General features: G+C 42.3%; 1 protein-coding gene across 3 annotated transcripts; it reads right to left on the reverse strand.

Moving 5' to 3' along the window:
• Positions 1-11,178: 11,178 nt before the first annotated feature.
• Positions 11,179-37,273, reverse strand: ATP6V1C1 (ATPase H+ transporting V1 subunit C1). 3 transcript variants are annotated; one of them, XM_048507871.1, is made up of 14 exons: positions 37,119-37,267; positions 36,479-36,554; positions 30,166-30,345; positions 26,421-26,488; positions 25,760-25,845; positions 24,868-24,962; positions 20,941-21,032; positions 20,312-20,410; positions 19,310-19,378; positions 18,425-18,517; positions 17,656-17,749; positions 16,252-16,349; positions 14,050-14,176; positions 11,179-12,750 (listed from the first exon to the last, which is right to left on the reverse strand). In XM_048507871.1, the coding sequence occupies exons 3-14, from the start codon at positions 30,295-30,297 to the stop codon at positions 12,655-12,657; spliced, it is 1,149 nt and encodes a 382-aa protein (XP_048363828.1). In that variant the 5' UTR covers positions 30,298-30,345; positions 36,479-36,554; positions 37,119-37,267; the 3' UTR covers positions 11,179-12,654. The 3 variants fall into 3 exon arrangements, with proteins under 3 accessions (XP_048363828.1, XP_048363827.1, XP_048363826.1); XM_048507870.1 differs by lacking the exon at positions 36,479-36,554 and adding an exon at positions 31,020-31,056 and having other exon boundaries at positions 37,119-37,264; XM_048507869.1 differs by lacking the exon at positions 36,479-36,554 and having other exon boundaries at positions 37,119-37,273.
• Between the last annotated feature and the right edge of the window lie 19,945 nt (positions 37,274-57,218).

Here is a 57,218-nt window from a genome sequence, read left to right on the forward strand (position 1 = left end):
GCACTTGATAGCAATAATGACTCTGCACCAAACTGACTGTTAATTAGTGTTACAGTGTGATTGGTTTGCTTGTGCCACCTGACCAGTAGTTTTGTATAACTGCTCTTCAATATTCAAAGAAACATTCTTATTCTCATTACTCTCTCAACTTATCTGAACCTAATTTTTCCCTGCCTGCTATCTTAGGCATTTTGATGCTGTTAGATTCTGCCAGCCAGCGTTTATCAGCAATACTTTTTGTCTTTTACTTTGCTTGCTTTTTGCTTTGAAAGCTACGCTAACTATGTTTTATGTTGTTATTTTAATCTTTAGCTAATTTTCTGATGTTGCTTGCCCTCATGCAACTGACTTTATGTGGGTACAGCAAATGTTATTTTGTTTGTTGAGCATGTGCTGTACTCAATAAAACTTTAAAAATATTTTATTCAATTTTTTGCCTCTGAGTTGTGTGTGTAACCCAAATCCTGACCCACGTTTGAGAAGTGGCTAGTCAGCTCTTTCTCTACAGTATTAGTTCTGCATTAAGGGTGCTGAGGAGGATTTTGAGTACAGTGCAAGCTATTCTTGTTTCTTGTGAATAGCAGTGGGCTAGTACAGGGATGGGGAGATGGCCTTGCCTAATTATACTCTCAGTTGCCGGCAGAGGTAAGAGCTGCAGGTGTGGTAAGAGCTGCATGTGTAGAGAATATCCAGTTGGCCTCTCACTCCTGTTGCTGACTTGACTGCGGTATTAAAATGTAAATCAATTTGTCATTCTGGTGGGAGGGGGAGGGGGCCATTTTGGCCTGAGAAGCATCATGGCCCAGACAGGCTTAGCTGTGCTAGGGGACCCTGAGGACCCCTCAGATAAGGAATTAGACACTGACATCACACCCTTTCCTCAGCCAGCAGCAGAGGCACCAGAGGCCGAGAGACAGTCCATGCAGGACCAGACAACCTCAGCCCGGCCCATTCACAGAAGCCCTTCAGCTCCTCAGCTCCAGACTGGTGTGCCCTCCCCCCACTTCTCCTGAGTTCCGCAAGCAGCGCTAGAGAAAGCTGTGCAGTGAATTGCATGAAAGAAGATGCAGTGGTCGTTTGGCTGCTCAGTATCGGTCAGGTCTCAGCTATGATGGAGAGAGCTTGCAGGAGCCACTCTGATGCATGAGCCAGGTGCACAGCATCTCTGGCTGCCAGAGGCCTGACCGATACTCAGCAGCCAAACGTCCGATGCATCTTAAAAGAGGTCAAGGGAAGAACTGGTGTGGAAGCAAAGTCTGTTCTTCTATGTGTCTGACATTGACATTGCTGTGCTCCGGCTTCTGCCTGCTTGCCTCCCTCGTCCTGACTTCAGCTTGTGCTCTGTCTTCTGTTTGCTGTCTCCTGACCTGACCTTGACTCGTGTGCTTGATAAAAAGACATTTTGAATTCTGCCTAGAAATGATGCAGGAGAGGGACTTTCAAAAACATGTTATTAGCACCTGTACCTAGATTGGGCAGTGACCTGATTGGCTTAGGAGTCTCACTCCACATGGGATTTCTTGATAAAAATAGGGGTTCTGCCTATCCACAGTATGCTCTGTGAGGCCTCACAACAGGATCCAGAGTTACCAAGATTCTCCTGGATTAGAGGATCGGGGCCTTCCAGGCTGGAAGGTGGGGGCTGCGAGCCTTGTGAAGCTGATCAAAGGAGCTCCTGAGTTGCTGGGGGAAACTATTGAGAAAAACCTTGCCTTTGTCATCTCTACTGTGTGTTAGACAAAGTCTCCTGTTGAGACTGGCGGGGTTCTTTGTTTTCTTGCTGTTTATAGTACAATCTATGTAAGATACGTGCACTCCACTCAAATAAATTTATCACCAGTTTTCTTGGGTTCCTTTGTGGGTTCCGTACAAATTCAACCAGCCCTTTAGACCACTCGACCAGAGAACCAACTGAATCAACTTTGGTTGGTGGCTTTGTGTCAAATAAACCTTTAATTAAAATGGTGGCTTTGTATCCAACTTTGGGACAGAATTGGAGTTTTGGCAACCAGGAATTCCTCAGGCTTACAGGAATCACCATGGCAAGTGTGGAGCAGAATTTATTCTATTTGTATTGGAGCAGGCAGCTTCATCTGCTGTGTTTGCAGCGACACAGATCCCTGATAGAATGAAGCAGAAATATTTTTTTTTCAAAAAAGCATATGAATGAGCATCAGTTAATGAGTATTTTCCCCATTACTACGGTAAATGTCATCCTCACATAGCAGACATAGATTATTAAGTAGATTATTATGAACTCTCAGCCTGGAAAATGGTTTCGTTGTTCATTTTATACACTGATAAGCAGAAAGGGAGAACAGAAGTAATCGTTACCTGAACATCTGCTTCTTAGAACCATGATGCATTTCCAGTAACACGTAATAAGCCAAATGAAGCTGAAGGGTTTTTTTTACAAGAAGTTGATAGTATTAGATAGTACGACCAACCTCCTGGCAAGGCCTGGAGATCTCCTGAAATTGCAAATGATCCCCAGATGACAGAGATCAGTTCTGCTATATAAAATGGCTTCTTTGGAGGATGATCTCTCTCATTATACTGCTGAGGTCCCTCCTCTCCTCTCCTCTCCTCTCCTCTCCTTAATCTCTTCCCTATGCGCTAGACTTCATGGGTGCTACCAGGTTGGTTATAAATTATTTTGTTATTGTTCTAGCACTGTGCTAGAAGCTGCCTTCTCAATGGGTCAGTCTGGATGTTCTCAGGAGATCCTGAGTGGTGGTGGCAGATTATCAGGGTACTTTCCAGGACATTTTGCAGCAAGGAAAGGCACCATTTCCCCCTTCCTATTATAATGCTGACATTATCAGCTTCTCAGCGCCTTGCAAGGACTCAACAGATGGTGCAATATTTGGTCAAGCATTTATTTGTGTAAAAAGGATGGGGAAAGAAACTGCTTCTTAGCAACTGTTTTTAATTAACAAAATGTGATAGATTTCCATTGCAAGCCACTTGGAGAGCCAATCTGGTCAAAGCACAGGAAAAGAAATACTTTAAGTAGTAAATAAACATTGAGTCACTCTGCACATAGGAGGTTATACTTTACAAGATATATTTGCATGGTTATTCAGTCAGCATAAATTTTTGACATTAAAACAGGTTTGATCTTCACCTGTCTTCATAGTTCCAGTAAATTCTCAAGTGCATACATTTAACAAGCAATCAACAAATACAGACAAGTAACCTTGACCATCATTTCAAAAGGTGCCCCTGTACCATGTTCCTGAGGTAAATTGGTCATAGAGCACTTGGGAACATTAGGTGTGACATTGGGGAACTATCTGTAAAACGGTTAAGAAGACTTGACTTTTCACAGATATAATGTCTAGTTTGGCTCTTAAAATAGTATAACTCTCCTAGTCGAGAATTTGTCTTCTTCAACACTTGCCACTACATGACAAATCGTTCGAATGGCTGTCATCATTAACCTTTCAAGCCACAGATGTCAAACCAAGTACATCAGAAGACCGGGAAGTTTTGGGGAATCTGGTGCAGAAGACATTTCCTTCTCAAACACATGCACAGAGGTGCCGGTTTAAGTATCTCTCATTTATGAGGCACAGATTACCTCTTGACACATTCCCAGTTTATTTTCAAAAGCTTAAAAGGTTATGATAAAGAATGATTAGGAAAAGCTTTGTAAAGTCAGTGACATAATTTGCTTGGGTAGGGAATATTTTAAAATTGGAACAACTGTAGGCTGGTTCTATCCTGTCTTGGAGGGTACTTGAGGTGGACATTACAGTGTGAGGAATACATTGTAGACAGAAGAGCACAACAAATCTCTGAGAGGCAGCAGAAGGCAGCTGAACAGAGAGCAAGAGATGAGTTCTGTTTTTTGGGGAGGTTAGCTTTAAAACCATATCTTTAACTGTGTGTGTTTTGGGGGGCCTGTGTGTTTGTTTTTTGAGGGTCTGAGAAGGCTTTTGTCTGTGTAAGGTTTTCCTTTGATTTTGGGGTGTGTGCTAGCCTCAGGCTTCTGAGAGTTGAGGCTTCTGGTGAGTCACCAGCTCTAGGTTAACTGCCATCCAGCTCTTTTGAGAAATCTCTGAGAGGCAGCAGCACGCATCTAGTGGCATGCACAGATTTATTACTAAGACCCAATCTTTTGGGAGAGAGTAGAAGGTGAGAGACTTGGCTGGGGGCAGAGGCTTCAGCTACTAGGTTTCAGACTCTGGAGCTCAGTGAACTGGGGTTTGGCTAAAGAGGCAAGACTAGCACTCATTTTTTTGTGGGGGAGTTTAGTAGGGGACTTTTTGAATGGGAGGCCAGATCTATTTCTGTAATATTTAAGACTATTAAATATGGATGGTTGCAGGTGACAGCAACTGCTGTGGTATGTTTGTCTTTTTGCCGGAGGATGTGGGTAGCTATACCTACAGCAAGTGCAAGTTGGCTGCTCTCTTGGAAGAGAAGGTCCAGCAACTGAGGTGCTCATTCTTCTGCCTATTAAGAAGAATGAGGATTTCCTGGACAGAGTGGAGCAGATGGTACTAGGTGGGGAACACACTGGAGATCTCTCCGAGAAGGACACAGTGGTGGGATCCAAAAATTTTAATAACAGGTTCCGATGGTGGTGGGATTCAAACAGTGGCGCCGCCGCACGCACACACCTCCAGTCCCTATTGGGCAGGGAGGTTGCTTTAGTAACCCCTTCTCGGCACTCAGAAAAAATTAGTAGCCACTTCTAGAGAAGTGGAGAGAACTGGTTGGATCCCACCTCTGACAGCAACTCTCAAAAACAGGAAGTAGACAACTGGAGGAATGTGACACATAGTCATAGAGGGACCAGGGAGTATTCTGTGAGTTTGGAGCTGCAGAATATATTTGAAGTTCTCTCCCTTGTCAGTGAGGATAAGGAACAGGCACAGGAGCAACAGAGTCAGCCCTTGGAGAATATGCAAGTGACAAAAGGTTCAGCCCAAGGAATGGCCTCTGCAAAACCTCAGAGAAGACAAGTGATGGTGGTAGGGGAACAGAGTGATTTGTAGGCCTGACAAGATGTCTTGACTTGAGAGATGTGCTGTCTCCCTGGGGCAAAAATCTGTGATGTCACAGAGAGGCTGACAAGACTTGTCAAGTCCACTGACCCTTATCCCTTCCTTTTGATCTATGTGGGAACAAATGACGCTGCAAGATGTAGCTTTCAGGACAAGGGATTTTGAGGCTTTGGGAAGGAAGCTGAAGGATCTGGATGCACAGGTGGTCATTTAATCTATACTCCCGGTTGAAGGACATGGCCCATGGAGGGAAAGAAGAGTAGTGGAGATGAACAACTGGCTCCGCAAGTGGTGCCACCAGGAACATTTTGGCTTCTTGGACCATGGTCTGTGGCTTCATGAAGATGGACTACAGGCAAGGGATGGGTTGCACCTCACAGCTGTAGGTAGTCAACCTTTTTCAAATCACATTGATAGAGCCTAGCTGAATGGGGTAGATTATGATAAGACTATTGAAGAAACAGCATTCAAACATGCAAGCACGAATGCTGTACAATACCAATTATTTGCTATTCTTATATAATCTATGTATGAGTTGTTTATGTAATTACTTCTGGTACTGTATGTATTTTTGTGCTGGTCTATGACTGTGATAAATCATTCATCCATTCACCCTGAAAACTGGTCAAGAAGCTTTTATCATTATTAAATGTTATTTGTCCATGCATGAAAAGTGAAGTGCATTTCTGTTGCAGTATGAGAACCGTTGTACATTTCCAGTGGGAGTAGGGGATGGGGGGATGTAAACAGACAAAAGAATAAATTGCTTTATTACCTGAATAGCATCCAACATGGCAGTAGTTCACAGTGTAAGAACATTATGATAAATTAAATTAAGACAACCCCCCCCCCCTTCTCAATGCTGTCTCTGGCAGCATTGATAAATGCTATATTCATCCACAATTTATGATAGACACCATTAACGATTCACCAAATGCACTCCAGTCTTCTGGGCTCATTTAGCTTTACTGAGATACTTTGAAAAGCAATAGGTAAAGGTAGCATAGCTGAAACAGACACCAACTGTGGAGGGTGAAAGATATGCACTTGGTATTTGAAGTCAGAACAATGTGGCAAGATTAGGCCCCGTAGAGGTGGAAGAGACCTGGTCTTTTAATGAGAGCACTTCTTGTCTGCTATGAGGAATTAGAAACCAGGTTGCACAGAGATAGTTGTTGCCTAGCAACCTGGAAATCATTCTAAGAGCTTGTGCCCCATGTGCATGCGGGGGGCGGGGAGACCAATAGCCAAAGAGGAGGAAAGAAGAGCAAGGAGGTCTGGAATAGCAGAAAAGTAAACCCAAAAGAGGAAACCATTTGAGGATACACCAGAATAGATTTCTTTTGAAAGATAAGGCACCAGAGCCTTTTACTGCCCTGCATTAATCTAATGGGTCTGTTCACTCGCTTACAGATAGCATTCATTTTGCAGGTGCTTAAAAGAAGTGTCTCAAATCAATTTTCCTCTTACAATTTTTACCGTGTCTGTTACCTCCTGAACAGCAGCTCTGCTTTTAACATCTCAAAGCAGTGTTCTTTTCTTTCCCTGGAGCAGGGTGCGACACAGGAATAGATGGTTTTAACTGCAATATTTTAATTCCCTTTTTAGTTTGGGCAAGTATTGTTTATTTTAGAATATCCATTACACAAATAAAATTTAGATGAAAATGGTGTTAAAAGTTATCAGATTTTTCCAATCATTTTGTTGGGTTCTGAAGTAGTAAATTAATTGCTACTTGTCGTTTAGATATAGTAGACTGACAGTCACTCTCTGAACTGACCCCTGAAGTTCAGCCTAGAGCCCCTTGCAGCTTGGTATCCCGGGTGATTACCCAGCTCACCCACCCCTAAGGAGGCTTAATTGCTCTATGGAGTGACCTTTGCCACCTTCAGACTCTGAACTCGTAAGAACTAGTATACCCACATAGCGACAGCTATAAAGGAAATGACAGCCCTCATACTTCGGCTGGTCATACACACATTTTTTGCATCATATTAAAATCAGAGCTGGCCTTAATGGTATTTGAAAACAGTGAGTCATCAAGAAATGTCATTACTATTTTGTGATATTTATGCTGGATGAGGAAAAGGTGATTGTTCAGTTACCTGTCATAGAGAACTGAAGGCATCTCAAATACCTAGGCGGCTCCTGTCTTAACCTATGCTGATCTCTAGATTTTAAATGGAAGCAAAGTGTGGGAACGGATCAGAATGTGTATAAAAATGGTATTTAATCAAGAAACATGAAAGTCATAGAACCAAAGAAGCAAAGAATCAAAATGGGAGCTTCTGTGTAAGTGACCAAAAGCCTGCATGTTTTGCAACAGGTCAAAGGAATGTTACCAGCAGCTTGCTAGTGAAGATGCTGGCAAGCAAGATAACATCTTTGACATCTTGGCACTGAGGGCCTACGTGACAGCAGACAGATGCATTTTATAACTTTGGTTTTTGGGTTAGAAATGAATGTGATTAGTTAAATTACAAAGTGTTTTTCTGTATAGTTAAATGAACACATAAATAAGGAGAAATTCACATGTATTAGTATTTTACTATAATTCTATTGTCTTAGAATCAAAGGCATAATTGTTAGAATCATTGTATAAGTTTTAGAATCATGTTTGTAAAATCTTTTAAAATGTTAGAAACATTTCATGCTGGTAAAGGGAAGTTTTATTATCTAAAAGTATGTAGAGTCAGAACTGCATTGCCTAAGGACATCTCTCTCTGGGAGCCAAACTAGCAAAACGGGTTTTTCTTGAAGACAGCAAGCTAATTTTATTACTGTCCTTTGCATATCGCATTAGAGGGGCATATAAGCTAATAACAGCAAGCAGCGTTTGAATTACAGAAGGAATGTGAATACGTAGAAATATAGGCTGTCTTCATGTGACCAGATCGATCCAATTAGATTCTTAAGGTATATGAATCATAATACGTGGAACAAAAGGGGAGGACTATGTGACGTCTGTACTCTTTGCATCTACAAAAACTAAGGCTCTTCCTCTACTGGGCATGACTCTTTCGAGAGCCACCCAGGAGAGGTCAACCTCCTGTAACGATCTAAATTCTGTGTCTATCACTCGAGGGCACTGGGGCGTGTCTCTTCCTCGGGAGAGTTCACATTCTGTAATCTTATCTACATTCTGCAAAGTAAAAACTGTCTGTTTGTTTCTAATGTCAGATGTCTTTTGCTTTATTTCAAATTTTAAGTTTTTCTTAAAACTAACTCAGCTGTGTAGGACCAGAGAGAGGCCCTGGCCCCACAAAAGGAAGGTTCCTGGCTACCCAAAATTATGTAATTTTGATGACACGAGAATGTCACTGCTAGACAGCCATGGAATTGCTCCTAACCACTCGCAGGGATAACATGTATTGGTTTTTGAAGGGGACGATAGGCAACCAGAAGACAGTCAGCCATTTTGTCTACTCTAGGCTATCCTGCAGGTTGTCAGCTGCATCCTCTGAAACCAGCCCAGATGCCTGCAAGGCTGCTACTGGTGTGTCATTCAAGAGAACCTGTAAAAACTGGTAGGTAAACAAAGGTAATGCGTATACTTTTTTAAAGCAAAGGCTGGCATTTGTTTATTTGCCATGGGCTTAACACATTCAGCTTTGATCTGCTCTTCTAAATATTGTGGCGTGGGGAATACCTTTTAAAGTTATCTGTTCTGGAGGGGAAATTGCATGGGGCATTTTTTCTTATCCTCTTTTTTCCCCTGAGGTATTTTTTTTTCTTTATCAGGGGCCAAAGACTGATCCTCCACACCTTCTGCCAGTTTCTCCTATAGCTCTAAGGCTTGTAGGGTTTTGGATAATAAGTAGGTATAATCTCCTCTGCTTTAAAGAACCTGGTAGGTGGTTCAGGCAGTTCCACATCTGCCTCCTCCTGGTCTGACATGAACTCCCCTTCCTCACTCTTCAAATATGCATCATCAAAGATAAAGGGACGTGTCAGACCTGCATGTGTTGCTGTGGGTTGATTTTTGTGCTGTTAGTCAGCCACTTACTGGTGGAAGCTACCACCAAGTTAGGATCAAAGTCTGAGATTGGTTGCATGGGAAGGGGCGGGGGGGGGGGGCATTTGCAAGGCAATAACACTTGTTGCTCATTAAAAAAAAACTTCATTTCCTCCCTCAAAGATTTCCTCATGAAGGCAATGAGACCCAATGGGATTTTGTATTCAGCAGGGTTTTGTGAAGGCTTAAGAATAATAGCTGTGTCCTTGTGGCTGCAGGCAGAAACATAGGATGCCTGGTTCTCCCCATTTCCTGTTCCCAGCTGACCTATTGTGGAGGCTTCTGCATCAGTGCCAACAAAATGGCTGCCGGAGCTTCCCCAACCGCTATGGCTATTGCTGTGCTCATCTTCTCCATGCCTCTTTTTGGTATGAACAACTGCAACTATTGGAGTCAGCAGCCTGCTCTTTTGCAGCACAGGCTTGCTGCGTGCTGCTTGACTCCTGTGCATCATCTCCTTCTCTCGCCATCTTTTATGCAACTGCACAGAACCACAATAATGAATATAGATAAAGCCTGAAGGAGGATTCACTCTGGCTCATTGTAGTAGGGGCACTTGGAACATGCATAGAACATGCATAGAATTGTGCATGTTCATTCTAGCACACTATGGTAACATCAGCCAATATTTTAAACAGGGTAAAAGTAGAGACCCTAAAATTAGCAAGGGGTGGCCTCCAGTCCAAAGGGGATAACCCTGCTATAGCAGCCCATCACGAGTGGCAATTAAGATTTGTCATGTAGTTTACTTGATTCTGGGTGCCTGTTCCTTTAATGTGATCTGAAGAGTCAATGTGGGATTCTGCTAACTGCTTGTTATCTTGGGTGCTGTGTGGTTTCCGGGCTGTATGGCCGTGTTCTAGCAGCATTCTCTCCTGACGTCTCGCCTGCATCTGTGGCTGGCATCTTCAGAGGTTTGTTATCAGAGGTTTGCTTGTTATCTGTCCATTGCTGAATAAAACTCTGCTTTGGATGAGAGCTAGTTTTAATGAATCTTTGGAAAGCAGAATATTTCTTCTAATAATGCCAATCCTGTTGGAGAGCCTGAGCTACCTTTCCACAACAGGCCACAGCTGTGCAAGCTAATTGTAGACAGAGCATTTGGAGCTCAGCACTACTTAACCTGTGAAACTACCCTTTGAAAGCCAGTTTTCCTGCCTGAACCTTTGGGCTGATCCAGCAGGGCTGGTCTTTTTAACAGAGTAATCCTTGTGCTTACTTATAACCCAATCCTTGCTCCAGCCTTTCCTGTAATACTTGAAACTAGGAGAATATGAAACATCTTCCGTTTTCAGTTTCGGTTCTCAGCACCTGCTGCTGATGGTACATTCTACATAACTTTCAAAACTAATTTCTAGCATTTTAAGTAATAACTGGTTTAAATAGAATTACAGTTTCGTTTGCTGTTTCTTCGTGTGCAACAGACCTATTTGCCCAATCTCACAAGTTAAGCAGGATCAGCAATTGTTTGGGAAACCACCAAGGAAGTCCAGGGTTGCTATGTAGAGGCAGGCAACGGCAAAAAATGTACATCTCTTGCCTTGTAAACCCTACCGGATAGTCATAAATTGGTTGTGTCTTGATGGCACTTTATTCCACCACCAGGTCTATTAACATGGCTCTAGAAACAGTTGATAAGCTTCATAATAAAAAGTCTCTTACAAGAGACTAATCTACAGCATGTTTAGTTCATTCATAGAGCCAAACATAGCTGGAGTTATGCAAGCCATCACTTCCCTTCTCTTTCCACCTCATATGATCAGTCTCCCACCTATTTGTTAAATTGTGGCCTGCAGTTCTCAATTTTAGCCATTGTGGGTAGTGGTTAGAAAGTCACAGCAGGATCTAGGAGGCCTAGTCCCAATTCCCACTCTGCCACAGAAGGTCGCTGGACAGTCTTCAGTCAGTCACAAGTTCTCAGGCTAACCTACCTCACAGGACTGTTGCAAAGATAAAATGGAACAGAGGACGACATAACTGCTTTCGGCCCTCTATGGAAAGAAATGTGGGGTATAAATGAAATAAAATAGATTTTAGTCCCAATTGAAAGCCTGGGCAGGGGTCTCCCAGCACACAAAGGGAGGGACAAGTGTCATTCACATAGCACCAAACCATGGTCTGCATTAATCAAGACTTTGTGTAAATGCGTATCTTTAAAATAACTTTATTTCTTAAAATGTAATCACAATACGAGGTAAGAGCCGCAGCAACAAATCTGACCTTTGAATTATGGAAACTTAAGGATGCGGGTGTAACATTTTACAAGTTTCCAAGTCACCAAGTGCTACATTTTTCTCACATATTACTACTTGCAACTAAGCTACGTGTTAACATCAGCCCTTCGCAATTACCTTTGATTACAGCACAAGGGAGAAAAGATACAGCATGGCAAACTGTAGACACTACTGGACTAATCAGTTGAAATTAGTTTGGTTTTTGGCATTCCTACATTGCTATTGTTATGCTAACACAGTGCTGTTAGTACAGAAACTCCCTTTGAAGTTTATCATAGTTCATCCATAGTGTGTAGCATCACAGGCATCGTTCTTTTAAGAGTGGATCTAGGGTACCCTCTAGTGTCCAGAAACAAAAATTAGTTAGAAAAGTTAAAAATTAAACTACTCATTCGAGCGAACAGCCTTGAGTAACATACTTAATAGTCTATCTCTGATACACTCAACTATAAGAATGAAACAGAATGCTTTAAAAGTGCGTGGTGGAATTAAAAAAACATTCTTAAAGGTCATCATCTGACTAGTCATTTGCTTGGCCAAAGTGAAGGTCATCCCGGTGACTTCTGCAGTTTATGACTTCACTTCTTTTTAGCCACTGATTTTTGAACGGATGGTTGGTTTCTTTATAAAAAAATATATGCCCACCTTTCTCCTGAGCATCTCAAGATCCAAAGCAGATACTTAGATTGTGACTCACACATCACTCTGGCTTCACTAATGACCAACCTGAACCTGATGAACCAGGTACTTGAGACAGGCAATCATTTCACCATTTAAAACAGGCAGTGTAACTTGTCACTTAGGTATATTACAGTGAGACAGGCATGCAGTACAGTTGCACAGGTGCTTTTATTTTCTCCTGTGAGTTGTTCCAGTGCTTAACGTATTGTAAATTTAAACCATCTAGAAACTACAGACTGAACATCAATCTCCACATATATTACATCACAATTCAATAACAATGTTTACAGCTTTATATATCTATGAAACACAGTGAACAAAATGGCATAAGTTCTCCCCTCCCCCCCCCCTGTTTTTATTTGTAAACAAGGTCTTCATAGAGGATGGTCAATGGAATTGATGCAGACCACTGTATGAAAGAGGAATGATCTTTTTTAAACTACTCTTTTTAAATAAATGACTATTTATAAATACACTCTGATTCTCTCAATATACATTTACAGACCTGATCAATTAAAAGCAATACTATATCTCTCTTTTTGAAAAGAAAAATATCAAGAGATGGACCACGATGGAGAGAGTTCTCCTATGCAAGAGGGTGGAAGAAGCAAGCACAGGTTTATGAGAAAGTTAGAAGCACTGCCGTTCTTCAGCCTCATTTCTGCTTGTACACCAACACCACAAAAGGTTTGCCAGGATCAGACACCATTTACTTGAACTCGAGCAAGTTACAGTCTATCTTGTAATACACGTAGGGGTAGTATTCCTGCTGGCTGAGATTCAAGCCTGGAATATCCATAGTTGCCTGCAAAGATAAGAGTTGGGATGAGTGAATCTAAATGTAAACCTTTCTGTCCCAAGAAGAATGATGGCTGATGTATGTGTACTCTGAAAAAGAAAGTACAATACACTGCATCTCAGATTCAAAGAGAAATCTAAATTTCAGCCTTTGGGGAGATCTACAGTTCAGTTTGTATTCAGGCCTCAAAGGCATGAAAAGAGCCTTTGAGAATAGCACCTCTACTCCCCACAGGGCAGACAGCCTAAGCTAACAGCATAGAACGTTCTTTCATCCCCACTGACTTATCAGTTAGGTAGATGTGGAACTGAAGAATTCCCCTCTCCCAGTGGACTATAAAGAGTATTGTCAAAGGCTTTCACGACCGGAATCACTAGGACAGTGGTGGCGAACCTTTGGCACTCCAGATGTTATGGACTACAATTCCCATCAGCCCCTGCCAGCATGGCCAATTGGCAAAGCACGGCCAATTGGCAAAGCACGGCCAATTGCCAAAGGTTCGCCACCACGGCACTAGGATGTCGTAGGTGTTCCAGGCTGTATGGCCGTGTTCCAGTAGATGCCAGCCACAGATGCAGGCAAAACGGTCCATTGGTCACTTACCATGCTCTCCCTGCTGAGGCAGGAAAAATACTGGGGTCTAAGATGGAGGACCAACCCTTCCACAGGAAGTAGAAAATCAAACTTCCTGCCTCCCTGAAGAAGAGTTGGGAAATCACCCATCCAAGATACCTGGAGTCGCCTCCAAAAGAACATCAGGAGAGAATACTACTGGAACACAGCCATACAGCCCGGAAAACCCAAACATCCCACTATAAAGAGGCTGCAGCCAATTGGAGCTCATGGGGTCCAGTAGCTGAGTTCAGCTTTACAGACAGTTGATGGCCCCTCCCTCTCTGCATACACTGAGAACACATGCAGGGCACCATCCAGGATTCCTGTGCGTTCAACCGCTGCACAACTAGAGAAACTATTGGTTCTTTCCATGGGTGAGTTTGCATGTGGCAAATTTCTCCTGCAGAATTTCCGTTACCCAGCCATTAAAAAAAGTCAAGCTTCCTTTCCCCCTACTTCTGGTAGAGCTGCTCCCCAAAGGGACAAAAAAAAATTGCCCATTCTGTTCCCGGTACTATATATGGGGTCATTTCTTGTGACATGATTATGAACTTTGTTCCTGTTTGTTCCTATCCACATATTGGAAGATGGGGCTGGAGACAAAATGCTCATTGATTTCAGTACAATCCAATCCATGTCATCCAAAAACTTGGGTGGCCCCTGAATACCACACAGACACAAGTTACTCACATCAATGATAGCAGCTGCACTGCTGTCAAGGTGCTTGTACAAGTCATACAAAACCTCTCTCAATTTCTTCATCATTTTCTTATTTGGTTGAAGCAGCATTGCCTGGAAGTTGACTGGCAAGCCATACCTAGAAGGTAAAACGTTTTAAACTTTTGTCTTAAAATCTAGTAGCTCTTTTCTCAATGTCAAAATTGATTTGGGGAGAAAAGAAACTGACAAGAGAGGTCATCTTTTACTGCTGTTTTTTATTTTACCAGAAAATAATTTCTTTTATTTTGGATGGGGTTTTTTTATTGCTGCTCTTGAATCTATTTTTTTGCTTTGACAAATAATTGTGACAAAACTGCCACAGTACGTTTTCCTTTGAGGCCCTTTACCATGTTTCGGTACCTCTATCTCTTGGGCCTGTAAAATTATTTCCCATGGGATTTCTTTTTCTCTTATGGTTGTGTTTTTGTGGCTTTGTTTTCAATGGTCCTGCTTTGTTATCTTGGCTGTAAGCCACTTCAAGTAGATTTCTGGAAAGGCAATATACATTTTCTAAACTAACTTCAGTGAACAAACTACTACTAGGCCTTTCAGATCAGCCACTTTTTAATGGAAAAGGTTTTCTAACCTGTATGGCAGTAAAAAGGTAGAGAGAAACCACCATGTAAGATTCACACATCCAGCACTCATCTGTCGAAGTACTGCAACACTACGCTTATAGTTCCACTGCGGAGTGCAAACTTATTGCCACATGGTCAGCTCCTAAGAAGCTGTGGGGTGATTCCCTTCCATTCAGCAGACATTCTTCCACTTGGTAGCCTTTAAATGCTTACATGCTATACATATTATGTTAGAAATCACCTACTAAAGGAAGTGCTGCAAAGGTGAAAAAGTTTAGAGAACTGTGGAACCACTTCAGCATATTGACATTAGAGAAGTGACAGTTTCTTGGAGTCTAGTGTTCAGAGTGTTGGACGAGGGCCTGGAAACATTAACTGGCATCCCTCCTCTCCCATGAAAGCTTGCTGTGTGGTTTTGGGTCACTTCATTATGGAATGTAAGGGCAGATTACATTCCATAGTGAAGTTAGAAGGAGATACATTTGGAGTAACTTCCTAAAAAGATCTCCTCCATCAACAATTTGATTTGGCTGTCTGAGGAAGGGGAGAAGTTCCCCAAAAGCGTGAAATCTAACCGTGAACCATGTTCACGTTTATCCCAATTTGTGCACGTGTGGAATTTCTTCGAATGGTATACTTATTGCCAAGTCTACTTGATGAGCCACCTTTGTTAGAGCAAAGCCAATGGTGAAATGACTCTCTAATTTCATTGTTTGCTCCAACTATTTGCCTACCCACTTGAGAACATTATTGACCAGCGACAATATGTCACTGTTTTGGATCTATAACATAATCAGTCTCTTAGTTGAGGATACTGGGACAATAATTGAAGATTTCTGGCAATTTTGGCAAGATCCCCAGGGGATTCCGGGAGAACTGGACAAAGCATTAACTTGTGTTATGTATATGCTATGTTTATTTAATTGCTGTAAGAGAGGTATCATCTGTATGAGAGCTTGTAGGTATGAGTGTGGTGTGTGAATGAATGATATTTTTATATTTGATGTAATATTTTTCATATTTTTACACTATTAAACGTTAGCACTTTGGTATATTGAGGCTTGCTAAGCAGGGTGCTAGCCCTTTTGTTTATTGGTTTTGGGTTACTCACACATTCTCAGCATAACCTACCTCGTAAGATTGTTCTGAAGATAAAAAGGAGGAGAGGAAAATGGGCCCCCATTGGGGGAAAAGGTGAAGTGAATCATGGTGGAAATCGTGATACTTTCTAAGAACTCACTAGTGATATGTCCTGTGGGCGGGAGGGGGTCCAACAACTGCAACCTTGACCCTTTAATGTAGGCCACTGGTGTCTTTACAGGTATCAACATATGAAGATTTAGTCCACAAATGACAAAGCTGTTCTTTTTAGTGTGCTTGTTTTATGAATTGCGATCTTTCTCTTATTCACATAAACAAGATTTAAGAAGTTCTTTACTAAAATACTCATTTAGTTCACAGAATCCTGGTGTCTGTCCATACACACCTCATCTCAGTTCTTCAAACAGTACAGATGCAAAAGGTTCACTGAACTAAGATTGCAGAACCCTTTCAAGTTGCTGGAGGAAAAGTACAATAATTTGTTTATTCATACCTGAGAACTGATTCAACAAAGACTCTTAGTGCTTTCACATGAATCCACGCAATGAAAGCTTCACTGAAATTCACTTTCAGCCACCGGACAAGAGGACCCTGTATTTGAGTAACAAAAACAAGACATTTTAGGAACTGAAGACTCTGCTGTATTAGAGTGTTTTGCACACAGAAGTACATCTACATCTGCCCTTTGGAGTAGGTCAAATTATGTTACAAGATCTATTACTGAATCTTTTTTTTGCTGTGAAACTAAGCTCTTAAGCATCATGGGATTCTTCAGTTGAAATGCAGATAAAACGTAACAAAATGCATTGTAATGACACAAAGCTTAATTTTGTTAAAGGCAAATTCTCTGCAGACTTGGGGCAGAAGGCAGAAGGCCAACAGCATATTCAGGACCCCGGATATGATAAAATAGAGACTGAAGTCCCTCTGAACGTTCTGTGCAGAAACATTCCAGGCATTTCTACAGCAAGACCCTCCATGAGGCACATCTTGCATGGAGGTAACAGAGATGGCCCAGTGTGCCCCATACTGGCTGTGGAGACACTCCTTCCGCACTCCACTGACCTGTGTTATAAGTATTGCCTTTGTGATGATGTTTCCCTTTGGACTTAGGCTCAGGTATCACACCCCCTTTCCCAGCAGGCAATAGGGAAGGGGAGGGTGCCCGGCATCTGGACATGGCCCACCCACCCTAGTGGAGGGAAAGAGAGGGGGAGGGGCCCCGACATCTGGGCATGGCCCACCCTAGTGAAGGGAGGGGAAGTGGAGGGAGGGGGAGGGGTGGCATGCAAGGGAGGGAGGGGAGTAGCAGTGGCAGTAGGTGATTACCTCATATGTAAAAGGCACCCCAGGGGAGCAAGGGGCAGGGGCACATTGCCATGCAGAGGGACAACCCTGAGATCCCATCAGAGGGGACAGGAAAGGATTTGCAAGCCCATTGCTTCACAGGCTGCCATCTCTACAAAAGTATTCGGGATCTGACATGTTCTAATGTTTAATGTAATGTAAAACTGCATTTTACTAGAAAGTGCAGCCCAAACTCTAGTCCACATAACGGGGACACCTTTCATACTGGGGTGTTGTGTGGTTTCTGGGCTGTATGGCCGTGTTCCAGTAGCATTTTCTCGTGACCACTAGAATGCTACTAGAACACGGCCATACAGCCCGGAAACCATACAACACGCCAGTGATTCCGGCCATGAAAGCCTTCAACAATACATCTGTCATACTGTTAAAATCATCATTATCCTACCTCTTCAGTTAATTCAGTGTTTCTTATATCTAAAGAAATTAAGACATGTCAACAGTCTTTTTACTCATATGCATACAATACATACAAAAAGAGAGACTGATGCGGGGGAAGGACTACCAATAAGAGAGATTTCATTTAACTTACAAACTGTTTTTTCTTGTCAGTAGACAGTCTGTTCATCTCTTCTTTGTCTGCCTTCAGTTCTTCTTCATTGTATTGAAAGTCACGGACCATAAATCTGCATATGAAGAGCAACAGACAATGGGAGATCACTGTAGAACAGGGGTAGGGAACCTGCGGCTCGAGAGCCGCATGCGGCTCTTCTGCCCTTGCACTGCGGCTCCACGAGCCAAGCTGCCAGCTTCATCCTTGCCTGCCCTGCAGGCAGCAGGGCGGGCACACCAACTGCCCGCGGATGGCTGGGCTGTGCCATGGGCTTCCCCTCTCGCCCGCCCCGTTGGAGCGGGGCGGGCACTTTCCCGGTGGCCGGCAAGGCCGAGCCGCCGGCTTCATCCTTGCCCGCCCTGCAGGCAGCAGGGCAGGCGCACCAATTGCCCGTGGCCGGCTGGGCAGTGCCGCAGGCTTCCCCTCTCGCCCACCCCGTTCGAGCGGGGTGGGTGCTTTCCCGGCGGCCGGCAAGGCCAAGCCGCTGGCCCCATCCTTGCCTGCCCTGCAGGCAGCAGGGCGGGCGCATCCATGCGCTTCTCAGAATGAGTGGAGTAAAAGGTAAAAAACCCCAATATATACAGTGTTATCTTTATTTTAAATGTCAAAAATTATTTGCGGCTCCAAGTGTTTTCTTTTCCCATGGAAAATGGGTCCAAATGGCTCTTTGAGTGTTAAAGGTTTCCTACCCCTGCTGTAGAACTACCATTAAATAGAAAAGAAACCCAAACTAGATGAGACCACTTACTTGTATTCCCTGGCTTTTTGTCTGAATTCATCCACTACCTTCCTGAACAAGGTGATGCTACAGAGATAACTATCCTGGTCCTCAGAAAGAACACTAGAAAGAGAAGGGGGGGGGGATACAAGAGATCACATGCCAAAAGCAACAACCCAAATTAAGGTGCTGTGTTTAAAAAAAAAAAGGCAAAACTATAGCCCATAATGTATAACGTACAGATTTGGTTTAATGCAGGGGTGTCCAACTCTGGCGCTTCAGATGTTCATGAACAATTGGTCATACCAGCAGGGACTGATGGGAATTATAGTCCATGAACATCTGAAGCGCTAGAGTTGGACACCTCTGGTTTAGCTATTCACAAGCTGTACCACACTGAATTTCTGTGCTAGGCAGACAATGTGCCCACTGGAGAGTGAGTAACTGAAGCTCACCTTTGCCATCCTTAGCAGAACAATGAGTGAGATCACATTTCACTTGTAAGGGGAGGCCCTTTGAAGCTAAGCTACATTAAAATCTAAATGACTAAATTAAAATGCCCTTTCTAAAAAGGCTCTATAACCAATTCAATTTGCAGAACCATTGGGAGTTTTCAGGAGTTCTGTTGATTTTAGTACTTTGTTAAAAGTGAAAAGGAAAGAAAACATTTCCTAAACAAACAGAAGGATGGAGAGACAGATATTGTAGGAGGAACTGCAGACTGCTGTTCAGAGACAAATCATTTTTAAAAGACAACGAATCCAGCTAGAGGACTGCAGACCCCAGGAGTTTTTGATGCTCTTCAGCAGCTACTGCCACAGGAGGAGGAGATTTAGATTGGAGCTGCAGGGGTTAGCCCTCCTTCCCTGCTATTTCCTGGATTAAAACAAGGGCTAAAAAATTGAAATAACTTACTTGCTGGATCGTGGGACAATCATATCTGTCAAAGTTTCATACTGCTTAACCCAGTCATTATAATTAGACCTAAAATGAGAAGTAAAAGTTACTCGTAACCACACACACATATACATGGACTACCCAACTGTTTTCACCAGCGTCTGCGCTAGTGTCCTCAAGAAAGACGACTTTGGGATCCAAAGAACTCTCCATCTTGTGAATGCCCAGATGCCTTCCACTTATACAAGCAGGAGGCTGGATCCAATTCTTGGTCATTCATATATTAATTTAGTATTTTGTCTTTTGTTGAAAAGTTGCTACTGAGCTCTTAGAGAGGGCAAGATACACCCTGAATTCATTATCTCAAAAATTCTACTGTTTTAAACAAGAATTTATTTCTGCTCCACTATCTTGTAATGCCCTTTAGTTTTATACACATGCATCGCCATCTGAACATTTTGTTCACAACTTTCAAAGAACAATGCAAAGAGAGCTTAGCATCCTACCAGCCATTCACAGGGAACACAGCGCTATTTGTTTTGATTACAAGATTACACAAGAAACCATTTGTAGCTTACAGGCAGTCTCTAAGGTTAGGCAGGGGTACAGAGCAGTGCTTAAGAGAGATAAATGGAGTAATAAGACTTATTTATTTATTTCGATTTGATAAACCGCCCTACCCCCAAAGGGCTCAAATTCATAAGCTAACACCTAAGGAATATATTGGTTTGCTCTAGCATATTTAATGTCAGAGAGGACACACACACACACAGCTTAGAAAAATTTCCCTTCTAGGAAACAGCACTTTTTAAAATGGAAAATATTAAACAACCAGCTCCAAAATATTTTTGTTGAAATTCTGATCCACTGTAGATCAAGCAGTAGCTCACAGTGACTGTAGATTCTCACATTTAACACATCGGTTACAACAACTGAATCATCTGGTGACATCTTTCTATTATGTTAAGGTTGTTTGCATTCAAGGTTCAGTAAAGTTCCTTCTCCAAGAAAATGACTTACTTTGGTACAACCACTAACAATGTAATCAAATATTCAGAATCAAGTACAAAGTCGTCTTTCTTCACAATTTCAGCAAGACTTCTTGTTAGCAAACTTCCCCTATCAAAAAAACAGAACAAGAGGTGAGTAAACAAAATCTTTGAATAGTAACTACCCAAAAGTTTAATTCAAGTTTTCAAACAGGGTCTTACAGTAATCTATGTAGAATAGCATTCATGTGTTTTGGATGGAGTTACACTTCCCTCAAGGTTCAGGTCTGTGGTTTGGGGATGCTCTTGGATCCAACTTTGTTCTGTATGGCCAAGTAGCAGCGGTGACTAGACGTTCCTGATATCTGTTTAGGCTGGTATACCAAATACAACCCTTCCTGGAGAAGTCTAGTATAGCTAAATTGCTCATATCTGATAGCAGACAGACAAAATGATTGGAACATGAAGCTTTTAAGAACTTCAACCAATTCAAAATGCAGCTGCCCAATTACTATTTGGGGCAGACCCTTCCATCATATCACACCAATTCTAATTCAGTGGCACTAGGTTCCAGTCTGCTTCTGGGCCCAATTCAGAGTCGTGGCTTTAACTTAGAGAATCCTAAATTTCTTGAGTCAAGAAGAGAGCAGGACAACTCACGCATTCTTCCGTTCCAAGTTCTGAAGGTTGCCTTTCAAGCTGTTGTATGCTGACGCCCTTGCCTTCAGATCATTGTCAATCTGAGTCACTCCCTTAAGAAAGAATATTCAAAAACAGAAAAACAGCAAATGTTTTCTGTATAGTCACAAGCTAGACATGTATTGCTTTGGGAGAAGTTTCACAGTTAAACATGTACTGCTTTGGCAGAGATTTTTACAATTAGAAGCTACAATGATTTCCTCACAAATCAGTTTAACAACGAAGGCCTGGATGCAAACTCTGCTTGTAAGATGAACCTCTTGCACCTGCTCCCTCCCCAAAAGCAGCTTCTGAGACTGAGGGCATCTTGGGAACAGTATGGGATATAGCACCAAGCTACAGCAGTCTCTACATACATCTTGTGCGAGTAGAAATACCTTATGCTTGCTCAGTGGTATTGTTGGATCTATTCTATTTACAAATGACATTTAAGCAGCTTTGTTTATTTACGCTGTTACTCTATGTTGTGGTTTATGTCCGCCCCCCCCCCCCCCCCCCAATGATAAGAGGAACTCTGGAAGTTCAAAGGTGCCTTGATCAATATGTTCTTAGTGCATTTAGGGAGTCAAGCTACACCCTGGAACACTCCTTATCAGTTCTTGCTCTGATCCAGACATCATATTTTAATGTGCAAACAGATACATTCCCCCTCATTCTGGGCACCTTGAGACCAAGAATTCTTGGGAGTGTCCCTCTCATACCTCTGATCTCTCAGGGGTACACTCTTTACTGGTCTCAATGGGGAAGCAGCAGTCTCACAACACCTCTACAAACTGGAAATAACTGCTCTGCAGATTTTCCCCACTGGCAAGCCAGGGTGCGGTAGGGGAAATAAAAGAAAATATAAAATGACATAATTTTCTCGTAAGACTACTGTGCAGTACAAATGTGGTAGTTATTGCCACAGTTAGTGTGGGTGGGCTGGTGTGAGGAGTGGAATTATCTGGAAGATAAGAGAATTTTCACACTCCTTAAATTTGAAAGGAACCAAACAGCAGGGAACCAGAAGTTCACAATATTGGAAAGTACCTTTAGGGAGCAATTCTGGCTGCATTAGTTTACTGGCTTAGAACATTTGGGGGAATAGGAGAATTCCTTCTCGCAGGGGGAAGATGGAAATTAATGTCTCAGCTTAGTTTAAAGACAGCTTAGCTTCATCTAAGTCGCCCCTGATGTAAAAAATTTACAGCCAGGATTTTCAAGAGGCTAGTGGGCATGGGTAACTTTGATATGTGGCCATGTGTAATCTAGGCAGAACAATAGATGGGTTAGCTGAAAATACAGATAATGAAATTTACTGAAGTGTATCAGAAGGTCTATGCAGAAACTTTCACTGCTTCAATATTGCTAGATAAAAGTGAATTACAGAGGATTACAGATTTGTACAATATATTTAGGAAATGGTTATCATGTAAGTAGATACTGCATCCTCCAAGGCTTACTGGATGAGGTTTGTTACATATTAATGGAAGCTAAAAGTAGAGACTGGCGTCATAAAAACTAGTAGGGGCAAGATTTATTGATTCAGCTGTCTGTCTCAGTAGATCTCTCTCTCTAGACTTTCTCAAAAACTGTTACTAGATGTGAAATGCAAGTTGGAAAAATTAAGGAGCTTCATAAATGATTTATATTGAAACTTTTAAAAAAAGACCATAGAATCATAGAGTTGGAAGAGACCACAAGGGCCATGAAGTCCAACCCCCTGTAATGCAGGAACACACAAAAGATGTTCAAGACTGAAGATGAACCTTTTGTGGCAAAATGGGAAACTTCATGATTACATCTGTATGTACAGTAGAAATGTACAGAGATTCAAGTTTACTGGAAAGAGTATACATAAAGAAATGGTCGGCACCTTCATACTACAGGGGTATATATAAGAGGATCAGCAAAGGCAATGCGTAAACACCTAACTGACCTCAGCAATAATTTTTATCAATTCCTTCAGAAGCAAAAATATTTCTTTCCAAATTGTTGTTAAAGAAATATGGGTTGGAACCCCCAGATCCATTCCATTAGAAAGAACCTCTTGTGTCAGCTTACAAAGATAGAGGGAAATGACATGGCTAGCAAAACATATTCATAGGATCCAACTCATTGTTTTTAACATATCTGCTTACCCAGAAGGATGAATCACTTTGTAATGTATTCTGCAACCTAAATCGGATTTTGGTAGGAAGATGGATTTTTGGAGTTCTCAAATCCAGAAATTAACAAATGCTAGACACAAGGTTAATTAGAAAACAAGTATATTCTTTTAGCGTTGCAAAATTCCTTTTTTAAAAAGGGGACTCTGAGAACTATCACTGTGAACTACATACGTTAGGAAAAAACATAATGAACAGACCTATACAGGGCACCGTATGGAGACCTTTCTAGTTGGCAGAGGAAAACAAGTAGAGAGGAAAGATTGTGGCACGACATGAGGGACGTGGTCTGGCTCACTGCTGGCTAATTGCAGATCAATAAAACGCTCTGTTAAAAAAGCATTCTTGGGGAATATGGGATTGCCAGTTAAATATGTCAATTTACACAGCTTTTACTCAGCTGTAGCCCAGTGAGAGAGGCCAGTTACAAGGCCTACATCCACCCCTCCCCCATATACATACACACATACATACACACAGTGGTGGGATTCAAATAATTTAACAACTGGTTGTTTACAAGCACCATTTTAACAACCAGTTCTGCCGAAGTGATGCGAACCTGCTGAATCCCACCACCGCATACAAACACACAACAAGGAGTGGTACAGAACAAGTCACTCATTGCAAAATCACAAGCTGTACCCAAACAAAACAGATCGTATGTTCATTATCAATATCTATTCAATTTCAGTATCACAGATATATGTTCCATATATAACATACTGTGACACAGACATTTTATTTGAATAGATATTGATAATGAACATTAGGTCTGTTTTGTTTGGGTACAGTTTGTGATTTTGTACAGTTACTAGGCAATATCTACCTGAGTCACACAGACCAGTGCCTGGCATGACAGTTAACTACACTTTCCAGTAATCCAATTAACAAAGCAACTACAATACTCTATGCAAATATTTAACTGTCAATATGCGTTCACAGGCTAAATGGCCAGTGTAAGAGGCTAGTTTAAACAGCAAAAACAAATTATTACACTTGGGTGCTGTGTGGTTTCCGGGCTGTATGGCCGTGTTCTAGCAGCATTCTCTCCTGACGTTTCGCCTGCGTCTGTGGCTGGCATCTTCAGAGGATCTGATGTTGGGAAAGCAAGTGGAGTATATATCTGTTGGAGTGTCCAGGGTGGGTGGGGAAACCTTGTCTGTGAGTAACAAAGGCGGCAACCAGGTCAATAGTTTGTTACTCACAGACAAGGTTTCCCCACCCACCCTGGACACTCCAACAGATATATACTCCACTTGCTTTCCCAACATCAGATCCTCTGAAGATGCCAGCCACAGACGCAGGCGAAAGGTCAGGAGAGAATGCTGCTAGAACACGGCCATACAGCCCGGAAACCACACAGCACCCAAGTGATTCCGGCCGTGAAAGCCTTCGACAATACAAATTATTACACTATTTTCCATCATTATTAGCCTGTGCCCTAGCCTTTCCCTTGCACTGCTACATAACCACAACAAAGTAAAACTGGTGCCTAATGGGAGGAAACATGGGAAAGAATACACATGTGCACACATATCCCATCATATGAAAAGCATCGTCTTCCATTAGGAAAAGGGTATATGATTTGTTTCTACAGTCCCTCAGTTAACATGCTGCAATTGAAAGGGCTGTAGAAGAAGCCTCCTTTAACCACTTCATGGGGCAGAACCTCTGCTACTCATAGTAAAGCTTGTCAGTTTCATCAAGGATGAGGATACAGTCTTAAATAATGTTATTTTACCTTAGCAATTATTTCTGAAATATTCTTCAATGACTGCTTGATTGGATACTTGGCCATGTCCCACTGGAATCTAGTTATGTAGGTTACCAACTCAACTAAAACAACAAAAAAGGAGATTCAGCATTAGTTCTGGTAACATAAGCCATGGCCTTCATTACATTACTTGTAGATCATGGAAACATGCCCAGGAAAGTTCCAAACATTTTATCGACCAATTAGATTTTTATTATTTTTAAAGGGGCTATACCAAAAATAAGACGTAAAGAAGTAAGTGGAATAGGAACATTAAAGAAGTTGACTGGGACAAAACCTCAGGGGACATGATCATGCTTTATTACAGTCAACTGTACTTACTATCTAAGTAAACTGAGTTATGTATTTCAAGAACCTTATTATAGTAAACAAGCCTGAAGATTTTGCTCCAAGCATAGACAGGACATTATTCTGACTGTATGTGTAACCTAAAAGTGAATTACAAGCAAGGCAATGATAGGAGCATCATATCAAGAGGAAATATAACCTTTTCTCAAGAAAAAAACCCAATGGGGTGCTGTGTGGTTTCCGGGCTGTATGGCCGTGTTCTAGCAGCATTCTCTCCTGACATTTCGCCTGCATCTGTGGCTGGCATCTTCAGAGATCCTCTGAAGATGCCAGCCACAGATGCAGGCGAAACGTCAGGAGAGAAAACACGGCCATACAGCCCGGAAACCACACAGCACCCCAGTGATTCCGGCCATGAAAGCCTTCGACAATACAAAAACCCCAATTTTTGCCTGGTTGGAATTCTTGCTAGTATTTCTGTTCCTAAGTTATTGACAGTAACAACAGGAAAGCATTTACTGCTTCTACAGACTACATTCGAAAACATCCCACCCAGAATGCTGATACTTACCGCCATTGGCAAGAAGATTTTCTTGAACTTTATCTTTACTGTCTTCCAGCACATCAGCCATATACTGGGCCACCTTCTTCACAGTACTGAAGGCCAGGAAAGAGACAAAGTTAAGATTACAAAATTTAACCCATTTTTATCTGTCTTCCTCTAGGGGTGACAATCTATATCACAACACCTTGAATTCTGCCTGTCAGTCTTACAGAATTCAATGTAGATTGTTTTTCTTGTTTACCCTCCAAAAGGCAATTTCAGAAATTCCTTGGGTTTTATATCAGGACCTATCCTTTGCCCTAAGGGGCAAAAATGACTTTCGCTTAAGGCTGGACATGGTGTATAGTTTTTGCCACATTTAATCAGTTCATTCAACTTTAGTACTACATCCAACATTCTGTCAACATCTAAATATCTACCTGATTAAGCACTGAATTAACTAGAAAAGCTTTTTAGGGCTTTTTATGGGCTGAAGAAAATGATAGTGTGTTCAGTATTCAAAATTACAGAACAAGCATTTCCATTAGAAAAACTGCATTAAACTATCATTACACTAACACTGCATTAAACTAACACTAGAGACCATTAGCTAACAACATCTAGGCCTGCATATTATGACCTAACTGAATGCACGTTCATTACAGATACTAATAGAAGAAGAAGTTACCCTTCCACAAACGAATCCAGTTTAGCCAGTTCATCTGACAAACCAACTAAAACATCAAGGGTGCCGACCTAAAGAGAACAAGAATTATTTTAGAAAGTATGAACAGAATAATAAAGTGAAATTTCTAAATTAACAGCCTCATCTATACATATTTATTCAGAAGAAAACAGACCACAGTGAAGTTTACTTCCCAGCAACCGTTCACAGGATTACAGCCAAACAAATTATCCATTAGAATAAGATCTATAATTCTGACGCAGTGTAAACATAATTGTTTTACCTACAATTCATCAGAAACTTGGGATACTTAACACATTAAGTAATTAGACAGTCCACCACAAGTAAGTCACATACACTCTATAACTTAGTGATGTCCCACCAGCATGTACACACAGCAAAAGAAGGAAAAAAATTGACTTTCTGGTGACACATTTTGGGATTCATCATGAAAATACACAGGTAAACACATGCCACATGTGACCCACAATGTGTGAAGTGACCCTCACAAAAGAAAGAAAGAAAGAAAGAAAGAAAGAAAGAAAGAAAGAAAGAAAGAAAGAAAGAAAGAAAGAAAGAAAGAAAGAAAGAAAGAAAGAGTTGGATTTATATCCCCCCTTTCTCTGCTGTAAGGAGACTCAAAGGGGCTTACAAACTCCTTTCCCTTCCCCCCCTCACAGCAAACACCCTGTGAGGTAGGTGGGGCTGAGAGAGCTCAGAAGAACTGTGACTAACCCAAGGTCACCCACTGGTGTGTGTGGGATTGTACAGGCTAATCTGAATTCCCCAGATAAGCCTCCACAGCTCAAGCAGCAGAGGAGGAATCAAACCCGGTTCCTCCAGATTAGAGTGCACCTGCTCATAACCACTACATCACTGCCAAATATAGTTCACATGAATTGAAATACAGATGCACAGCAATGATGGGGGGCACCCATCTGACAGTGACAGAGTGTAGCACATGCTTCAGCGCCTGCACTAAAAAAACAACCAGAGTTAAAATCTTTCCCAAGTTATTCATCTTTCATACAGGCAGGTTGACAGATTAGAGGAATTCAGCATGACACTTCACTGGGATGGGAGCTTGTCAAACTCATCAAGATGTCACTCATCTCTTACTAGGTAAGAGGAAGAAGAAAGTATCTGCCTTTGGTGTAATGAACACTTGCTTTCTAAAATCACATACCTGATCGAAACTGACAGGAAGTTCCTGAAGCTATACTCAATAAAATCAAATCTGCATTTTTTTTAAACAGAGGAGCAACTCCAATCAAGTACCAATTCTGCTCCTCATAAATTTTGACAGCTGCCAACAACACTGATAAATCTTATCGCACTGAATCTTCATCTGATTCCCCATCAGGAAAACACAGAGCTGGATGTGCCACATAAGAGATGCAACTTTCAAATATGGTTTCTCACAGTCTGGCATCAGTTTATAACAGGTGCCAACTTTTTTTTTTAAAGGTACGAATTTAAAAATCAACTGTAAACACAATAATTACGCAGTCTCAGAAGACGTTATAGGTTAACAGTCTCAACCATTCTAAGATTACAGAATTTAAGGGGGAAATGCAACAAGAAAAGCATTCCCCAAAAAAGGCATTTTTTAAACCTGTGCAACTTTAAAGAATACAAAATCATAGCTACTATTTCATAGGATCCTCTCATTGCTAGTTCTGCGTCACTGATCTAACTCAAAGACTGAACTACTACCTATTTATGATAAAACTGTACACGTAAACCAGATTTTTCCTGTTTCCTCCTTTTATCCTTTAATTTGAACTCCAGCTTGCTAGAATTCATGCCAGAATTTGTTTTTTTCTGTTGGAGGTCAATCCAAAAATCATGTCAAACAAAGCTCATGTTTCCTGAGCACAATGAAGTACCATTTTATCTAAGCAACCATAAACAGTTTTGCACAGCTCCTGAACTTGTATGTTTGCAGTTTCCAAACTCTTAGAAATCCTTCCAAACTCTTAGAAATTCAGCAGCAGACCAGTTAGATTTCACTTTACTCCTCTCTCTCTCTTTCTCTCTCTCTCTGCAACCTGGCCCCAAGACAAAATAGAAGGTAAATAGACATAAATAAAGAACTCCTCCCAAAGACTATATTTGAATGTAGTCAGTCAAACGATTCAGTCACTGCCTTTATTTACTACATCCTTATCATGACAAAAAGGATGTAAATAGCCAAGACCTTTGCACAATGTAACTTCTGTCTTGAAATTACTGGCTTAATTAATACTGGCTTAGGAGGCATGACCAATAGTTTTTGTTTTGTTTCAACTGGAGGGCTAAGCTTATGCGAGAAGAAGAGCTGGTTTGAGCTGTCCCCTCTGGTCGTATAGCGTCAATTTCCAGTAACCAAATGGCAACAAATTGTTAATGGTGAAGTTATCATTCCTTTAGAAGCATCTCTATATGGAACCATGAGGGTGTTGAAATTAACAATACTGCTTTTACTTGTTATGGCATTGATGAACACTGTTTGCCAGATGCTGGAAAATAAATCCAGCCTCACAGAGAAATGATAAGTAAAGGATGCAAAGAGAAACATAACAGCTTAGCATGTCTACATAAATGTACCAAACAGATCAGAAGTGTCCAACTCTGGCGCTTCAGATGTTCATGGACTACAATTCCCATCAGTCCCTGCTGGCATGGCCAATTGGGAATTGTAGTCCATGAACATCTGAAGCGCCAGAGTTGGACACCCCTGAAATAGATAATGGATAGGATCCAGCACAATAGTTCCCCAGTTGTAAGGTTTTCTGCTTGTGGGGTACATTCTGCTCTTCCATGTCAGCTCAAATGCCCCTGAAATCTTGCTCCTGGGGGAGAGGGGACTTCCAAGAACAGGATTTGGGAGGGGGCTTGGGTGATTGTGGGACAGGGGACAGCAAAGGTGGAAGTCCTTATATCTATAGTGATGCTGCTCTTGATCCAATCCAACACCTTTAGCACTTCATTCACTCCAAGGAAATTGCACTCATGGAAATATTATTTAACTATGACTTGAGAAAGGCAGACTATAAATGTTGCAAAAAATGAACAAAACTGTGGCAAGATCAGAATCCCCATATTGCCCTACAAGGCCCTTCCGTTCGTCGGAGGGGAACCTCCTGGTGATCCCGGCCCGAGGGATATCTGGCTGGCTTCGATGAGAGTCAGGGCTTTTACGGCCCTGGGTCTGACCTTGTGGAACAAACTGCCTGGTGATGTCAGGGCCCTGGGGAAGTATGTCAATTCCACAGAGCCTGCAAGACATGGTTCTTTCACCAGGCCTTTTCCAACTAGCCAGCCGGTGATTGTAACATCTTTCAGTCTCCGGGGGGAGGGGGAAGAAGGAAGGGTGGACGGTGGGAAGGATAAATGATTGCCATCTATCTTAGTGTTGTTTAAATTTTTGAATTTGAAATCTTAAATCTTAAATTATTGTTAGGATTTATATTTTAATGTTTATTGTTATGAAATGTTTAATATAAGTTGTAACCTGGCCAGAGCCCTCCAGGGATGGTGTGGGATATAAATCCAACTGAAGCCGATGGATAGCTTCAGTTTGTGACATTGAAAAGAAAAATTTGGACTGCACAGTTTCAACAGGTACTTTCAATTACATGCTTTACTGCAGAGATTCAAAGTACCAATATCATAGTCTTTAGCAGAAGAAGTGTACTTTGCACTGTTCCACTAGGTTTAGGGTGCAAAGCAAAATGTTTTGAATGGATGAAAAATGCTGACATACCTTTAAATCTGGAATATTAAACTTTGCATTGGTGGAGAGGTTGGCAGTTTTAGTAGTTGCAAGATTCAGCTTCTCCCATGTCTGTTGACATGTCTTCTCCCCAGGAGCAGAAATAAGCCAGAACTCTGTCATTTTGTCACTTTATCTTGACACTGATCACTTTGGAAAACACAGGTGAACCTAAAACAAAAAGGAACATATTTAGCAACAAAATAAGACCCATTCAAAATACACAACTTATAACGTGGTACTACATGGTTGGAATTTGGAGAGTAGGGGGAAAGAAAATCAGTGCTACCCCCTGCTTTTGCTAATGACTCTTGAAAGATCTGCAGAGATCAGAAAACCCTTCTCTGCCAGCCAGACACACAAGCACCTCCACACTTGAAGAACTTGTTGCAATCTTTTATTCAGCCTGATATATGAAGGGGAAGTTAGAGGCGGGGGGGGGGGGGCAATCTTGCACGCCTTGCAAGATTGTGCCCACTCTCCCCCCACCTCTCCTGTTCCAGTCCAAAAGGGCTCAGACAGGAGAGGTGGAGGCCGGCTGGGGACTGGAGACAGAGAGGGCGGAGGGCTAAAATGCACCCCTACATGACCCAGGCGAATGGAGCCTGGGTCATCTGTCCCCTCTGGCCACCCGAGATACGCCATTGTAAAGCTTACACAGATGGACATCAATGAATTGAAGTGCCTTAAATGTTCTTACATTGCATTCTAGCCACATGGAACATGTTTATAGCCACTAGGCTTACCTTACCCTTAGGCTACTGGAAATTGAATGTGTGATTGCACAGTTCATAATTAGCTGGCTTATATGAAATCATGTACTTAGGGGAGTTGAAAATCCATACCCTTCACTCTGTATCCCTTGTTGTAGCAAGCCACTAGTTGAAATATAAAGACCAACAAAAGCAATTAGCCGATAGCTTAAAATAAAAAAATGCCTTGAAAAACAGATACCAATATAAAAGGCTAGAAAAGTACAGGCAGATTTTGAAGAGCAACATTAGGAAACTAAAACACTGTGATAATTCTGTAGGACTTACTACCAAGTAAACTGCCTCAGGATCATTCTGAACAAATGTATGCATGCAGCAGCAAAGATAAGAACATAAGAACATAAGAACTAGCCTGCTGGATCAGACCAGAGTCCATCTAGTCCAGCATTCTGCTACTCACAGTGGCCCACCAGGTGCCTTTGGGAGCTCACATGCAGGATGTGAAAGCAATGGCCTTCTGCTGCTGCTGCTCCTGAGCACCTGGTCTGCTAAGGCATTTGCAATCTGAGATCAAGGAGGATCAAGATTGGTAGTCATAGATTGACTTCTCCTCCATAAATCTGTCCAAGCCCTTTTTAAAGCTATCCAGGTTAGATGTGAGTGTGAATCAGTGATAAAAGACATTCGAATTAAACTTAATCACAAGGTCGAATGACATCAAATCCTTAACATATCATTTTCAATTCCTTGCCTTCCCAAGAGCATAAAGCTCAATTCAGATCTAATGACTGCTTTCTGTGAAGCTGAAGAGTTCCACATTTGGACAGCAGCTTTCAACTATTAAATGCTCATGGGTTGAACAATCTGAACCAAAACCTCCAATTACCTCATGAGAAGTAACTACAAAAAGTCAGGTGCACCATCTGAACTCAAAATACCAACAAGCCCTTCTGGTTTCTTATTGTATGTCTTAAAACTTGTTTCAGACTTTCACCTTTAAATAACCAAAGCAATCAAAACCAGAAAACGATAAATAAAAATAAGGGAAGATAAAAATAAGGGTAGGGAGCCAGTAAAGCTGTAACCATCACCACCTCAACCACAGGCATAGTGGGACATCTCTGTTTTACAGGCCCCGTAGAACTGAACCACATCCTGCAAAATCTCAGATGATAGAGTGTTGCACCAGGCCAGGACCAGAGCTGAGAAAGTCTCTGGTTCTGGTTGAAGGCAGCTGGACACTTCCAGAGCCAAAGACCACTAAGTTATTATGCTGTTTGGCTTATTTAGATGAAAGTTTAATGTATGAAAGCACCAAATGTTTCTTCCAGGTATGCCTTAAGACACAATGGACCAGCTGAGATGGACTGCACTTTCTCCACAGGGAACTCCTGATTAGGGCTTCTTCTTCTTTTTTGGCTATCAAGTCACAGTGACTGATGGCGACCCCTGGTGCAGTTTTCAAGGCAAGAGAGGTTCTGAGGTGGTTTGCCATTGCCTGCCTCCATGTCATGACCCTGGTATTCCTTGGAGGTCTCCCATCCAAATACTAGCCAGGTTGGCCCAGCTTAACTTCTGAGATCTGACGTGATCAGGCGAGCCTGGGCTACAGTCCTATATCAATTCACTGGAGGTACATCCTGCTCCTTCCCAGAGGCTCCAAGAGGGGTAAACAAAAGTATTAAAAATTAACACTGAGAATGAAAGAGCACAAATGCATATAAAATGGTCTTTCTCTTGCCTCTTATAGGTAAGAAAGGAGGAACAGTTCTATGGACGCTCTGGACAGTTCTCACCTCTTCACAGTTCTTTTGTAGAAAGGAACAAAACAGCTGTTCTTCCTAACTGACCACTGCTGATGGTGGGAATGATTTCCTTAGAACCTGATCCTCCCTATAGGTTGGATCCAGCCAGCTTTTTTGCTCAGCTTCACCCATTTACTCCCTTACAGGCCCCATCCCCCAAGGTTTCTGTTCATGCAAGGTCCCGTAACCTTTTTTTGGATGGTCAAAAAGTACCCCTCCCCCCTTCTCCTTTCCATCAGTGGCAAAGATGGTTGGCTCCAACACTACTCCTTCCCTCGCATCAGCAACTATATTTTTAATCTTGCTGATTTGAACAAAATCAAAGCACTCATTTCCAGCTACTGTCCTCCTCACTAGCCACCCCCATGCTTTTTCTTCTTGAAGTCTGACTTCTGACCCATCCTAAACGGCAAGTAGGCGGCAGCTGAATGGTACAGCACTCTAGCTCTTAGCAATGCCTTGATGTTCCTCCCAACCACTAAACACAGCTTTCTTTTCCACTTACTCAAGGAGCAAGCCACAACACTGAAAGTGGGTTTGTGTGTGTGCATAAGAAGCACATGAAGGTCAGAACGAGGGCATCACCAAACAAACAGAGATGAAAAGGAACAGCAAAACTGATGGAAATACAACCTAAAAGCAAATTAAAACTGCTATGTTGTTACTGAGAAGATGGTACATGAGGGTAGTATTATATTTTGAGTTTCTTAATTCCATTCTTAATTCCAACACTTTCCATTCTGTATAATGTACAGTTAAAACCAATCTTCCAAGGTCCATATCAAAGATCTTGATTCTTCATCAACCTGTACATAAACTCACCTAACTTAGGTATGATCCCAACAACACTAGATGCTTAATAGTGGATGTAGCACATGCCTTTTCTTTTAATGACAGAATAAAGTTTTCCCACAATAAACAAAATATTGTCATTAGTTCATAACAGGGGTCTGCAACCTGCGGCTCTCCAGATGTCCATGGACTACAACTTCCATCAGCCCCTGCCAGCATGGCCAATTGGCCATGCTGGTAGGGCCTGATGGGAGTTGTAGTCCATGAACATCTGGAGAGCCGCAGGTTGCAGACTGCTGGTGCATAATATTTGTGTTTAGGATCCTAAAATGCATGTCTTAAGAGTAATGAAACAGAGCTGGGGAATTGTTCTATATCTGTACTAGTAGTAAAGCCCATTTCAAACTACAATAAAATGGGTTTTAGACAGGGACATGGGAGAGTGAGGGTGGGATACTGGGTGGGCTGGTGGCAGGTTTTCTTGCCTCACCTGGCGCTTCTCCTTGTGCTTCTCCCATCCCCCTACCCCACTCACTCCAGGGTCGCTCTGGTGCTCTGCTGCCGTTCTGTGCTGCCATGTCAGGCCTCACAAGTGGTATGCTGCAGCCAGGATAGGAGTCAGGAGGCCAGGGCTCCAGACAGGAGGACTGGGTTGATTTTTGGGGCAGGGGGAGAGTGTGTAGGGGAATGGGGAGGCAAGTGGGCGGCTTGGTGTTGCTTCTCCACTGGGCTGGGATTGGTTTTGGGGGCAGGTGGCTGGGGGACCAGGGAAGGTGGTATCGGGGCCAGTGGAGCAGAAGGAAGCAAGGAGATCGTGTAGGTTTTGAGGGTGGGGAATGAGGAGGGTGGCCTTGGGCCTGGCGGAGCAGCAGGTGGCAAGGCACTACTGCTCTTCCAGGCCAGGATGGTTTGTGGGGGTGGTAGGCAGGTGGGGAGGGGAGCAGGAGGGTTGTTGTGGGTGAGGAGAGTGACTGCAGGCCTAGTGGAAAGGTCAGCTTCCTGGCACCCTGGCAGGGCTTGCTGTTGGGTCAGGGGAAGGTGGGCGGGAGTGTGACTGAAATGCAAGGGATGGCCCTCCCACCAATGACCCTCCCACCATCATCACAAGCGGGCAATTGGTGGCCACTTTGAGAATTATACACAGTAACATGACTAACAGAAACTCAACTTCCCCATTATTCATTCCTGCACATGATGTTGTAGAATATTTAAGCTACTTCTCATACTACTGGGTCAATTGTGAAACCTGAAATTTCACACATTGCTTTTAATATCTTCTTTAAAACTAATTAAGCCTCATTTGGCAGAGAACTTTCACAACATCAAAGTCAGTAGCAAATGTCTAGGATATAATTTAATGAAATGCTGAAGCATAGTTTTAATAAGACCTTACTAAACCAAAAATATACACACAAATCACAATCCTCTCATATGATTTTCCTTGATCAGCAAAGCACAGCTCAAGAGAGACCAGCTAACACTGAACATGCAGAAATCATGACTGCTTTCAGAAAAGACAAGACTTTTTAGCAGCCTGTCTATAATTTCTCAGTTTAACTTTCTGAATGACATCAACTTTCCCAGGTATGTTATTTGTTTTTCATCAGATAGAGCAGTTACGGGAACTATTACTTTAACTTCACTGTTACATGGTGTAGAAGAAGCCGATCCAGAATGTGGAAGTACTATGGCCAATTTCAGATGTAAACCATAAGCTTTGTATACAATGTGGAAGTCAAAACCCCAAAAATTCATATACTACACGGCAGAGCATTAAAACAAGCAACATACAGAAAATATGTCGATTTGAAACAAAAACTTACAGCCACTGAATTGTCATAAAAACTTTTAAAAGTCTCTGGAACTATATATGTTTTTCAAAGCACAAGGATTGTACACGTAAGGAAAAGAGAGACTTGTTACGTCCCATAAATCACACCCACCATCACTATTTCCAGAATTTCCATGAGAAAAGTAGACTATAAAGTAAGCAAACAAAACTAGTATTGTATTGTTGAAGGCTTTCATGGCAGGATTCAGCTGGTTCTGGTGGGTTTGTGTGTAACAGACTTCCCTCTGTGATACACCTCTGAAGATGCCAGCCACAGATGCAGGCGAAACGTTAGGAACAAGATCCACCAGACCATGGCCACACAGCCCGGAAAACCCACCAGAACCAAAACTAGTATTTTTAAAAGAAAAAGCTGCTCAAGGATGCAGGGACGTGCTGGCTTTTTCTATCTACACTGACTTATTTCTAGCAACGGCATCTTTTCATTTTCTTTAAGCAGAATACAGCATCTAAACCAGGAGTCTGCAACCTGCGGCTCTCCAAATGTTCATGGACTACAAATCCCATCAGCCCCTGCCAGCATGGCCAACAGGAAGATATGCATATTGCGCAGGGCCAAGGAGGTTGCTTAACATTAAAGGGTTGTTCTATGGCCATAAGGCATAAAAACAGATGCTTCAGATTTGGGTATTTATATATGTAGCTAGCAGATATGTTATAAAAATAAGAATGCTCTGTCTGGAATGCTATGTGTTATAAACCTGTTTTATACCTCTGATCCTCCCTGGGCTGCAGTGGGAATGAATTCTCCCTTCCCCCTAGCCATGCAGCCACAGCACAGGCCTATCGGTTGCAGAATTACAGAATGACTTTACCAAGGAGTGGTTGTTCATCTTCCCTAAGAACAGGCGGACCTTTTCTGTGAACATTTTTGCAATTAATTTCATAAGGAGAGTATTACTTTGCTGGAAAATTGAACAGCGGTGTCTTTTTTGCCTTGACATCCATTTTTGGATAAGCTGTCTTGAGCCGTGTGTGATGGGATATATAAGCATTTTAATTAAAAATTGTGGTGGCATCCAATAAGCCAGCACAACACAGTGCCAGACTAGGAACTGGGAGACACAGGTTCAAATCCCTCCTCTGCCATGAAAACTCATTAGGTGACCTTGGGCCAATCACTTTGTCTCAATCTATCCTACCTTACAGTGCGGCTGTTGTAGCGGGAACATAATGCAGGAAGGGGAGAATGATATTCTAAGCCACCATGAGTCCTCACTGGGGAAAAAAGGAAGGCACAAATATTATCGGGGCTAATAGCAAATTAAAGGATAGCAATTCCTGCTATAGAGCATCTCTCCCTATTGGTATCAGAAGCTCCAGCGCTCAAAGAACTTTCTATGAACTCCCTCAGCTGGAGAAAATAATAAAGCAGAAACAAAACGTCAGGTCAGGAAGAAAGAACACGAGAAGATTTTTTTAGTAGAATGATTATGCAGCCAAAACGAAGAGCGAGGAATTGCAGTAATTGCATGGTGCTAGGCGACCGCTCCCCAGCACCCAGGTATTGCGAATAATAAGGCACCGGGACAAAGTGGAGCCCCATCGCTTTGCCTGCACAGTATCAATGGGGAGACGGAGACGCCAGCATTAGCATAACCGGGGAGGGGGAGAATGCCCCCCCAGGCCTCCCCCTCGGTAAGGAGAATCAGAGGTCAGGGCTGAGGAAAGACGGAAACCTCCATCCGTTTCCCCTTTTCTCCTTTCCCGGGCGAAGCACCCGCGGGCACTCGGAGGCATCAGTGGCCCAGCCTCACCGGGCACCCCCCGCCGCACTCTTACCGGCGACTCTGACGAGAGGGGGAAGGAGAAGAAGCGCAGGCACGACACGAGGCCCACGCCAAAAAGGCTCTTCCCCGTCACTGCGCCCCCATTCCCTTCGCGGTGACAGCAACGCCCGCCAGTGAGTCACGTGACGGCCGAAGAAAGGCGGAGAATGCGTCAGCTGACCATCCACTTCCTCGTTCTACTCGGGTACCCGGATAGGAGGGGCGGATTTAGCAGTTGGCCGGGGCTTTGAGGGTTAGGAAGGAGAGAAAAGAGGACCGCGGCGATTGGCAGAGCCGGGGACATGGGTAGTTCTCCGCGCTGGGCGCTTGAGGCGCTGTTGAGCCTCTTTCTCCAGTCCAATTCAACGTCTTCGTTGCTTGCAGTCTGGGGAAGATGTTTATGGTCTGATGATGGGACAGGTGGGAAAAACTGATCAGTGCAGGCACATTTCCTTAGAGCGAGTCGTCTTCATCGGTACTAGTTGGCTGGGATATAATCTGAGTTATTTTAGTTCTTTTGCACGATTGTTTAGGAGAGCCTGCGTGGTGTAGTGGTTTAGAGGGTTGGACTAATAGTTGGGAGACCCAGGTTCAAATCACCACTCATGGCTTCTTGGGTGACTTTGACCAGTCATACTACCTCAATTTAACCTACCTCGCTGGGCTGTTACGAGGATAAAATGGAAGACAAATTATGTCAGCTCCTTTGGATCGTCACTAGGGAGCAAGGTTGGGTATAAATGAATTAAATAAGCATTGGGGTGTTGTGTGGTTTCTGGGCTGTATGGCCGTGTTCTAGTCGCGTTTTCTTCTGACGTTTGGCTGGCATCTTCAATCTGTTGATTGTATTCTAATTTATTATAAAAATGTTTTAACTCAGGAAAAGCCAGTATACACATTTTGGGGAAAGATTTGGAGTTTGCCTCTTAAGAACATAAGATTTTGTTTTTAAATAAAAGTATTTTAGCTATTACATCAAGCTGCCTTGAAACATGAAAATGGTGTGGCATAAGCATTTATTGTCATTGTGCATGCACAACAAAAATTTACAGCAGCATTCCTTGATTCACACAATTTCAGACTCAAACCCCATCCTCACTTTCCCCTTCCTTCACCCATCCCCACACAGCCCCAAACACATGAACACGAAGCCCTGGATGAAGGCACTGCCTTCATCACACCATCACAGGCATCATTCCCACCCACCCCCAACTGGATTTCACTACCTGCCATTTTATGCATGAAGAGTATCAGCAGAGTTCAGCTCTCTGACTGACTAACCGGTAGTTAGACTTAGCTGCTGCAGAATGCTGTGCTAAAGGCCATGGGGTGTGAGTAAAGAAGAAGAGAACCCATCTTTGTCCCCTCTTTCGCCTAAACCTGATGCTATCTAATCTGTTGTTAACAAAAAATCATTTTAATGGGGTCAAAGTGCTTTAAGGGTTGAATGGTGGAAAGGAGAGAACAAGTAAGAGCAATATTTTTCTCAAACGTAAAGAAGCATATCCAAGCCCAGCCATAACAAAGCACTTGCCAATAAAAAAAGTCCAATGTCCATCTGTAATTGTACTAATTGATCATTATAAACACCTGGCTCAAAGAGCACAAAAACAGGCCTTATACAACTGTGAAAATGAAAGTCCAGTGTAGTAGAGAAGATAACATGCACCCAAACTGATGTTGCAAGTACACAGGAAGATATACATATTGAGCAGGGTCAAGGAGGTTGCAGGTGACCTATGATTTAAGCAGAGTAACTGATCACCTGCAAAATACCATCTTTGAAAGAGGTGTGCATGCCAGTATCACCACAGGTATTCTGAAGCAGAGTAGAACTTACTACTCAGTAAATGTGCTCAGTAGATCTTGTGACCCAGTGAGCGTGTACAAGACTGTGGCATTAATTGCGAGCTTTGGGTTTTTATTTACGGTAGGATGAACAAGACTGCAAAACACAGCAAGCCATCATAATCCTTGCCTGAAGTTGGGGAGTGGAAATGCAGCGTGTTTGTTCTGCACAGACTAAAAAATGAGTCCAGAGATGGTTGAACTGAGGTCAGTCCAAAAGGCCCAGTGTTCTAAAAGGGATTGACCTGTCAACTGTAATTGGAGCAAATTTATCATTGACAGATAATGTCCATTGTTTAGGGATACTTTTGAATCCAACTCCCTTACTAAAGAAACAGGTTGCAGCAGCTGTTGCTAAGAGTGCCTTTCCAGTATATCCTGTTCAAAAGTTATTTACGATGCAACCCATAATAGGGTCACACCCTTCCATTCTGACCTCTTTGATTTCTCATCTGACCTGGCCATGCTGATTTGTTGCCTTTAGGCTGGACTACTGAAACACTCGCTATGTGGCAATGCCTTTAACATCTACCCAAAATTTTCAGTGAATGTAGAATGCAATTATCTTTCTTTTAACAGCAGTGAGCTGCTTTGAGTATATTATATCCTATGCCTAATAAAGGTTATGAAATGAGTTTATTATACCTGTTCTATACCATATTGATTGACTATTTGCTTCTGGGCACTGTTGAAGATGCTGAGGCTTACCTTTAAAGCTCTTCAAAATCTGAGGTCCACATATTTAAAGCACCACCATTCTCTAGATGAAACTGTGTCAACTGCACTTTTCAGGCAGGCTTTCTTGTATAATTGTTGCTCTGCTCAATCTTGGGCCTTTTCAGTGATTAAATCAGCATGAGGTAAGGAGGACCCAACTTATTCGAAAGCATGTTAGGCTGTGCTACTTCATAGGAGCTCTTGTTTAAGGTCAGGTATTATGTATTCTGGGGGCAGAGTAGAATTTGTTAATATGCTTTATTTACTCCATTCATTTATTATAAACTATGTAATTGTTATAGTTCTCTGACTGGAAAGTTTATTACCTGTTGACATATGGTTAGCTGTGTTGACTCTGTGATGCCAGAATGGATATGGTGGTAGAAAGTGCCAACTTACAGCAACCCTATAAAGTTTTCAAGGCAAGAAGAGTTGGATTTATATCCCCCCTTTCTCTCCTGTAAGGAGACTCAAAGGGGCTTACAAACTCCTTTCCCTTTCCCCCTCACAACAAACACCCTGTGAGGTAGGTGGGGTTGAGAAAGCTCCAAAGAGCTGTGACTAGCCCAAGGTCACCCAGCTGGCATGTGTTGGAGTGCACAAGCTAATCTAGTTCACCATATAAGCCCCCACAGCTTAAGTGGCAGGTGAATCAAACCCGGTTCTCCAAATTAGAGTGCACCTGCTCTTAACCACTACACCACGCTTGAGACAAACAGAGGTGGGTTGCCATTACTTGCCTGTTTGAGATCTGATAAGATTGGGCTTGCCTGGACTGTTGAGGTCAGAGCAAGGGTAGGATATAAATGCCTTAATAGACAAATCTATAAATACCTAACTAGGTGCATAACACTTTACAAAGCATACTAAGTTCTGTAGCACAATAAGGCTGCAATCCTAAAGATGCTTTCATATGAGTAAGCACCTGTAATACTCCTGACCTGTGGTGGCCACACCACTCAATAAAGTGAGATTTATGTCTGAGTAGACCTGCTTAGGATTGCTCTCTGAGGCTGCTGCATATATACAATGCATTACATTTAGTAGTTATGGTAGCCAACAACTTGGTGAAAAAAAATCTGTCTCTTTAACAGACACTTGATTGCTTCTTGTTTACCTCTGTGTCCTGAAAATCTTCCACTGCCCACTTGTGCATGATATGGGTCTGTTAAATGAGCAAGATGTTTTTTCCCAGATTGTTGGTAACCCTAGCAACAGTGTGTAGTTTTACATAACTTGTATTCTAGCTAATTCTCAATACCAATATATCTTTTAGCCTGGTCTATGTAGATTTTTCAGAGCCAAAACACTTCTTTTTGCTATGGTTATCAACACATGTCTGAAGATAGATCAGCTGGTAATCAGCATTAAAATGTATCCCTATCTCCACAAATGGCATGCAGCATCTCTGATAAATGTGAATGTTCCCAGATGTAAGCCCCTTTGAATAAAATGGGACAACCTCTGCTTAGGCGTTCTCTCTTACTATTCTAAAAAAGCTCAGCCACTAAGTGTTTTTAAGAGATTGCAGTATCAATGCATGCTCAAAGCAGGATTTCCCAGGATTTGGATGTTACTGCACCCTGAATGCATCTTTGTACTGGTGGAGTACTGTGTCTTGGTCCAATAATTATCATATGATGAGGGATTCAGACCAATGAGAGGCATATGAACTGTGCTAACATGGAGATGTTGGTAGATCCACAGAAATTGCACATACAGGAGAACAGTTAATATTATTACTATCTAGGTAGATGGATCAGCCTACAGCAGTGTCCCCAACGTAGTGCTCAAAGGTTCCATGGAACTCTAAAGTACCTTTCTTGGCACCTACAAGTGTCTTTAGAAAGTAGATAGAATTGGAACCAAATTTTACTCTATTACAGGTGGGGTTGTTATCCAGCAGTCCTGATTGGCCAAAGAAAATCTAATTGGCAATGCAGAAATAAGTTTCACTTGCCCATTTCCACACATTAAGCCTCTACTAAAGGGACAAGCGAGCTCACTAGGCAACCCTACATAGACACATCCCAAACAACATTTAGGTGCTTAGCACATGACTTACTTTTTAATAGACCAGTTTAGGATTGGTTTCCCCAATATTCTGTTGCTGTTTGTAGCAGTTTTTGATGAAGTGGGGGGAAATACCAAAATTATATGTAAAAGGAAGAGAGGGAATCACTTCCTGAGTCTTAATGAGTCACAAAGGAGATGCCATAGCATAAACTGTGACATATACAACAACAGAGTTTCATAGGGTTATCAAACAATCCTAAATGTGTCATGTGCATCCTGGAGAAATCTATGGGACATTAGACAATGCTTCAGAAGTGCTTGCCAAGGACTGATAATTATAGACATGGCCTTTTAACAAACTGTGCCCATGTAAAATACTTTATAAGGTTTCCCTGTAGTCTCTTCCTGGGAGTGGGACTGTTACCTTTTTTCTTCACTTCATTCTTGCGACTTTACTAGCAGCCTGATGAAGCTATGGTGAAGACTTATTTGTACTGGGTGAATGTTAAAGACTCAGGAGTACAACCTGAAGCCAATGTTGACAACTTTACTGGTAAACTCTTGTGACTGGAACAGTAGTAATGGAGTGTGTGTGTGTCTTGTCAGTGCAATTCTAAATCACTGAAATTAATGGGCTTAGATGAGTGTAAACTCCACTTAGGAATGTACTCTGTGAGTGCATATATACACAACCTAAATGATGTGTGCATATTTAGGAACAGAGCACAAAAGAAAGCACGAAACAAAAATATAAACTGCACAAACATCACTATTATATCTGTCATCTAATTTTCCTTCAGTATTTTCTTCCCTAATTACACGCACAGTTTGTGGCTTATTCACTTTTCATTTGAACACACAGGGATGGAGTTCATCTGTCACTTGTAGAAGTTTTTTAAAAAAATGTTTCTGAAAACAATGCATATTGCTTTTAAAATATTATATATTCTGCACTGTATAAATCTATGTGTTTTGCTTGTGTGTGTGAAGTGCTGTCAAGTTGCTACTGACTCATGATGACCCTATGATTCAATGTCTTGCAGAACATCCTATCATTAACAGCCTTGCTCAGATCTTGAGGGCTGAAGTTTCCTATAGACTTCACCCACCTCATGTTGGCTCCTCCTCTTTTGCTAATGCTTTCAATATTATTGTATTTTCCAGTAACACTTGTCTTCTTATTACCCTGTTTCCCTGAATATAAGACATCCCCTAAAAATAAGACATAGTAGAGGTTTTGCTGAAGTATGAAATAGAAGGCATCCCCCGAAAGTAAGACATAGCAAAGTTTTTGTTTGGAAGCATGCCCGACGAACAGAACACAGAAAAATAAGACATCCCCTGAAAATAAGACATAGCGCATCTTTGGGAGCAAAAATTAATATAAGACACTGTCTTATATTCGGGGAAACACGGTATGTGACCAAAGTATGACAGTCTTAGTTTAGTGAGAGAGAGAGAGAGAGACATAATGAGGGAGAGATGGCCTCCATCTGTGGCCTCCATCTGTGGATACTTGTAGTAATAAACAAAGACACATCTTTCTACAAACCTGAGAAAACCCCCAGGTTTGCAGAAAAAAACTGAAATCTTTTTTAAAAAAGGATTTAAAAAAACACCCATGTCTCAAAATAGAAGCAGTGCCTGTAGTTTTAAGAAATAGATGGTCTCTGAGGATATTATTAGGCAACCATAACAGCATTGCCAACATTCAAGCCTTGGTTTCTGTCAGTAAAAGTCAGGGGGAAGCTACAGACCCTTTCCAGAGCTGTTTTGTCCTTTGAGGGGAGGTCTTATCTGAATGAGGCCAAGCAACGACCACCATGCAACTTGCATAATTAACTCAGACCTAGTCCATTGATTAGAATATCAAAGTAGAATCTGGGAGATTCAGATTTGAATCAGCCCTCCGTTGTGGAAGTTCACAAGATGATCTTAGCCAGTTACATATTCTCATCCTAACTTACCTTACAGGGTTATTGTGTTGATAAAATGGAGGGGAGGTGAATGAAGTAAGCTGCTTTTATGTTCCCATTGGGAGATGGGGAATAAATTAAAAAATGAATGACAATAAAGACAGGAGGCACACAGATGGAATATATGGTATGGGAAATTGTGCTATGCCAGTGGCATGAAGACTTCCCTTTTGACAAATACCACAATGGACGATTTCGCACTTACCATGTGAACTCAAGTTCGACGTATGTTCAACTCAAATGTTCCCCACATCCAGTGAATCTGATGTGGGTTTGTCCTGCTCTGCTCCGTTCTGCCATTAAATTTTCGACTCCACCTCCGAGGTGGGGTAAACTGGCGAAGCTAAGTTGAACTCAAGTGAAGTGGGGAATCTTCGTCGGGTCAATTCGCCAGTTCAGCCATCTTTGTCTGGTTGATTCGCCAGTTCAGCCAATCACAGACTAATGTTTTGGGCATGCGCAGAACGGAAGACTCGCGCCGACAAAAAGCGTGCCTTTCCCCCCGCTTCCGTATAATACTGACGACCATGCGCAGTAACGAAGGGTAGATTGCACGCCGCTCATAGCAACTAAATGGCAACCTTTTCCCTTCACAGCACCGTTTCGCCCAATCAACGCTAAGTAGCTGTAACGTGAAAAAATTGGGAAAAAAGGGATGCACGTTCGCATTCCTGCCTGAACGCAGCAGCCAATCAGGCACAATGAGTGAATGGCGAGCCGAGGTGATCCCGCCGCTGAACTCGGCTCCAGTAGGACAACCTCGGCTGCTGTAGGAAGCTACAAGGGATTGACATAGGTCGACTCTTTTCAGCCTGATGAGTCAACCCTATGTCAATTCTCAAGTGCGAAATCGCCCAATGACTTCAGGGTATTTGCTGAAAATGATGTTGTGCTGCTGGTGTGTTGCCATTCAAATTTTATTTCTCCTGCTGACTTTCAGTGGGCAGGTAGGCAACTTACAGTAGGACCAGGAGTTCTCCCAGTGGGCAGATAAATGGCAGGTTGATTGGTGAGTGGGAAGGAAGCAGTGCAAGGTGAAGATAATGTGGGCTGCTGGGAGAAGGGGAAGAGGAAATTATGTTTGAAGGAGGGTGTAAGGGGAAATTAAGTGCTCCCTGCAAGTCCACTGTGCAACAGGGCCCGGTAGCCAGCAATGTGCAACTGTGCCTAGCAGACCCAAAGACCAAGCAGACCCAAAGACCACCATTGAACAACTCAATCATTGTTTTCCCAGGCAGAGGCTGCTGGGGTGAGGAAAGAACAGAAAAATGAAGATTGGCTGGTGGGAGGGAGGCACAGAAGGAAGCAGGAAAAGGGAGAAGCTGTGGAGGCTTTTGGGGAAGGGAAAGAGGATACAGTGGAAAAGGAAAAAATAAGTTGCTCCCTGCAAATCCTTGTAGATCTGCTACTTGATGTTTATATACCCATAATTAGTTGTGGTTACAAAAGGTGTCTTATGCTGAATAATTTGCAAGGCAGGTTTTTTCTGTTAATCCTTTCACAATTTCTGTAAGCAACTGCTGACAAGATAACTGTACTTGGTTATTATTGAACTCTGCACCATTGGTTTTGTGGGTTTTCCAGGCTGTGTGGCCATGGTGGTTTATTTAGCTCCTAGATGTTTTGCCCACATCTGTGGCTAGCATCTTCAGAGGCATATCACAGTAAGGTATTTCTCTTTGTGGCTGCACTAGAAGCTAAAGCCACCAGACCACAGCCACACAGCCTGGAAAACCCACAAGAGCCACTTGCTTCTGGTCATGAAAGCCTTCTACACCAGTGCTTTCCCTTAAAAGTTGTGGTGGCGGCATGGGATTTTGTATGATGGCATATAAGCCGGCCGAAGCAGCTTGAGAATTTTGCATTTTTAAAGACAAAGTCCAAATTATTTTACAATAATATTTTCAGGTTTCACGGCAAATTATGCAGTAAGAAGATACACATCCCATCCAAAAACACGTTTAATAGAAGTAACCTTTATTTCATACACGCTCATAGGATTTTCTTAATACGGCAATAAACAATCTCAAATGTCACATTGTAGAGAGTATCTGGAAACACGCAAAAGGACAGGAAGCAAATGTAATTGAGAAGTAAAGGGCATTTGCCAGATCAGTGCTGGGGAGATAAGCAGCAGAATCCGGTTTAGAAGAGGCAGGGCAAATAGACATTAGGCAGGGAAACAGACAAGCCTGGAAAGGAATTCAGGGCACGAAACAGGTGCAAGAAAAAGTTCACAGCACAGAGAACAAGGAGAAACAAAGATTCTAAACAATGTGGATTCACATGAATGCTATGCCTGGGAACTGGCAAATGCTTCTTCGCAGGACCTAGGACTCTGAGATCAAACAGCTAAGCAGATAGTTAGCTTTTTGTTGTTGCTCTTCCTAGGGAAGAAACTGGGAGAGGCACTAACCAATTGAATTGATTGTTGGAACTAAAGGTCATGGTGAAGGTTAAGAAAATTACAGTCAGTACTCTAGAATTCCATAAAGCAACACAAATAAAAGAACTCTATTCTTAACCAAAGCTGAAACAGATGTATTATAAAATAAGGTTGAGAGCAGGCCTGGAGAAGAATGTTCTGTCTCTTTAATGGAGTCTTCATGTGTGGAAATAGGTAGTTGAAGATTTTCATGGCACAGAGGTGAATAACATCCAATTAACACTCTATTTAATGACCAGGACATTTTTTCCTCTCTAGGCACCTGGCAACCCTATGATTAAAGTAAATTTGATGTGATTTAACTGTAAGAAATGCAAAGAAAGCCTGTTCTGTTACTTCTGGTCAGTAATAACTCAGTTCTCTCGGGAAATTATAAAGAACTAAGATCAATACTTTAATAATCAATATCTTTTATATAAATAGAGCAGTTAGGTAGATGAGGATGGGGAGTCTTTAGCAATTTACAGTGCAATCCTAAACAGATTTACATCCTTCTTAGTCCATTGACGCCAATTAGTTTAGGAGACTGTAATTCTGTTTAGGTTTGCACTGTTAATTCTACATATATGGAATGGCTTAACTCATGCTGAGATCTACCATCTAATACTGGTGTTGGTAGCTGATATCTGAGTAGCATCAATGCTCTTCTAACAGGGAATCAGGGAATTAGTCAATTTCTGAGAAGGAATGTTTGTAGCTGTGATTTAATGGTACCATATAGAGCCAGGCAGTCAATTTAAGATTGACTAGTGTTGCCAAATAATTTTGCACATAAAAATGCCTGATCCAATTTTTTTTCTGTTTTAGCAGTCAGTTTTTTTTTCCACAGAAGAAAATAGCTTTAAACAAATGCAAAGACTGGATGATATATGAATCCTTCTTTGTTGCCAGGCGCCCCTTCTCTCCAGATTACCAGAAGCAGGTTATTGAATGCAATCTCTCTTCCTCACCTGACAGAATAATAAACCAGCAGATAAAAATATTAGCCTTTGCTCTCATCTCGAGTGGAAAAATTGCAGTTCTCAAGAAAGCAACATATGCGTCTTCATATCATTCGTTAGTTACTTGCATTTATATTATTTTATTGCCTCATTCTAGACTTGGACTTTTTACTCCAGAATGTGTGTTTCAGCAGTCTTGTACTATTAATTAAATTATCTACCCATCTGTTGTTACTTAAATAGCCATTCCATTCAATTTGTGCTTTTCCAGATGTAGTATCATTCCAGTTACTTCTGAATGGATTACCCACTGCACAATGGGAGAAGAAACACTTGAAAAGAGGTAGAGGTGGGGCTTATTTATTTATTTATTTAGAATATGTATAGTGCATGCTCTTAGTAAAAACATTTTAAGGGAGCTTATGACATCTATTAAAACAAGTATGTTAAAAATAGGAATCCTCTGCATTAAAGAATCAATTAAAACAGCAACAAAAGATTTGATAAAGCAGTAACACATGAAAAAGCTAAAGCAGTAATACTGACAGCTGTTGGGGTGATGCATGGTGATATTGTGGTATATAAAACCTGGAATTGGCAGGCATGGTCTTCTTCGGAGAGACTGGGGACATGGGAGGGCAGCTGCTAGCCTGATGGCATTATGTGACTTCCAGGAAAGCCTGGAATGCTGTCATGCCGCTCTAGGAATCACTGGAAACTCTATGATAAAGCCATAGAGCAGACCTGGGTATTATATGGCCCGCGGGCCACATGCGGCCCGCCGGATGACCCTGACTGGCCCCCCTGCCGTGCTGGGGAGCGAGGCGCCTTGGAAAGCCCCACAGAAGCCGGTTGCCTTGGCTGCCGGCTTCTTGCCGGAACTTTCAAAGCGCCTCGCCTCTGCTGCTGGGGAAAGCCGGAGGCACCTTGGAAAGCCCCGCAGAAGCCGGTTGCCTTGGCTGCCAGCTTCTGTGGGGCTTTCAAAAGTGCCTCGCCCCCCTGCCTTTTGGCCCGGCCCTCCACAATATTTTCTGTTTCTTATGCGGCCCCATGGAAAAAATAATTGCCCACCCCTGCCATAGAGTTTCTGATGATTCCTAAAGAAGACCCATGTCACACTGTCAGATTGACAGCCACTTAAAAAAATTCTGCTGCTGCTGCTCCAATAATAGTGGGGGCAGGGGATCCCTCACTGGGGGGCTGGTAACCCTGTGTCACAATGTCACTTCTGATTACATATCCAGAAGTGGTATCATGGAACTGTTATAAGAATCGTAGAGATCTAGGAAATTCCTAGAGGTTTAGCATCACTTCCATGTATGTAACCAGAAGTGGTGGTCCTTTATTTTACTTCTGCTTCCCAAGTGCAGGAGGTCTTGCTTTACTGGAAGACTTGGTTGTCCAAGCCTATCAGATTTTTGTATCACTGTTCAAGCCTGATCAGCAAGGGTAAATGAAGTGCTCTTGAGCAAGTACAGAAAATAGTTTTTTCACCACTAAGATGAGGTGAAAGGGCTTCCAGAACAGGGAGTAGCATTAGCAAAGTCCCCTTTGCAAGTACTGGGTCATTTCAGACCCATGGAGTGATATCCTATACCAACATTTACTAGGGGCAGACTGTGTTTACAAGGTAGTTTGCCATTGCCTTCCCAAGTCATTTACAAAAAAAATTAAACAAAGGAGTAGAGCTATTTGTCAGTCCGTAACTGAGACATGCTGCTGCTTTTTTCCATTTCTGTTCAAGGCAACAATGGGAACTATGTACATAGTTTAAATTACAACAGTCAAGGGAGAATGTCTTGGATCTCTTTCACCAGCCCTTTCTATATTTAGATTTTAAAACAATCTGAAATTGGCAAGCTGTAATCCTAGTTTTGATAGAAAACTAATCATTCAGCATGATTTAAATTGTTTAGAAGTTGTTCTGAATGAATGAATGCAAAGGGACGCAGCTTCTGAAATTCCACTTTCAACCCTGGCAAAGTCGGTTCTTAAGGCACACTAATGCAGATGTAGCAGCTGTGGACCTAGCTCCCTTTTCAACCGGGGCCAAACAGGGTTTCAAATGACATAAGCAGACTAAGTTTCAAAGTACCACATGCCTGAAAGGACATTTTATTCTACCCAGCTAATTCCTAAAATATGATTTGCAGTGAATGACTAGTCGGAGTCTCTCAAGTATGCTGCGTGCTTGAGCTAAACCATTGTTAATGTAGAAGTTTCCAGTCAATAAGATTAACAGTGCAATCCTAGACAAAGTTACATGCTTCTAAATCCATTGAAGTCAATAAGATTTGAAGGGTGTGACTCTTCAAAGGATTGCATGACTAGTAATCTTAATACATTTGCTTGGAAGCAAGTTCCCTCAGCTTCAGCAGGGCTTACTTTCTTTCAGTAAACAATTTAAGACTCAACTTAGGTGTAAAGGAGGTGTTCAAAACAGTCACAAATCCAAGATGAGGCAATCTACTTTAGTAATGTATATGGAAATCTACATTTCAGGAGGAGGGGGGAGGTTGTGGCTCAGTGGAAGATCCCAGATTCAGTGCTCAGCATCTCCAGCTAAAACCACCAGGCAACAAGTGATGTGAAAAGACCTCTTCCTGAGACCCTGGAGAGCTGCTGCCAGTCTTATTAGAATCTGACCTTGATATGCATATATGATGCGTAGAACATAGGTGTCAAACTCTCAGCCCTCCAGATGTTATGGACTACAGTTCCCATCATCCCCTGCCAAAATTTCAGGATATCATCTGGAAACTGTCCTTATGGGACCCCCAAAGTTTGGTACAGTTTGGTTTAGGGGGTCCAAGGTTATGGACCCTCAAAAGGGGTGCCCCATCCCCCATTCTTTGCTAAGGAGATGGGGGCTACCCTTTTGAGGGTCCAATAACTTTGGACCCCCTGAACCAAACTGCACCAAACTTGGGGGGTGCCATCATGACAGTCTCCAGATGATACCCTGAAATTTTGGTGCTGATAAGTCCAAAAATGCACCCCCTGCAGGAACATCCCAGAAATTTGCCCAAGAATCTTTGTTCTGCATTGAGTTTTCTGAATTGCTGTCAATGGGAGTTGCAGGCTGGGGGGGGCACATTTCTGAAGGCACAGTCTCAAAACTTTCATGGTCTCATCAGGAGACTTCCCTAATGATACCCCCCAGGCTTGGTGCAGTTTGGTTCAGGGGGGTCAAAGTTATGGACCCTCAAAACTGTAGCCCCCAACTCCTATTAGCTCCCATTGGAAACAATGGGGGATGGGGCACCCCCTTTGGGAGTCCATAACTTTGGACTCCTTGAACCAAAACCTCACCAAACTTGGGGAGTAGCATAAGGACAGTCTCCTGATGATAGGCTGAAAATTTGGTGCTGATATGTCTAAAAATGCACCCCTGCAGGCACCAATGTCCTGGTGCAAAAAAATTTTTGGTCGTGGTGAAGTGGCCGCCCAAGGGGGGGGGGGGTCATCCAACTCAGTTTTTGCCCAGGGCTACAGTTTGCCTCGTTACGCCCCTGGCAAAAGGTGTTAGTTCTAGAGAAAGTGGCTTACCATGGAAACACCTTGTGTCTGGAAGAAAAGCCAAATGGAACCAGAAGTGGCTAACACTGAATATGTATCATCTTTAATATGCAGCAACACGAAAAGTCCCAATAAAATTTACAGCAACTGAGGGTGTTCCATGTTGTTACTTAATAAATTGCGCTGCATGAAATTATTCTGTTTATAAAGATGTTTGTCTAGCTGCCAGCTGGCAGCTAACTGCATATGGAGTTTTTGCCTTCTGCAAATCTGATTATGCAATCACCTTACACTTGTACAACCTCACAGTAAGCCATCAGTAAATAACTGAAAACAAGTAACTATTTTAAAAATGTTTCCATCCTTACTCCTAAAGAAAATGATGTGAAATTCTTGAGCACAGTGGACGACCTGGATAAAATCAGAGGTGGGATGCAGCCTATTTGCACCTATTCGGTAGAACCGGTTACTAAAATTTTCTCAGTTCGGAGAACTGGTTATTAATGATTAACTCCACTAGGGACAAGGGGGGTAATCTCTGTCCCTGGGTACCACAAATCTCGTCAAGTGGGGGATGCAAAATCACCCCCAGGGCCCCTTGCGGCCCCCCTGCAGCCCCCCATGGCACCCCCCCCCCCACATGTGTATGAACTGTATGAAATAATTCAATATCTAGTAATTCTATTTTTTTGTTCATTGATATAAAGGTTGGGAAAGTATTATAGGTAAAGATTTTTCATTTTCTTTTTTTCCCTTGAAATTTATATTGGAACGAGAGGAGTTTAAACTACTCTTTTAGGTTAAGGATTTTGGATCTCTCTGTTAGTTTTCTTTCAAGTGGAATAGATAAAGTAGTTATAGGAATCTGAAGGGGAAGTAGAAAGTAGGGAGGGAGGGAAATATGGAAGGAAGGAGGTAATATAGGATGTTTTAGTTGGGGGGGTTGAGAGAGATAGACAATTAGATGTGTTTGTAATATGTTAACAATTGTAAACAGTTTTTGGTTTCTCTCATGTTATTATTTAAAATCAATATAATTATATAAAAAAGAAATAATACACTACCTTTTGGTATATTGCTTTTTTAATACTTTAAATAGTCATTATTTTAATCTAGAGGCGGAGCGAAGGGGAACTGCGCCTGGGGCGCACGCACCCTGCGTCCTTGCCCCAGCCCCACCCAGGAATACCCCGCCCCCAGAATGCCTGGCCATGCTCCCATCGTGTCCCGCCCAGCTCCATTGGTGCTATGCCACTGTTTGAATCCCACCACCATCGGAACCTGGTACTAAATTTTTTGAATCCCACCACTGGATAAAATATGCAGAGATTCCTTTAAAATGTGGTGTTGGAAGAGTGTGTTATGGATACCATAAACCACCAACCTCCTAAATTAGTGGGTTTTAGATCAAATCAAGCCTGAACTGACGTGACTTCCAGAAGACATGATATTTTGTTTGATTTGAGCTTTCCTAGCTCTCAGCACTCGTTGAAAGAGGAAAATTGCTGGTTAAATAGTAGAGTGGGTCTAGCTCTTGCATCCTCAATGTTTTGAGGACCTTTATTTCGACAGGTGGACTAGTTTGCATTTATTTTGACCCACTAGCTCTGGTAATATTCAGGATCAGTGAGTATAAGAGTGCTGTTTTGGCAGAAGAGACAGCGCTCTTCACACACACCCTTTTCTTTTCAGTCTCTACATTCGTTTTTTCTGTTTCTCTGCTTCTCTGTTGTTTCTTTGAATCTGCTACAATTTTTTAACTACTGAAAATATTTTTTAAAAAAGATCAACTAAATGAAAAGGGGTGTTGGAGACAGAGATTGCCTTGGTGGCCCTGATGGATGACCTCCTCAGGGAAAGGGGCACTTCTAGATTTTTCTTTGATACCATTGACTATGGTATCCTTGAGGAGCAGCAGTGGTTCTTGTCCTACCTCAGTGAAGACTCCAAAAAGTAGAGATGGGGGACAGGTGCTCGGGGACCTGGGAGTTCTCTTGTGGAATTCCCCAGGGCTCGCTGTTGTCTTCTATGTGATTCAACATCTATATGAAGCCACTGGGGCAGATCGTCAGAGGATATGGCGTGGGATGTCACCAATATGTAGTTCTGTTCCTCTCAGTTCCATCTCAGTTCCATCTACATCAACAACTGTTCCTCTCAGTTCCATCTACATCAGGTGAGGGTGCCTGATGCTGGACTGCTGCCTGGTGGCTGTCATGGATTGGATGAGGGTCAATACATTAAAATTGAATCCCAATAAGATGGAGATGCTCTGTGTGCCAAACTCCTGAGTCTGGGGAATCGTAGTGCTGGAAGGGGCGGTTCTATCCCAGAATGACTGGATGTGGGATCTTGGGGTCGTCCTGGATGGGGCACACTTTCAGGAAACACAGGTGGCAGTGTTGACCAGGACAGCCCATCAACATTTCCAGCTGGTGTGCCAGCTCCACTTTTTTCTGGACTGGGATGACTTGTCTATGATCTGGTGATGACCAGATTGGATTATTGTGATGCACTATGTGTGGGGCTGCCTTTGAGGACAGTCTAAAAGCTTGAGCTGGTGCAGAATACAGCAGCTCATCTGCTGACTGGTGCTTTGCACCAGGATCACATCACTCCTATTCTGAGGAGTCTGCACTGGGTTCCAATGAGCTACCAGACTCAATTAAAAGTGCTGGTATTAACCTATAAAGCCCTATGTCTTTGGTCCTGAGTACCTAAGACAGCTCATCCGCCCATATAGTCCTGCCTGAGCCCTGAGATCAGACGAGGAAGCCTACCTGGCTGTCCCACCCCTGTCAGAGGTAAAAGGGGTGGGGCAGCCTGGAGGGTCTTCTTAACAGCAGCCACTACCTTGTGGAATGCCGTCCCTCCAGAGGTTCACCAGACACCTACTCTCTTGGAGTTTCGGCATCTGGCAAAAACTGTCCTCTTCAGCTGGGCATTTGGCTGCTGCCTCCCAGGAGGCCCGCCCCCCCAGGACATCCGTACACCCATCTTTTTTGTGGATGGGTGGGGTGGGCATGGGAGATGTTAGATTGTGTCTGGGTTTTTAGAATGGGGCTTTTAGAAGGGGGGTTTATTGTGTTTTTGCTGTGTTTTTACTGTCATGATTGTAATGTTGAATGTTTTATTGTAACCCACCCTGAGACTGTAGTAAAGGGTGGATAATAAATGTGAATAGAATAGAATAGAAATAAGGGATTGAGTCCAGCTACCTTTTTCATTCAATATCACCTAATATCTAGGCTTGCCAACTCTGGCTTGGAAAATCCCTGGAGATTTGGGGGCTGTGCTTAGGGAAGTCTGAGTTTGGGGAGGGAGCTCAGAAGGGAGGTAATGCCATCTAGTCCATCCTCCAGCTGGAGATCCATCTGTCATACATCTAGGACAGGGGTCTGCAACCTGCGGCTCTCCAGATGTTCATGGACTACAATTCCCATCAGCCCCTGCCAGCACAGCCAATTGGCCATGGTGGCAGGGGCTGATGGGAATTGTAGTCCATGAACATCTGGGAGCCGCAGGTTCCCTACCCCTGATCTAGGAGAACTCCAGGCCCCACCTATAGTTTGGCAATCATTCTCCCTCTAGCACTCCTACATACTACAGCTCTCATTGCATATGGCATTCAGACCTCATGATCCCTTATATAGCCTTTTTCAGTGGTCTAACAAGATCCCTCCATTTTTCATCAGCTAAAAAGCTGGTTGGATCCAACTAGAGTACTTGACAGAAGACTGTCACTTTAGTCACTGTGGTCCCAATCCTTCTTCCTGACATTAGATCAGATGTCAATTATTCATGTATAACTTCAGATCAACTATCATTTTTGTAAACTCTAAAATTGTGTTTAAAATCACATTAAGGTCAAGTATCAATACAGGACTAAAATAGTTTAATCAACACTGTTCTACTGCTGACTGAACATAAAGCATGATTATTTTTGCAATTATTTGCTGAAAATATATTTTATCTAAATTTGCTAAGAATGTTTGTTACACTGGGAGAAAGCATTTACACAGCTGTAAATAATTTGTAATTTGTCTTGGTTTACAGCAGAGTTGCTAAAGGCAGGAAAATAAGTTAATGTTTCAAAAATAATTATGCTTTTGTAGTAAATAATCCAGTATGTCAGCTGAATAAATAGCAGAACTAATGCTTCTTCATCCTTGGCTATCCTTACATTTATTTATAACCAAAAGAAGGCCTTTCAAATTCAAACATCTACAATGTTCTAGAAATACATTATGTAAAAAAAAAAACCTCTGAGAATTTGAGTTTGATGACTAGTGTTATGGAAGGCAGAGATTATTTGGTAACTTTTCTTCTCTACCCTCTATATGGTAGCCGGGAAGGGGGAAACTCTTCTGGGTAAAAATGTGTGTAAAATTTGCCCCCCCCCCCCCCCCCCCCGCTTTAACTTCATCCTGTTGGTACACTCTTGTCTCCGCTGGCTACACACTAACACTATGTAAGAACCAGTACATTTTGATTTTGTATGTACAAGAAACTTCTGTAGAGTGAGCCTAAATAATCAGTGATTCCTCTTTCTGTTGTTTTGTTATATTTATTTACTTCATTTATACCCCATCTTTCTCCCCAGTTGGGACCTGAAGTGGCTTACACACTATACTGCTAAATTCAAAACTTAAAAGTCTTTTGTAAAAAAAAATCTGTAATTTATAGTACAGGTATGAGCTAACAAAAATAAGTTCCATGCTACTTTAAGCATATAGTGTGGAGCTTGTTTTAATACTTACGGTACTTTTGAATAATGGCTATCTTGTATCTCTCATCCAGGTTGGCTCTTCAGGTATCTTACAGCAGAACTAGATACAATAACAACTGAAACCAAATATAAACAATTGTGAATAATTTTCTATATCTGTAGAAGAAGAGTTGGTTTTTATACCCTGCTTTACTCTACAATAAAGAAGTCTCAAAGCAGTTTACAATCATTCTCCCTTTCCCTTTCCACAGCAGTCACCTTGTAAGGTAGGTGGGCTCAGGATGAGTGAGTTGTGAGAGAACTGTGACTAGCCCAAAGTCACCCAGCTGGCTTCATGTAGAGCAGTGGTGGCAAACCTATGGCACGGGTGCCAGAGGTGGCACTCAGAGCCCTCTCTGTGGGCACGCGCAAACAGCCCCCCCCCCCCATATCTAGGCTGGCCTGGGCCGCTGGGCTCAATTATTAGCATTAAACCTAAGACCTAGTTTTGGGGAAGCAGTGTAGGTAACCCTGTTAAGCGCTATTAAACCCCACTGATTTTCATGCGAAGAACTAAAGCATGATACTTTACCTGGGAGTAAGCTCGGCTGCTGGCAGTGGGGCTTGCTTCTGAGTAAACCCTCCTAGGGTTGTGATTCACCCATTGGAAGAATTGCACGGTTGCTTCAAAGCAAAGCCACCGACTACCACCAAGCTTACTCCCGAGTAACGCACGCCTTGGAGCCAACCGTTTATTTCTAAACTAAAACCTCAGTATTCAGGTTAAATTGCTATGTTGGCACTTTGCGATAAATGAGTGGGTTTTGGGTTGCTATTTGGGCGCTTGGGCTCGAAAAGATTTGCTATCACTGATGTAGAGGACTGGGGAATAAAGCCTGGTTCTCCAGATCTGAGTCTGCTTTCTCTTAACCACTCCACTGCTCTTACCACTCCACTATGTTGGCTCCTGTAATGCAGTCATTTATCTTGAACATGTGAAATCTCAAAGGAGGTATGATGGCAATGCTTTGACTTTACTGAAAAACTGGAAACGTGCCCATCGGCAGCTAGAAATGCATGAGTGGAATTTCAGAACAGTATTTCCCTCTTTCATATTCTAGTCAAAAGAAGCATATCATTATCACATCTAAGGACTGGGAAATAAGTAGACCCTAGTCTAGCATCCTAGCTTCTGCCAAATTATCCAACTTGATAGGAACAGACATTTCATTCTAAGCAGAGGGTATTAATTGGAAGCCATCATATTTGGGATTTTCAAAATGTAAAGAACTTGCACTTGTGTGTTTGGATGACTGCAGTGAGGGAAAATAACAGGTGTGGATTACTCACCAGCAAAGGACATTGTAATCAATATGTGGAATGTTCCTCAAAGAATCATGTGACCAAGTTCCAAGCTGACATTCTACAGGAAAAAATAATAGAATAACTATTGTAATAATACTACTATGCATAAAGAATACCTATGACTAATAATAACTGATGAACTTATAAAATAGTAGTTTTTTATGTTCCTGCAACTTGTTGCCACATGGTTACCGGCCTTGAACCTGAGGAGAAAAAGCAGAATATAATTTTTTAAAACAAAGTAATTTCTAAAATTGATTATTCTGTTTCAAAATCATCAAAAAGACAGTTTACACATATTATCTGACACATGTACAGCATTTTTATTTGACACATAAAATTGCATAGGCTTTTCATGCATGTAATGTAATGAAAATGATAGCTGATAGTGACTATTTCAGTGTGTTGAGTGTAATATATAAAAATAGAAAAGGTCCACTTCCATCTAATTTGGCACCACTTAAAAAGCAGCATCCTAGAAAACTGCCTAGTTTACCTGTATGGCCAGACCCCAGGGATAGCGTTTGCACACATTTACAGAATTCACAGTTTGTACCTGGGACCCTCCCCTGTGACA

The sequence above is a fragment of the Sphaerodactylus townsendi genome, linkage group LG09, assembly GCF_021028975.2.
Source record: "Sphaerodactylus townsendi isolate TG3544 linkage group LG09, MPM_Stown_v2.3, whole genome shotgun sequence".
NCBI classification, from domain to species: domain Eukaryota; kingdom Metazoa; phylum Chordata; class Lepidosauria; order Squamata; family Sphaerodactylidae; genus Sphaerodactylus; species Sphaerodactylus townsendi.

What these genes read in the sequence shown, in the direction of transcription:
- ATP6V1C1 (XM_048507869.1), bottom strand. Translation starts at nt 30,297, where the DNA reads ATGACAGAGTTCTGGCTTATTTCTGCTCCTGGGGAGAAGACATGTCAA. An exon ending in AAATCTTCTTGCCAATGGCG is followed by an intron (nt 24,963 to 25,759) that starts GTAAGTATCAGC and finishes TTGTTGTTTTAG; the next exon opens with TTGAGTTGGTAACCTACATA. An exon ending in CAAAAAGCCAGGGAATACAA is followed by an intron (nt 17,750 to 18,424) that starts GTAAGTGGTCTC and finishes CTTCATATGCAG; the next exon opens with ATTTATGGTCCGTGACTTTC.